The 70,920-nt window shown below is 40.3% G+C and overlaps 5 protein-coding genes and 1 long non-coding RNA gene across 6 annotated transcripts in view; 3 read left to right on the top strand and 3 right to left on the bottom strand.

Annotated features, from left to right (window-relative positions):
- The first annotated feature begins 10,391 nt into the window (after positions 1-10,391).
- On the top strand, positions 10,392-21,946 carry LOC115357478 (cytochrome P450 2J2-like). The gene is made up of 10 exons (XM_030048945.1): positions 10,392-10,598; positions 10,905-11,067; positions 13,209-13,358; positions 13,442-13,602; positions 13,962-13,978; positions 17,677-17,836; positions 18,303-18,444; positions 21,071-21,258; positions 21,370-21,511; positions 21,765-21,946. Exons 1-10 carry the CDS (start codon positions 10,392-10,394, stop codon positions 21,944-21,946), a joined length of 1,512 nt encoding a protein of 503 aa, XP_029904805.1.
- LOC115357479 (uncharacterized) lies at positions 14,719-30,140 on the bottom strand. Its single transcript, XR_003928116.1, has 3 exons — positions 30,131-30,140; positions 18,704-18,712; positions 14,719-15,068 (listed from the first exon to the last, which is right to left on the bottom strand). It is a non-coding gene; the product is annotated as an uncharacterized LOC115357479 (long non-coding RNA).
- LOC115357477 (cytochrome P450 2J2-like) lies at positions 23,402-31,159 on the top strand. Its single transcript, XM_030048944.1, has 9 exons — positions 23,402-23,608; positions 23,905-24,067; positions 28,702-28,851; positions 28,931-29,091; positions 29,310-29,486; positions 29,851-29,992; positions 30,454-30,641; positions 30,747-30,888; positions 30,984-31,159. Exons 1-9 carry the CDS (start codon positions 23,402-23,404, stop codon positions 31,157-31,159), a joined length of 1,506 nt encoding a protein of 501 aa, XP_029904804.1.
- A 1,756-nt stretch (positions 31,160-32,915) lies between these two features.
- Positions 32,916-37,174, top strand: LOC115357938 (cytochrome P450 2J2-like). The gene is made up of 9 exons (XM_030049697.1): positions 32,916-33,125; positions 33,516-33,678; positions 34,555-34,704; positions 34,868-35,028; positions 35,261-35,437; positions 35,567-35,714; positions 35,855-36,042; positions 36,158-36,299; positions 36,981-37,174. The coding sequence occupies exons 1-9, from the start codon at positions 32,916-32,918 to the stop codon at positions 37,172-37,174; spliced, it is 1,533 nt and encodes a 510-aa protein (XP_029905557.1).
- Positions 37,175-38,631: 1,457 nt separating this feature from the next.
- Positions 38,632-52,688, bottom strand: LOC115358080 (fibropellin-1). Its single transcript, XM_030049888.1, has 23 exons — positions 52,572-52,688; positions 51,923-52,060; positions 51,593-51,656; positions 51,331-51,507; positions 50,360-50,485; positions 50,115-50,255; positions 48,990-49,115; positions 48,584-48,616; positions 48,115-48,237; positions 47,797-47,919; positions 47,494-47,616; positions 46,685-46,807; positions 45,802-45,924; positions 45,415-45,540; positions 44,679-44,807; positions 44,409-44,501; positions 43,629-43,724; positions 41,932-42,027; positions 41,524-41,619; positions 40,636-40,737; positions 40,433-40,538; positions 39,135-39,251; positions 38,632-38,889 (listed from the first exon to the last, which is right to left on the bottom strand). The coding sequence occupies exons 2-23, from the start codon at positions 52,049-52,051 to the stop codon at positions 38,811-38,813; spliced, it is 2,451 nt and encodes an 816-aa protein (XP_029905748.1). The 5' UTR covers positions 52,052-52,060; positions 52,572-52,688; the 3' UTR covers positions 38,632-38,810.
- Positions 52,689-55,671: 2,983 nt separating this feature from the next.
- The window catches only part of ghrhrl (growth hormone releasing hormone receptor, like), a 22,040-nt gene continuing 6,791 nt past the window's right edge, over positions 55,672-70,920 (bottom strand). Inside the window, exons 3-13 of the mRNA XM_030049977.1 lie at positions 70,701-70,808; positions 70,133-70,224; positions 65,177-65,280; positions 63,212-63,344; positions 62,947-63,100; positions 61,664-61,724; positions 61,229-61,298; positions 60,714-60,805; positions 57,983-58,112; positions 56,763-56,804; positions 55,672-55,773 (exon numbers count right to left, since the gene is read on the bottom strand). Of these exons, the coding sequence (XP_029905837.1) occupies positions 55,672-55,773; positions 56,763-56,804; positions 57,983-58,112; positions 60,714-60,805; positions 61,229-61,298; positions 61,664-61,724; positions 62,947-63,100; positions 63,212-63,344; positions 65,177-65,280; positions 70,133-70,224; positions 70,701-70,808 (1,088 nt within the window). The remainder of the gene's footprint in view (positions 55,774-56,762; positions 56,805-57,982; positions 58,113-60,713; positions 60,806-61,228; positions 61,299-61,663; positions 61,725-62,946; positions 63,101-63,211; positions 63,345-65,176; positions 65,281-70,132; positions 70,225-70,700; positions 70,809-70,920) is intronic.

Below are 70,920 nucleotides of genomic sequence, written 5' to 3' on the forward strand. Positions count from 1 at the left end.
GAAATAAAGATAAAAGGAATGATAAAAAAAAGATCCTTAAGGATAAAGGTATCAGGTTCCAGACGCTCCTAACAAAAATCAGAATCCACTGGACCGACGGAGCCTGGCTCTACAACAGCGCACAAGAAGCAGCGACAGAGATGAGGAAAAGGGGAATGGAGGTCCGGATGAAGGAGGTGGACGACGTTTATTATTTTCACTCTTTGGGACGCCATGAAAGCAGTTATGCGGGAAAAGCTTGTATCTCAAACATCACATCTTAAGAAAGCTAGATTGGAATTATATCCGGTTAAGATTAAAGAACTCAAAGATTTAGAGCAACGTCATAAAAATTCAAACGATTCAAGTGTGCTTCAACAAATCAAGGAAGTAAAGACAAAAGTAAACGAAATACTAGAAAATGAGGGGCAAAAGAAAATCAGATTCCTGAAGCAAACTTACTATGAGTCGGGCCCTAAAGCAACAAAATTACTAGCTAGGCAAATAAGGAAGCAACAACTCATGAATACAATCTATAAAATCAGAGATCCAGCAACCAATACATGAGAATTTGATCCAGGGAAGATAGAATACATAGGTGCAGATAGATACAATATTTGAAAATTACTATAAAAAAATTGCCTCAACTGACGAGGAGTCAATAAGAAACTTCTTAAATTCATTAGATTTGCCAGCGATAGGGGAGGAACAAAACAGGATGATAAATTCATATATCACAACAAAGGAACTGGCTATAATTACAGTTCTCCCCAAAGAAGGAAAGGACAAAGAATTTTGTGAAAATTATAGGCCAACATCTATATTAAATTGTGACTATAAAATATATACAACTATTTTAGCCAAGAGACTTGAGACGTTTATGTCAGATCTAATTAATGAGGACCAATCTGGATTTATCATGAGACACCAAACGCAAGACAATATAAGACGGACACTACATATAATTGGAGAAGCACAAAAGAGGGGGTAAGTGCATTGTTACTTAGCTTAGACACAGAAAAAGCATTTGACAGTGTCAATTGGAAATTTGTATATCTCAGTTTAGAAAATTTTGGCTTTAATACAGACTCAGTTAATGTTATTAAAATACTTTACCAAAACCCGAAGGCTAGAATAAAAATAAACGGAAATCTCACAAACTGGTTCAAATTGGAAAGATCTACCAGACAAGGGTGCTGCTTATCACCAACCCTCTTTCATTGAGCCCTTGGGCTCTAGTTTCGCAGACCTGGCGAGGCAGGGGAGTAGCGCAGATGCGCTTCACCAATTGGGTGTGGCCAGGCGGATTTTGCAAGTTTGGCACGCCATGCTCGGTGGCGCAAGTACTCCGCCGTCCCTCCTACCGGCACAAGGAGAGAAGAGGAGGAGAGAAGGCGTCGAGTGGGTTTTACACAGCCGATTCACTTTAAAACTGCTCCTAATTGGGTGCTTTACAGACCACCAAGTGCTAATGCAGTGTATCTTGATTTAATTTGTGATTTGTGATGCTGGATAGGGTAGGTGATCTGAATGATGAAGTTTACTTTCGTGGTGACTTGAATATCGATTGGTACTCAAAAGCTTGTGCACTTCGATCCAAGCTGCTTTCCTGTGTTAATACTTGCAATATGACACAAGTTATCAGGAATTATTATTATTGATTTGATATTTACAAATGCTGCTGGAATGTGTTCGAAGACAATATCTATCCCTGTAGGCTGTAGTGATCATCGCTTAATAGCAATAGGACGAAAAGCAAAAGTTCCAAAATCTGGTCAGAAAATTATTTTTCAGAGGATGTTTAAACATTATGATGAAAGCCAGTATTATAATGATGTAAATAGAATTGATTGGTCAACAGTGCTGAGGGAGCAAAATCCAAATTGGGCCCTGGGTGAGTTCAATGATCTATTAATGCCAATTATTGATAAACATGCACCATTAAAGAAGAGAACTGTCAGACATGCAAAAGCTCCATGGTTGGACAAGGAGATGAGAGACCACATGACTGCAAGAAATCGGGCCAAGGCAGAGGCAATCAGATCAGGTGAGTCACTGCAGTGGGACACCTACCGCAAACTAAGGAATCATGTGACAAAATTGAACAAAATAAAAAAGAGAGCATATTATCAAAATAAAATAGTTGTGGCAGGACAAGACAATGGTAAGATTTGGAAACCTCTCAATGAATTAATGGGCAGAAAAGGGAAATCGACACCATCTTTTTTGGAGGTAGAGGGGAGGTTCTTGACAAAGCCAAGTGATATTGCTAACTATTTCAGTAGTTATTTCAGTGAAAAAATTCAAAGCATACGTGATGGTTTACCCATTAACAATGATGATGATTATTCAAGCAAGCTGATTGCTAAAATAATGCATAACAAAACCTGTAAGTTTGTTTTTGAAAATATTAGTGCTGATTTAATACTGAAATTACTCCAATCAAGTAAAGAAAAACCTTCAGGTGTAGACAATTTTGACATAAAGCTATTGAAACCTATAGCCAATCTGATTGCTCTGCCTGTTGCTCATATTATTATTTTAAGTTTTCTAAATGGTGTTTGCCCCCTCTGAATGGAAAATAGCCAAGATTATTCCATTACCAAAGGACAGTAAAGAATCTTTTTCTGGCAAAAACAGCCAACCAATTAGTTTATTGCCTGTTCTCAGTAAAATAATGGAACAGATAATGTATGAGCAAATTCCGGGATATTTTTGTAAGAATGCCTTAAACACGCCTTACCAACATGCATACAAGAAGGGGCACTCCACTGCAACAGCACTCACTCAGATGACTGATGACTGGATGAAGGAAGTTGATGATAAAAATATAGTGGGTGCAGTATTGCTAGATTTGAGTGCAGCGTTCGATGTTCTTGACCACAGAATATTACTAAATAAGTTATGCTGCTATGGTTTTGAACAATCTGCCTTAGAATTGGTCAGAAGTTATTTAACAGACAGGAAATGTACAGTTTATTTCAATGGAAGTTATTCTGAGCTGAGAACTGTGAGCTGTGGGGTGCCTCAAGGAAGTTCCTTGGGGCCACTTTTTTTTCCATCTTTATAAATGATCTACCTTTAATTTTGAACCAGGCCACTGTTGTCATGTATGCTGATGATTCAACTGTGTATGCATCAGCACGTACACCTGACGTACTGACTGATATATTGAATAAAGAATTAGAGTTAACAGAAAAATGGATGAGGATAAATAAATTGGTTCTAAATAAAGGAAAAACAAAAAGCATAGTAATAGGAACAAAACACTCATTAAGAGAAGCACCCATGCTTCACTTAACTAGGGGTGACACAGAGATAGAGCAGCTATCAGAAGTAACGCTTCTGGGAATAACGGTTGACAGTTGTATGTCCTGGAACAGACAAGTTGACCGTATGGTCCAAAAAATGGGTAGAGGTATGGCAGTAATCAAGCACTGCAGACCATTTCTGCCAAAGCATTTGATTAAACAGGTTGTACAGGCAATTGTTTTGTCACATCTACACTATTGTACAGTGATTTGGTCCAGTTCCTTAGAAAGTAATCTGTCCAGGCTACAGATGCCCAGAGCAAAGCAGCTCGTCTGGTCCTTCAGTGCCCATACTGAGCAAGTGTTCATATAATGAATAATCTTTTAGCCTGGCTAAGTGTCAAAGGCAGGGTGCAGTATTCTATAAGTTGCTTTATCAAAAATATTACCATATTATACGGGGTCATATTATACGCCCAGTGTCTGGCAAGGAACTGATGCATATTACATTTTTGATTTGTGTAGAATCAGGGTTTCCGTTAGTAAAAAATTGGCACCGGAGAACGTGACCGGCAGGTTTTCAATTTACTGGACAAATGTTTGAAATTCCGGTCAAATATTATCTGAATTTATTGAGCTTAAAATTATATGCAGGCTATATAAGAATGATATCAAAGCATGTCAATTTATAGCGTAATCTTTTTATTGAAAAGTAGGCTATATCAAATAAAATGAGGGCCGTCAATTGACTCACATGCGTAACTTCTAAAATAAATATTGCACAAGCCTGTGCACTTTTAACATGAACATTGCATACAATTGTAGCTAAACAATTGCAACTACAATTTGCAAACAACAACAACAACAGCAAAACTGGCTCATACCATTTTAATAACTTGGTGTGCTGCCAACTTGAAATCAAATAGATGCAATAAAAAATTTAATTCAGCAGCTGAATTAAAATTGAAAGTCTCAAGTGTCTCTCTGCAACTTGCAGTGCCCATCAGTCTTGTGACCTTGTTCTCCTCTAGGCGACTTCGCTGTGCTGTTTTGATCCGGTTCTGCAGAGAAAAACCTCTCTCTCTCTCTCTCTCTCCCTGGTACACTGGAGACGGGGATCATGCAGACTATTAAAAAAAAAAAAAAATGTTGAAATCGACTGTTTTAATAAAATTCAAATTGTGCTTAGAGGGAATATTTTTACCGGACATTTAAAAATTACCGGACTTTGGCAGATTTTACCAGTCATAGTCCGGTGATTACCAGATAATGGAAACCCAGTGTGGAATATTTATATATATGGAAGAAGGACTGTGTAGTTAACACGAGCAGTGCCAGACACCATGACTGGAAAAAAGACATCACCGTACTGGACACATTGTTTGACTGACAGGTGATCAGGTTGGGTTTTCATTACGCATGCCAAATGGTGCCAATCTCCTTTGATCTGACATCAGTTGTGACAGGACAGACGATATGGAGATACATTTATGTGCTGATTGAGATTATAGCATTGAATAGTGTTTTTTGTGGGTATTTATTGCATTGTTAATGTGACTGATAATCTGTGAGGTGTTGGTGATGTGTGCGCACCGCCACTCCCATTTCGGCGCACCTCGGTCTGCGAAACTTGCAAACTGTCCGCCTCACGCGTTTCGCTGGTTGAAACTAGCTCTGCGTGGGGTTCGCCTCACTGCGCCACCCTGCGCTGAGCCGGGAAACTAGAGCCCCTTGGCTCAAGCGATATGGGAAGATGAAGGTATTTCAGGGATAAAGGTGAAAGGCACAGAACATAAATTTGGACTCTTTGCGGATGATGTTCTGATCAGTCTAAAACAACCAAATAACTATCTTCCTACACTAATGAAAAAATGTGATTCTTTTTACCACTTATCAGGTTATAAACTCAATGTGACAAGAGCTCAGGTTTTATCCATACATTATACCCCACCCCAAGCTATCCAACAAATGTATAAATTCAAATGGAACGCAAAAATAACAAAAAACTTAGTAGTGAGTATAGTCAGGGACCTAACAAACCAGGAAATTCAAAACGATATGGAATGATGGTCAGTGCTTACACTATAGATTTTAGCTCCAGAATAGAAATAATAAAGATGAACATATTACCGAGAATCTTATATTTGTTTCAATCACTGCCGGTAGAAATTCCCAAATCACAATTTAAGGAATGGAATTAAAAAAATCAACCCTTGGTGTATTGGTGTGAACCTAGATTTATTGCAAGGTGGAAAGAGATTGAATTAAAAACAGAGGGATGTCATGTCCAAAGTATGATAGCAAATAGGGAATTATGAGGGAAAGCTTGATCCAATCATTAAATTCACTCTGGAAATCTGGTTTATGGTAGTCAGGAAATACAATTTCCAATTTCCATACAATTTTTGAGAAGGAAATTAAAAATTTGAGTTGGGTGGCTTATGACACTAAATTTAAACCAGGGATAATGGACGGTAATTTTAAACAATGGATAAATAAAGGCATTACAGCGATATGCACCATAATTGACAAGGGCAAAATTGAAAGCTTTCAAAATCTAAAGAGAAAATATGGCTTGGAAGCCCATGATCAATTTAGGTATTTCCAAGTCAGAGATTTCTTTGAGAAGGATGTAAAACCAGATCTCCCCCAGGAGTTAAACAAAGTGATTGTTACTCTGTGCAATGCATACAAAAACAATACGGGGAGAGTGATCTCGTTACTGCACCAAGGTCTGGTAAAGAACAGAGGAATATCAACACTGTATATTAGAGATAAACATCGTACAAAAAGTAAGGAAATTTGTGTTTGGTAGATTATTTCCAGTGGCGTGCACAGACATTTTGGGGGCCAGGTACTCAAGTGAAAAAAAGGGCACCTTCTGCAGTGTGGCTGCTCTGGACTCTGACATTTCTGCTTCATCTGTGTCTGTCACATATTCTGGTGATTCATCTCCCTCATCTTCCATGCTGGTAGATGGCCTATTGCAGGACAACAGAGAGCTGCTTCCCTGCGCTGCCTGCTGTAGCTGCCTAGACTAACAATAGAATATGATGTTTATTTGGGTAAGACTGCTTGGTGTCATCACACCAGACTGTAACTGCCATGGCCTAACTTCAATACCCTACCACATAGCTGTGTTCTGCAGACAAATTTTAATGGGCTGATTGTCATTGGCAATGTTTTAATAATAGCCTATTAAGGTAAATACAAGATTATTGCAAGTGTTGTAACATCAAAATAATATTCAGCTAATATAGATTCATGCTTGATTTAGAATGTCCAAACCATTTTGTGTAGTTAAAATAAATTGTGGATAAGATATTTCAATAAAATTAGATGAACAGTTTCAAATCTGAGCTTGAAATTCCCCTAGACAGTTGTCCCTTAACATGACTGGTGTTGACTCTGACCTTTCTTCTTCATCTGTGGGTTCTGTCTCCTCCTCATCCCCCTTGCTGCTGGTCGATGGCTTGATCCAGGAGAGCAGAGAGCTGCTCCCCCAGACTGCTTGCTGTAGCTCCCTTTCTTTTTAGGGTCCGGGCAGCCTAAGCTGCCTGGACACTATTGTATTTCCAGGAATTCTTTCTTCTTTCTTTTTCTTTCTTTCTTTCTTTCTTTCTTTCTTTCTTTCTTTCTTTCTTTCTTTCTTCTTCTGAGGAAATCATACTTGCTATGGATGAAAACTCACCAAACTTTGCACAAAGGTCCAGTCCCATGCCAGATGACCTCAGCTGCAAACTCAAGCCAATAGTCCTGATGGTGGCGCTATAGCAAGCCTCTAAAGTTCAAAACTTTGAAAATTTATAACAAATCAACCATATCTGCTACAACTTCACACATCAAACTAGCCTCAACACTGAAGACATTTTTGTGCACTTAAACCTATAGAGTCCATCACTGTTTTTTCAAAAACTATAAAAAATCTTAAACCTATCTCCTCCCACAATTTTTGCTCAATTGACACCAAAATTGCTACAGAGCATCTTCAGACTGTCCTACACAAATGTTGTTTCTCCGATTTTTGATTTATCAAAAATTGAGCCTACAGTGCATCAAAATGTTTGACTATAAACGGTACTGTCAACATATACATGCAAATTCTTGCTAAATAAATCTTCAATGTTCATGAAAAGAAACGACAAAATTCTAGAGTCATGGTAGATGATGTGTGGCAAATTTCAGAATTTTATCTCAAAAACTGAATTTTTGACAGCATTTTGAATTTTACTCTCATGTGAACAATTGGAGTCAATGCAAGAATGGCATTTTTAAACATCAGTTTTTCACTTATGGAGCAAATCAATCAAATGATCAACATCTCCATGCTGTCTAGTTGCAACATGTGTATTTTCAGATTTTTGTCTTAATAACTGAATTTTTGACAGCTGTTTAAAATCTGCCTTTCCATGCATGGATGACTGCTGCCCTGCATGTCAGTGATTGGCTCAGTCAGTTTGTGAAGCTACATGTGAAGTTTCAGCTCAGTGAGATAGAGGCCAGAGGGCTATTCCATGAAAGCAGCTAAAGAAAGCTGCGCTTACGTGATATAGCCTGGCTTGAATTAGCGTCAACTTTTACTAAAGCCTCCACCCGTTCCACTAACGCGATTCAGCCGCGTCTAGTCAGCGCTAATTCTAGCCACGTTTGAACAAGCCTCAAGTGCGCGCGTTCACGGGGAACATAAGCAGCCCAGAACAGTCGATTGTTGAAACGAAGATACAACTGTCTCAAAAGGAGGGGAAAAGGAGAGCCTCGACATTTTCAGCAGCGGAGCAGACACTGCTGATGGAACTATATGAAGAATATAGAGAAATCACCACAAACAGGGCCGGCTTTTGGTATAGGCGGTATAGGCAACTGCCTAGGGCGCCATCTGCTGGAGGGGCGCCGCTAGCGGCCAGAGGGGCGCCGGAAGCAGGATTGTTGACCGGTGCGACCTATGGGTGCGACACTGTCGGGATATGGAAATCAAAAAACTGGAGAAGGAAGTAGGCTAAGTAGCCTATAAATTTAAACACAACAGAAAGCCATGGTTTGGACTGTATCTAATGCTTTCATTCTTTGTCTTCACAGCTTGAACAAAATTATGATTATTGAGTTTGTTTTGTTGTTTTTTTAATGGTTAATAGGCTAAATTATTTCAAAACTTAGGAATTTATATTATATATGAAATTATAGGTAGGCTACATGTAAAAATCCAAATATAAAGGGATCATTCAAAAAGTGGGATGACCATGAATCCAATTGGGATTAACTGAAATATGTGTTCTTGTAAACGTCCCTCACCTGTGTCAACTAACCTATTGGCTTCGGGCAGAATAGAGGCGGGTCATCGCAACTTGCGGGTGGGAAATAAAATAAGACGTCTTTTTTATTTAACCTCATGTTCTTTTCAACCCTTTTATGTTCAACGCTTGTTGTTGCATTTGATGTATGACTTGTGCTATATGAATAAAATTTGATTGAGTAATTGATTGTTTATTCGGTTGATTTCGGAGACTGACAGTGATAACACATGATTTTCATTACATTTATTTTTATTAAGTAAACACGTACATTCATGCTTGGTCACATTGTGGGAAATAGGCTAAGTCTGAATTTATATTTCCGAACACAGACATGGTGCTACATAATTAAATTTGAATTTAATTAAACTGAATATGTGATGCCGGGGCAACAAGACATGACGCAGCTGTCATTTGGGGGTCTGTTTGCGTCCGTTGGACATTCTCTGACACGCAGCTGAGCTAAGCTTGGCTGTAAGCCTGCCACGGAGCAGGCTAGTTCTGCTGACTAAGTTGCCATGGTTACTGAGCTGCAACTTATATAAGCCACTTTGATGGAACGGAACTCTCACTTAAATTAGCGAGGCTCATCGAAATAAGCCAGGCTATCCCGTTAGCCAGCTTGATGGAATAGGCCCCTGGTGGAGTTGTTGGTTGGAATGAAAACCTGCAGCCTCTTGGCCATCCATGGCACGAGTTTGACACCCCTGGTATAGACAAGTTTACGCGCCAAATCCCGGGGGGCGCCATTACCCTACAAAAATGCACTTAATTTCCGCCGGAAGTGGTTTGCGCAGCGTATGCCGGTGTAAACAAACTTCCATGCTAACGCAGCTTCGTCTAGACATGTAGCTCGCTGCTCGTGAGGTTTCAATTTTAATAATTATGTCCTTACAATGGGAACACAATTCAACCACCTTGACTGTTTGTGTGAAAATAAAAGTTTATGTAAATGTAAAAATGTAATTTCATTTCATTATTGCACTGAACTACGATCATGAATGCTAGGCCGTATGTTCCTTAGTGTCACAGTTTCTTTTAACACAGTTCATCATTCATAGTAAGCTCATGCTGTACATTAATAACACTGGATGAATGAATTGCTTTGAGGAAACTAAACAAATGGCTTCAACAAGAAATAGAACGTGTTTAATCCTAACAGGTATTAAACCGTAAAATACAGAAGCAGTCCACATAATTACATCACTATAAAAATATTCATATATAATATTAAAAACTACAATGCACACAGTATTTGTTGTGTTTATCTGTATTTAATGAACAACATGGCTGGGTGCTGATAGACAGGGACACAAGACAAGATTCTAAACCTCACGAGGCTCTCTGATCAGTGGACTCTTCAGGTTAACTAGGTCAGCACACTACCGCACACGTTGTTCCCGAACCACTTTTTTTTTTTTTTTTTTTTTTTTTAGTATCCATCTTTAATTTACTTTCGTCGGCAGGACAGAGCTAGCTAGCTAAAAACCTATGTGTGTCTGTGGCTAAAAACAAACCAGCACGCCAAAACGGAAATGGATTGCATCGATGGGAGGAGTGTAGGATGTAGAGCGGAAACGGCTCATAAACTTGTCTATACACACTATGCGATAGGTGGCAGTATAGCTTAGTTGTTGACTTTGGACAATATGTCTTCATACCCTAAAATTAAGCTTGAATTTTCCATTGTTGCATTCTAATAATGGCAACTGATTAACAGTGTTTGAGGTATGTGACTTCCCCAAACAATGAGGTCAAAGTCCACTAACAGAACTGTGTTCTGTGGTAGAGCGTTACAACATCAAAAGTCACACAAGATTGAGAAACAGTTCTCATTCAACGGAGCTGAGCTACAAAAACTCTTGTTTGCAAAATGGATTTGGTGTCCTCTGTCTTTGGATCCATTGCTCACTGGGTGGACATCCAGAGTCTGCTCCTCTTCACTGTGCTCTTCCTCCTCATAGCAGATTATCTCAAGACCCGTCGGCCCAGCAGCTTCCCTCCTGGACCCTGGGCATTGCCGTTTGTGGGGAACATATTTACTGTGGACTTCAACAGGGCCCACGAGACTCTGACTCAGGTACAACATCACAGGCTGGATGTAAAGTTATCAAATTGTGTCACAGCTGTTGATTGTTGATTGATTGATGTGACACATGATTTTGTTAATTAACCATCCAATCCCTCTTATATATGTTAACATAGATCTATCTTAGACAGATAATGCATCTTAGACCACCTCTTGATAATCCTTTTCTTTTTCCTGGCTGTGCCATGTATACCTTAAGCTACTTTAACCATGAACTTTTGTTTCCTCTCCATTCACATGCCCATATCTCAACAGGTGAGACTCATGCTGTTGCTCTTGTCTCAAACCTCTTTACAGTTGGCAGAGACATATGGAGACGTGTACAGCCTGAGAATGGGACAGACATGGATGATGGTGTTGAATGGTTTCCAGATCGTGAAGGAGGCTCTGGTAACACAAGGAGACAGCCTGGCAGACCGCCCAATGCTTCCTCTTCAGGCAGATATTTCCCACAACCTGGGTGAGACAGGCTTATCATTTTGCAGCTGTTGTGGTCGATTAACACTGAATATACAATTTATAGGAAAACTGAGGAGTGAATATATGTTACTCTGCCTGTCTCCCAGCCAACATGACAGATTTTGGTTGTTTCATTTTCAAGAATTCTGTAAACCCTCCATGTAATCTTTATTGACTTGGTACTTGGAAGCATTGAGAAGTGGAAAAATGACAAAAGACACAATAGGCTATGAGGAACAGGCCAGCTTTTCTCTAACTTTTGGGAAATGTCTTTATTTATGTCTTAGGTAAGTTTCAAGATAAGTTTTCAAGTAAGTTTCAATAACAGCTCAAAATGTAGTCTTTATCATATTGAATGTATGTAGCAGTCATTTACACTGAATGTACTAAATGTCAGATGTCTTTCTCACACAATTTTTCTGACTCTTTGATGCAAATCACCACCTCAGTCATTTCAAAGCTTAAACTTTTCTCAAAATTCAAAACTTGTCTTTTAATCGACTCCATAAGAACAACATTTTGATCCCCACTAGCAAACTTCATAAGTTAAATTATATGAAAGGATAAAAGATTCTTTTATATTATTGTTTTCTGTCTGAACACAGCTGAATCATGAAGGCAATAGACTATCTGCAGAGACAGAATACAGATAAATGGCCAATCATCAGATGCATTACTAAAGGTATTTGCCATCACAATAATTTAAATATATCAATGAAAATATTAACCCACATGGTATATGGCAAAAAAAAAATAATAAAATAAAATAAAATAAAAAAATAAAAACTGGTATGATAATTTACTTATAGTTATAATTAAAATGTTATACAAACTGCAGCAGTAATGAACAGCATAGACACCAATAAAGGCAAACCATCATGATTATGTCAAAAAATGCAAATGTTCGCCCTGCTGCCAGATGGCTTTGTCAATTTTGAAGATAATCACACCAAAATGGGTTCAATTTGTAAAGTAGTCAATTTTATGCGTATTTTATGTATGGTGAAATTCAGAATGGGTACTTTACTGTGGAAATTTGGAAGCAAAAACCCAAACTGTATGAATGTGCAGCTTAAGAGATTTGGTAAAAAGTTCATGAAAATGTTGATGTTTTGACAAATAAATGCATTTCTGGTGCAATGGTCATTGTATTTTAGGTTAATACTGACCAAATAACAAACAATAAATGAATATAAGATACAAATGTAAGCTACAATGGTCTAATATTGAGGAATTTCAATATTCGCAAGTGGTGAAATAGCCCCATGTTTGGGATAACAAAAAAAAAAAAAATGAAGAACTTGCATAAGAAAAAATGTTTTATATCCCAAGAAAGAGCAAACTTTGAACTTTAAATTAAAACAGAGATCAGATTTTTTTAAGACATTCCCACATGCAGTTATGGGCCAATGAAAATGTGACATGAAAACTTTTTTTTGGGATTTGGAGAAGCTGCGATCCAGAAAGCATATATCTGACTAACTATTAATGCTTTGAACAGTCTATGTATGTATCTCAAAGCTCTGAAAACATCAAGAAGCTGAGCATATACAAAGTTGTTTTCTGAAGGCCCAAACATGGTCAACCACAAAACCTTTGTAATTTGTTTTCCATTTTTGAGCTGCTGGTATGCCTACCAGTTATGATGTATGACAGATGTTTTATGTATATTCTGTATATTCTGAGAGAGTAGGTAGAGATGTATTATTGTACCAAATTTCAGTTTCCTATGTGATGTAATTCCTGAGATATTGACACCTGAAAATGGAAGAAAAATAAGGACGTACCAAAATCGCACCAAAATCGACACATCGCCCCCTCACTAAATTGGCCATATCTCAAAAAATATCCAGCCGAGCAAACTACAATTTTACAGTGTGCCGACTGGATAAATAGGGAACAACTGTTGAATTTTTTAGAAGTTTTTGAGACCCAAGTGCGTTTGGTGAAATGACATGGAATGACCCCATATCCCATTCCTGCACATTATTATGCAGACTTTCCTTCATAACTTTATTTCTGCCTAAAACCAGCATCCACTAAAGGATGTGTATTCATTAAACTTATCCTATATCCTCCCCATACTGAAGCTCTTTTTGTACATTTGACAAGTTTGTTCAATCCCTGTATGTTTCCCATCAGGTTTAGGTTTGAGTAATGGACATTTATGGAAGCAACAAAGGCGCTTTGCACTTTCGACCCTCAAATACTTTGGAGTTGGCAGCAAATCCCTGGAACGTGCCATTCTGGATGAATTTACATATTCTGGTAAAAACATCACTGATCGGAAAGGTAAATAAAGGGGAAAAACAGTGACACATTTAATAATTAACAGATACACCATTTACATAAAATTGTTTGTTTTACCTGTCCAGGCAAACCCTTTAATCCCCACGTAATCATCAACAATGCTGTGTCCAACATCATCTGCTCCCTTGTTTTTGGTCATCGCTTTGAGTATGAGGACGAGAGGTTCATAAATTTCATCAACAAGTTTGACAGCGCTTTCCAGATCATTGGCTCCATCTGGGCAATGGTAAATTATATATATATATATATATATATATATATAGATAGATAGATAGATAGATAGATAGATAGATAGATATATCTATCTATATCTACATATAGATATAGATATGTGTGTGTGTGTGTGTGTGTGTGTGTGTGTATAGCTATATATATATATAGATAGATATATATATATAGCTCAAGATCACTGATATTGTTGTTTGATAAAAAAAAAGATGCCTGATGTGAGAGAGATGATGTAAAACAAAAATCATTATCAATACTCTATTAAGTTTAAGTAGTTTGATAAAATAATTGAGAAACACTTTGATCCTTTTTTTCTGAAATTTCTTATCATCATGTTATTAACACTCAACTTTGCAGCTCTACAATGCCTTCCCCTTGCTGATCAATCAATCAATCAATCTTTATTTGTAGAGCACTTTTCATACATGACATGTAGCACAAAGTGCTTTACATGTTAAAAACACCCCCCACCCCCCTCCCCACCCCACCCTCTAAACCCCCACCCCACGATTCTCTCTTATATACACACATAGATACACACACACACACACACACTCGCACACACACAGACACACACACACACACATATAATGTTTGTTTGGCTGAGTACAGAGGAACCAGGTCAGGAAGCGCTGCCATCTGCGCTGGGGGCTGCCCACGGCCCAGGCCAGAATGCCGCAGCTCAGGGGCCCACCAAACTACAGGTAGGCAGGGGACCCATGGCACTGCAGCGGGGCACCGCCACAGAGCCACAGAGCCCCCACCCACCCCAGCCGGTGTGCCCCACGAGAAGAGACATCCCAGCCCCAGCCGAGAACAGCCCCCAGCGCAGAGGGCCCCCACTGAGGAAACACTGGATATATGGGATAAAAGTATGAAAACATATAAAATAAGAATATAAAAAAGTATATAGAGAAATAAAAACATATAAAGTAAAAATATATAAGAACATCAATAAAAGCTAAAATAAGCATGTATAAACATATAAGAACATTTAAGTAGGAGCCAAAACAAAAGGTATAGGGTATAAAAAAGCATTAAATAAATAAAAGTCAGGTTAAAAGAAAGAGCATATTAAGAGCATGGGTTAAAAGCCAAATTAAAGAGGTGGGTCTTGAGCCTATTTTTAAAAATATCAACGTTCTCTGCGGCCCTCAGGTCCTCCGGCAGGCTGTTCCACAATCGGGGGCCATAAAACTGGAAAGATGCCTCACCGTGTGTTCGTGTTTTAACTCTGGGAATACATAACAGGCCGGTGTCGGAGGACCTGAGGGTCCGCGAGGGTTCATAAGGTAAAAGCAATTCAGAAAGATAAGAAGGCCCAAGACCCCTAAGACATTTAAAAACTATTAAGAGAACCTTAAAATCGATCCTGAAACATACAGGGAGCCAATGCAGTGATTCTAAAACCGGTGTAATATGCGCCTGCCTTCTGGTCCTCGTCAGCACACGTGCAGCTGAGTTCTGTAGAAGTTGTAAATTTGTGATGTTTCTTTTAGGAAGACCAGAAAGCAGGGCATTGCAATAGTCAATACGACTGGAGATAAAAGCATGCATCAGCATCTCTGTATTTGCCCGAGAGAGAAACGGGCGGACTCTGGCTATGTTCTTTAAATGATAAAATCCTGTTTTTGTAACATTTTTAATGTGTGAAATAAAATTGAGCTCAGAGTCAAAAATGACGCCCAGATTTTTTACGTGATTGGATGGATTTAAAGACAGTGTTTGTAGTTTTGGTAAAAGTTTCACTCTCTGGGCCTCAGGACCGATGATTAAAACTTCAGTTTTGTCCTGGTTGAGCTGGAGGAAATTTTCTGCCATCCAGGATTTGATGTCTAAAATACAGTTAAAAAGGGCATCCAGTGGCCCTGTGTCATCAGGAGACATGGAAATATACAGCTGTGTGTCATCAGCATAGCTGTGGAAATTGATCCCATGTCTCCTGATGACACTGCCAAGTGGGAGCATATATAAATTAAAAAGAATAGGGCCTAAAATTGATCCTTGGGGCACACCACATTTTATCTCATGTATTCTTGAGGAGCACGTATCCAAGCTTACCAGGAATTTTCTTGCTGTGAGATAGGAAGTGAACCACTTAAAAACAGTGCCAGAGAGGCCAACCAGGTGTCTGAGTCTATTTAAAAGAATAGTGTGATCTACTGTATCGAAAGCAGCGCTTAGATCCAGTAGCACAAGGACTGAAAGCTTGTGAGTGTCCAAATTGCACCTGAGGTCATTAACAATTTTTAACAGTGCAGTCTCTGTACTGTGATTCATCCTAAAACCAGACTGAAACTTCTCAAAGATTGAATGATTAATTAAAAAATCATTCAGCTGAATAAAAACAATTTTTTCTAAAATTTTACTTAAAAATGATAAGTTGGATACTGGTCTGTAATTATTAAGAATGCTGGGATCCAAATTGTTCTTCTTCAGAAGAGGCCTCACTACAGCTGTTTTAAAAGCTGCAGGGAAGACGCCTGTCTGAAGAGAACAATTGACAATGTTTAAAAGCTCAACTTCAAAGAATCCATAAAATGTTTTAAAAAGTGATGTTGGGATCGGGTCTAAAAGGCAGGTTGTTGGTTTGACTTGGGAACTTACTCTACCAAGCATGTCAGCATCAACCAGGACAAAACTGTCCAGTGTTTCCTCGGGGTAAAACAGACATTCAACTGAATTAAAATTAGTATTTTGGTTACCTAAAATTGTGGATCTGATTAAATCAATTTTACCTCTGAAGTGGTCCGCAAAGTCCTCACAAAGAGAGTTTGTTGGAGTGTGATGGAACTTGCTGGAATCGGGGTTGATTAAACGGTCGATGGTGTCAAAGAGGATTTTGGGATTGTTATTGTGAAATGCGATTATTCTGCTAAAATGGTTATTTCTTGCTTCTTTCAGAGCTCTGTTATATATTTTTAATTGCTCACGGTACATCTGGTAGTTAACTGTCAATTTGTTCTTCCTCCATTTTCTCTCTGCCACCCTGCAATTTCTCTTCAGTTTTTTGATTTCTTCATTTCTCCACGGCGTTGTATGTTTAATTGGGACTTTCTTTAAAACCGGTGGAGCAACAATGTCAATGGCTGTCTTTAATTTACTGTTAAAATCATCAACAATAAAATCACATGGTGCAGGTAAAAAAACTGGAGGATGTTTATCTAAAATGTCAATAAAATTTGCAGCCACTTCAGAGGTAATATAGCGCTTCCTGACAGTTCTCACTGTGGTCTCCTGCTGAATAAAACCGGTGATATTAAAAAACACGCAGTAATGGTCGGACACAGCCAAGTCAACAACAGAGGACACACCAGCTGAAAGGCCATGGGTAATGACCAGATCCAGGGTGTGTCCCCTGTTGTGAGTCGGCTGTGTGACGTGTTGTGTAAAATCCATACAGCTGAGGAGGTTTAAAAACTCTTTTGACATGCGGTCTGATGGATTGTCTATGTGTAGATTAAAATCACCGGATATAATAATAAAATTGTAAGTGGCATGGATTATTGATAAAAATTCCGAAAAATCACTAATAAAAGCAGCCTCATGTTTTGGTGGTCTGTAAATTGTGATGCAAAGAATGGAGGGGCTGCTAAAAACAATGCAAGCATGGTGCTCAAAGGTGGTGTACTGATCAAATGAGATATTTTGTGGTCTAAGTGAATTGTTGATTATTGCTGCAGTACCACCACCCTTCCTGCCACTTCTTACAGAGAATGTGAAGTTAAAATTAGGTGGGGAGGCCTCAGTGAGAACAACTGGCGCGTCTGTACCCAGCCATGTTTCAGTTAAAAATAAACAATCAATTTTATTGTCTAAAACTAAGTCATTAATAATAAAAGACTTGTTAAAAAGGGAGCGAACATTAAAAAGTGCCATGTTGATGGTGACAGGTGACTTATGTAAAGAGGTGGATTGCTGGTGTTTTGGGAGAGGTCTTAGGTTATGGGAGTTCACAGAGTGAGCATGGTGGTGTCTGGTGTGTTGACGTAGTGTTATGATAACGGGAATAGGTGAAATGTTGGTGTGAAGTGGTCCATGTCCGGTGTTGTGTGTCAGATGGGTAGTGGTGGAACATGATGAGACGTTTGCCGGGACCACATCATACTGTCCAGCAGTTTTTTAGTGAAGTGAAGGACATGATACGATCAGAGATTAAAGAACACAGAAAGAACTGGAACCCTGCAGAGCCGAGAGACTACATTGACTGCTACCTGACGGAGATTCAAATGGTGAGTGACAGCAGAAAGCCTCAGTTACTGTCTCAATGTGAAATTAAATTCTCTATGCAGCATGTCTAAAAATGAATTGGAATTGCTTGTGATGCATTGGTTTTGATGGTAAGATGTACATAAGTACAATACACAATCCACTACCAAAATGTGATGCTGACATGGCATTTTTGTTTGGGCAGCATTCCCAGTTAGATGGTGATCAAAGTGCAAAGCTCAAATGTGCATTTTGGGGGGCCTGTTTCATATTTAATTTGTCTGGCAAGATCTTCTGCCCACCAGCTTTTACTTTGGTCTAAAGAACTATAATACTACTAAATGTTTAAAAAGTTTTCAAGTAATGATCAAGAGGTTTTTCACACTAATTTTTACTGCCTTGGCTTGACTATATATTTGGGGCAGTATTGAGATGTAATTATTTTTCCAGTATTTTATGATGATGTATAAAATTTGTATGTATTCGCAGAGAAAGGGAGATGCTGAGTCCACTTTCGATGAGGAGAACCTGGTGATGGGTGCCTTGGATCTGTTTACTGCTGGCTCCGAAACCACATCCACGACCCTCCGCTGGGCCTTCCTCTACATGGCAAAGTACCCCGAGATTCAGGGTGGGAAGACTGAACAGGATTGTTTGGCCTTACCTGATGTCATGCATAGCAAACTTGTCTTTGTTAATTTAACTCTGATTATGTAAAAACTAAACAATTTTGCAGTGTTTAAATTCATGTTCAAGTTCACATTCAAATTTATTTATAACCCAATATCACTTTTTACTCTCTCAAAAGGCTTTGCATGCACACGCAAACAGGGTGACACCCCCTGACTTATCCTCATAGTGGGAAAGAAAAAACTCCCAGAAAAAAAAACAAAAAACAGCTGAACCAATAAAAATGGAAGAAATCTTGAGGACATCAGAAAGAGGAGACCCCATTCCTGGGTAGTGTGCAACAGATGTCAACCCAGTGAGCAAATTTACAAAATTCCAGTTATAAAACAAATGCAAGTGAGCACAATAGCAGGCAATATGACAACAGAGGCAGGAAGCGGCCTCGGCTGAGACAGCAGAGACAGCGTGTCAAAAAGGAATCTTGGGTGATGTTTATCAAGGTTAATGATTTTTGAGTAATAAGCAGTTTTGGCTGTGTAAAGCATGCGTTTATAATCTACCAGACTATAATGGCAGGCAAGACGGAAGACCTCAAATTTCGTGGCGTATTGTGCAGGATACAATTCACACTGTCTGTCAAGTCATTCAAAGACTCTTGTTGATCAGTGAAAGAGGTGTGGGCAGCAGGAAGCAGGTCAGAGAGCGCAGCAGTAGTTCAAGTGCATGAATTTGACGAGAGTTAGTAACCGAGGACGGGACGACTGTCAGGAACAGGAACATCAGAAGAGAACTTGTCTAGAAATTGGCTTTACAGCCCAGGGGGGCGATAGCACACTACTGTGAGGAAAGATGAAGTAATTCAGGATTGCGTCATAGCGAGTGAATCAAAGGAAGTAAAGGTAGGTAAGTTGAGGGTATTAGGACAAAATTCAGTTTTATAGATTGGTGCCACACCCAGCTTTTTTTTGTTGCCCTAGCAGTGTAGGAAAAGGAATAGCTGGGGGGTGAAGCTTGATTTAAAGGGAGAAAAACGTCAGGCTTTAACCACGTTTCACACAAACCAGTCATGTCAAGGCAGAGATCACTGATCACGTTGCTGACCAGTAATGCGTTATGGGAGAGTGACCTGATGTTAATAAAACCTTTTAGGGGTACCGGCCTTATGATCAGCTGAATTGGAACTAAGCTGTGACACGCTCTGATTTGTCTGCCTCTAGAACAACGTGAGCTATGTGGCCGTGAAAGTACGTTGATGGGAAAAGCCAAATTGCTGCTGTCAGAAGAGCGATTATAATCCAAATTATGTTGTGCTTCTAATGTATAGGGAGGGCTAGCAGGATCAATGAGGGAAATAGTCTCTGCTGGATTTACTATTCTGAATGCCTAGTCATATTAACTTTAGGGTGGAGAGTCAGAGTCAGCCTCTAAACCCTCTAAAGGCTTTTCCATAGTAGGGTCTCTAATCCCCTGCAGCATGGCCTCCTCTAGAGGTGTGTGTCAGCCCCGACTCAAACATCTATCTATGTTGCCTGATAAAATAGCAGCACAGTGCCCAGTAGGGTGCAGGCCATCTGTCTTTAACAACCCAGGTCAGGCCCAAAAGGAATTACCTGCCAGAGAGAATCCCTCATCTGCAGAGCTGCGCCAGCTAGTGATTGAGTGATACTAGTCGACTCTATCTGTACTGGATTTAAAGTTCTCACTGGAGCCACAAAACACCAGGAAACAAGGGTTACAATCAGTCGTCCAGTTTATTTTAAGCTGTAAATGTTGTCATGATGGTTGCCTTGATGGTTGCCATGGTTCTAAACAAAGGGAAACAAATCATAATATTTCACCCAAACAAATAATAAATTCAATCTTTAAATCATTTTAAATATTTGCACATTGCAGTACCATAATTATTTCAAATAATGAATGGCCGAACATGTACTCCATCATAATAATCACAACAATTTAAATCAAATTATCTATTCACCTTCATGTTAATACTTAGATACCTCACAATGGCAATAAATTAAAAGGAAAGTAATACTTACATTGAAGGTTTGTCAAAAGACACATGGCAAACACCTGCAAACACTCCATCAGCAAACAAAGAAAAGAGGGAGGTCCCTCTCCAGGCCTCTATTTATAAGGTAGGAGGTACTCCCAACAATACACCACTTGGTGCTCCCTTGTGGAGATAAAGGGAAATAAGGCTATAGTTTCTAACAATATCTTTCATCATTACCCCTGACTGGGAGGGGCAAGAGACAACTAATCAATGCTGAAACATCTTTCTAGCGAAGTCACATGTCCTGGCTGCATTACTCTTAGTGACCTCAGATTACCTCATCCTAGTATTGTTGGTGCCAATGTGTAAAACTGTGCTATCATAAATAGTTTGTTTGGAGTGAGCCTGAGTAATTATTCCTATTAGCCAGCACCCTAATGTTAGCCTCTGTGTCAGTTCTGGCCATGGGGAAACAGATGACAGTTGCTGGTGTTGGTAACGTGATCTGAGTCCCCTATAACTAGGGTTAGGGTGCGGGGCTTGGGGCAGTTGGAAGAGGCAGAGGGCCCAGGCTGGTCAGTGGGAAAAGTGCAGAAAAACATGTCTTATCTGTTCTTGTTCTGTTTGATAGAAAAGGTCCAGGCAGAGATAGACAGAGTGATTGGACACTCCAGACAGCCATCCATGATGGACCGTGCTAATCTTCCGTATACTGACGCTGTCATCCATGAGATCCAGAGGATGGGCAACATAGTTCCCCTTGCCGTGCCTCATAGCACCAACAGGGACATCCAGTTGGGAGACTACACCGTCCCAAAGGTCACTACTCAAGCAGTGTTCTATAGACATACGCATGATTAAGGATTAGCATACCACACTTCATATACTATTTTGTATTTGAATCAATGTTGATTGCAATCTGATCATCAGGGTGTTGTAATAATTCCCAATCTGACATCGGTGCTGTTCGACAAGAGGGAATGGGAGACACCGTACACCTTTAACCCAGGACACTTTCTAAATGAGGAGGGCAAGTTTGTGAAGCGAGCTGCTTTCATCCCTTTCTCTGCTGGTGAGGAACAACAAAATGATTCACTCATTCATTAATTTTATTTATTCTTAAGGTATTGCAGTGGGCACAGTGGTGATGCCAGCAGTTTGCCAGATTTTGTTGTCACAGCAGTTGTCATAATAACCATTTCTACATCCTGTAAACACCTGATGAGAATTACAACCACAGTTTCATCATTGGTCAGTGTGATGGTGTGAAAGAACCATTTGATTTATTTCTCATTTCAACAAGAGAGAATGTTTTTCTTTCACAGGTAAACGAGTGTGTCTGGGGGAGAACCTGGCCAGGATGGAGATTTTCCTCTTCTTCACCTCCTTCATGCAGCGGTTCACCTTCTCCATGCCTGCTGGCACGAAGCCTGTACTTGACTACTGCTTTGGGATCACTCTGGCACCAGCTCCCTATGAAATCTGTGCCACCCCGCGTCGAGAGTAGTGGAAAAGGAATCCAAGAAGCAACAACCATAAAGATTTTTGTTGGGTTTTAGAGAACTTTTCCATGGTTCTATCATCATGTTTAGGGTTAAACTGATAAAGTGGGCTGGTGTTGGCTTTTTAATGTGAGATCAGATATTAGGCATGTGGTCAATTGCTCACCACAGCTATAAGAAACTGGCTCTTATATCTGTAATTTCTTTTTGCACATTTAATCTTTTGTTTATTTTCTCAGTAATTTTTTTGTAAATAGTTTCTTTATGTAACAGCCCCTAAGTCCCTGACTTAAAGATGTTACTCTGTCAATGGAGAATGTTAACATCATATGATGGTATATATGCTGCATTGGAGGCTTTTCTACCTTGACACTTCAGAGAAAAAAAAAATTGGCAGGAAAATGGAAAATTGATCATGACTGAATTCAGACAGAGGAGAGACCTTGCATCATTCTTTATTATAATCTTTAGAAATATTCGTGTTGTCATCTTTTAAATGTTTCAGATTACAGCTGAATGTGATATATTAGCAAAATCACAATATGGCCAAGAGCAGAACTCATATCACAGAGCTGTATGTTTTAGATAATGGTCAAATGTGTGACAAAATTTGCAATTTGAAGTGAATAGTTATGCCTAAAATAAGGAATCTATTAAGAAAAAGTACTTCCAATGCTTTATATTCCTTTAGCTTTACAAATTTGAATATTTGGTCAATACTCTTAGGTCAGCTTATGATATTAGAAAGTGAATAATATTTACAGACCATTTAACATTTTGGCCTATATACCTGAAACACATACTTTGTAATGCAGCATATAGAGGCAGGAAATAGTATAGGGTAGTTTTCAGGCCTCTGGGTTTGTTAGTTGCTTATATTGACAAGTATCGAGTGGCTTGTCATATCACAAAACATGAATGAATGAATGAATTCTCAAAGATTTTGGTCCTTTATAGCAACATTACAGAAATAAGCTACAGGAATTCAGTGATTGGTGATGACTGTGGCTACTATTAATGTAACTTAATGCTATTAATTATCAGACAGACTGACAGACTACAGTAAAATGCACACTATGCGATAGGTGGCAGTATAGCTTAGTTGTTTGATATGTCAGGACATGATGGACAGTTGCATTTTGGAATAACCACGCACTCAGTTCGGTTGTTTTCTTTGCTGTTGACTCAAAATTGAACCTTTGTTAACAGATGACTTTGGACAGTATGTCCTCATACCCTACAATTAAGCTTGAATTTTCCATTGTTGCTTTCTAATAATGGCAACTGATTAACAGTGTTTGAGGTATGTGATTTCCATGAATAAAGAGGTCAAAGTCCAGTAAATGATACACCAACAGACGTGTGATCTGTGGTAGAGCGTTACAACATCAAAAGTCACACAAGATTGAGAAACAGTTCTCATTCAACGGAGCCAGACTACAAAAACTCTTGTTTGCAAAATGGATTTGGTGTCCTCTGTCTTTGGATCCATTGCTCACTGGGTGGACATCCAGAGTCTGCTCCTCTTCACTGTGCTCTTCCTCCTCATAGCAGATTATCTCAAGACCCGTCGGCCCAGCAGCTTCCCTCCTGGACCCTGGGCATTGCCGTTTGTGGGGAACATATTTACTGTGGACTTCAACAGGGCCCACGAGTCTCTGACTCAGGTACAACATCACAGGCTGGATGTAAAGTTATCAAATTGTGTCACAGCTGTTGATTGTTGATTGATTGATGTGACACATGATTTTAATTAACCATCCGATCCCTCTTATATATGTTAACATAGATCTATCTTAGACAGATAATGCATCTTAGACCCCCTCTTGATGATCTTTTTCTTTTCCCTGGCTGTACCATGTATACCTGAAGCTACTTTTACCATGCACTTTTGTTTCCTCTCCATTCACATGCCCACATCGTGAGACTCAAGCTGTTGCTCTTTTTTCAAACCTCTTTACAGTTAGCAGAGACATATGGAGACGTGTACAGCCTGAGAATGGGACAGACATGGATGGTGGTGTTGAATGGTTTCCAGATGCTGAAGGAGGCTCTGGTAACGCAGGGAGACAGCCTGGCAGACCGCCCAATACTTCCTCTTCAGGTGGATATTTCCCACCACCTGGGTGAGACAGGCTTATCTTGTACATCAACAGAATATTTTTGCAACAGCTGCAGGTAATAGCACTGAATATAAAATTCATAGAAAGCACTGAGAAAATGTTACACTGTGCCGTCTTCTACTCAGCATGACAGTTAGTGTCTTCCCATTTTCATTTGAGCCTGTTGTTTAATATATTTATGTCATCATTAAGCTAAGCCCACTTTTGTTTTGAAATTTTCACCACCACCTTAAAACATAGAGTAACCATGTTCACTGAATGCACTAAATTTGTTTTTGAACAATATTTTTTAATAATTCTGAGTATTCTGTCCTGGAGACTAGGGCATTTTAAACCCCCTGTATCAAATGGAAGATATAGTAGAGACAGGCGAACTCTGGGACATTTCTTGTTCCATATAAATTTTGTGATAAGTGATGTAATTCTTTTAAATATTCCCTCAGGTGGTGCCAAAGGGATATTTTGAAATAAATAAATGAATTTAGGTAATACGTTCATCTTTAATATGTTTATTCTCCCTATCAAAGATATAGGCAAAGACATCCATCTTTCTATAGACTTAGATATTGACTCCATTATATGATTATAATTTATTAATGTTATATTTTCTAATTGAGGTGTTATTTTGATGCCCAAATAAGTGAAACATGTAGAAAGTTTAAAGGTGGATATACATTTTCTGGGATCTTTCTTCTCATTTCCATTGAGCATCATAAGTGATGATTTTGAGGCATTCATTTTGTAACCAGACATTTTACCGAACTGGTCAATCAGATTTAGTAAAGCAGGTATGGAGGTGTCTAAATTTTTTAAGAATAAAATAATATCATTCGTGAAGAGCTATTCTATGATCCACGTTACCAATTTTAATCCCCTGTATTTGCTTATGTGCTCTCACTGCTATTGCTAGTGTTTCTATAGCCAGAATTAACAAAAAAGGTGACAAAGGTGACCCTTGGGGACAGCCTCTTGTGATACTGAAGGGTTCAGATACCACCCCATTTGTTAGCACCTCAGCTGTAAGATTAACATGTAACAGCTTAATCTAATTTTGAAAAGTGCTTCCAAAACCGAAATGTGCAAGGATGTCAAAAAGATAGGTCCACTCAACCCTATCAAAGGCTTTCTCCGTGTCAAGCGAGAGAAAAGCCGTATTATTTAGTCCCTTTTGGTTATATAAAATATTGAGAACCTGTCTAACATTATGAAACCCTTGCCTACCTTTTATGAACCCGTTTTGATCATTTCTCACTATACCTGAAAGTACACCCTCTAGTCTCTTTGCTATAATTTTACTGAGTTTTTTGTATCTGTATTAATCAGACTTATAGGACGCATGTTTTCACATTTTGTATTAGTTTTACCTGATTTTGGAAGCAGGATAATCAAAACCCCTCTCACTTAAGCAAACAAATGACCATTAGTGTAGGATTCAATGTACATCTGATAGAGGGGGGATATCAGTTTATCTTTAAAATATCTGTAAAAGTCAGTTTGGAGGCCATCCAGCCCTGCCATTTTCCCAGCCTTCAAGGCACCTATAGCCTCTGATATCTCAGTTTATTTGTTTATCCAAATTTTTCTTACTTTCCACCGATATTTTCGGGATATTAAGTTTGTCTAAGAATTCAGTTTGGACACCAATGTCCATTGCACTATATTCAGATCTGTACAGGTTTTCATAGAACGCTTAAAATTTTTTTATTAATTTCCATCTGTCTTTGTCCTCAATTTTAGTAATTGCCCTTTCTGTCTGCTGTCTACCAGGCTTTTCTCCTTGGTCATAGCATTTTTGTCTAAGCCTCATTAAGTTTGCAGCAGCCTTATCGGATGTTATATCGTTGTATTGGGTTCTAAGGAATAGTAATTGTTTTAAAATATGTTTATTTTGCCCTTCCTGAAAGCTCTTGTTTTCAAGCGCTTTAATTTTAGATTCCAAATCTCTGATTTTTTCCTGTTTTTCTCTTGTTTTCCTACTCGTATAGCTTATAATTTAGCCTCTAATAAATGCCTTGAAGGCTTCGCATCTAATAGTAGCAGATGTCTGGGTTAGGGTTATTTGTGGTTAGTTAAATTATCAATTTGTTGGCCTATAAAATGTAGAAACTTTGAATCCTACAATGTCCACTTAGGGGGCTGACATGTAAAATTAGGTTCCACAAAGATCATAGATACAGCAGCATGATCTGATATAACTATGCTGTTGTAATAGCAGTCTTTAATGTTAGGGAGAAGTTCTGCTGACACCAAAAAGTAGTCTATTCTAGAATAATTTTTGTATGTACTGTATTAGAGTAACATGAAAAATCTTTCTTTGATGGGTTCAGGTATCTCCATATATCCATTAAGTTCTTTTTTTTTTTCTTTATAAAGTGATGCAATGCATTTCTAGACCTTATGTGACTGTTGTCTATTCCAGGAGGTCTGTCTTTAGTTGGATCTAGGACACATTTAAAGTCTGCAATTATATGCTTGCCTGGCAATGTCGAAATTCTTAAAAAATAAATTATTGTAGAAGTTAACATCATCATTGTTAGGCCCACATATATTAATTAAATTAAATTGTGTAGAAAGAAGACAACCCTGTATGATTAAAAATCTACTGCTGGGATCTTTATTTATGCTTTCAGTCTGTAGTGGAATAGACTTGTGTATTAATGTCATTATACCTCTAGAATTAGTTGAGTATGAAGCTGAAAATACCTGTCCTGGCCACCTTTGTTTTATTTTATCAATCCCACTATTCAACAGGTGTGTTTCCTGTAAAACACTATTTTAGCTTACAGCTGTTTTATCCTATTCATAATCTGCTTTACTTTAATGAGTTTATGTAAGCCTCTACAGTTCCATGAAATGCATTCAACTAAAGAGTCCGCCATTAGCCTATTCTTTATATGTAATCTTTATAATTACTATATTATTCCCCTTTTTTGTAATATTTTTAATGATACTTTGTGCCTTGAACCTGTTGTAGAGAATGAGATGAAAAACCTTACATTCAGTAAATAAAGTGGGTATCCTAATAAGCAGAGAGAGATTTCCCAAAACCAACCATGAACATGCCCGATTTGAACATCTTTAATCCTTCTCAACAAACTTCCTCCTAATACTTGGAGGAAGTGATTAATGAGCAGCCATTCTTCTGTATAATCTTCCAATCTCCTGCTCCTATTGCTGAATGAATTGAACATAATCCCCATCTTTACCAAATGTAATAGATTAGTGTTCTATATGGTATGAAAATTGTGTATTTTTATGTTAACAATTTTAGTCTTAAACACACACTTTTTCCTTATTACAACATGCCTTATACAACAAAATCGTTATGAGAGGCATACCAGTTTCAAGGCTCTCAGTGAAAATAACTTTCAATGTCCAAACTTTAAGTAATACCTTAGTAACATTAGGGGCTCTAGTTTCGCAGACCGGGCGAGGCGGGGGCGCTTCGCCAACTGGGTGTGGCCAGGTGGATTTTGCAAGTTTGGCACACCGGAGTGGGTTGGAGTGCGTGGAGTGGGTTTGACACAGCCGACACAGTCTTTGTTGTCTGTGGACGGTCGCTGACAGATCCGGGAGAAATCCTACATTGCTGCCTTTATATATCACCTCTTTTTTCGCTCTCGTGGCTCTCAGGATTTTCTCTCTGTCTTTGTAGTTCAGGCATTTCATAATGAAGGCTTTCGGAGCAGAGTTGGATCTCTGGTTTGTTTTGTGTGTTTGTTATGCGTATTGTGTACGCACAAAAACGTGGCGTACGTCCTTTTCCACGGCAACGTTCAGGGGCCTCATTTAATACGGTGATCACCCGTCCCGCGTAGCGCGTGCGCGTACAGCGTTTGAAGCCCATTTCACGCGTCCCGCAAATTGAGACCGTGTCCTGCATAATCAATGCTTGCTCTCAAAAAAAAAAAAAAAAAAAAAAAAACGTAATTTGGGGGGGAGACAAGGGGGACATGTCCCCTCCACTTTTTCAAATGGCAGTTTTGGTCCTCAAGCAGTTCAATTTTTTTTAATTTTTAATTTTTATTTTTTATAAATCACATCCTATGCGTGGAAAGTGGTGTACGCCAATTTCAGGCCCCTTTTTGTGCATACGCAGTGTTTATAAATGAGGCCCCATGTGTCTGCATTTGTAGGCTATCCTATTGTCAATTCTGCTACAGTGATTGGTATAGGAAAATCAGTGAATGCTAATGGCTTTTACCAAGATTCACATCATCTATGTACTTAATTTACTGAAAGAAATTAAAGTCCCTAATATTTTATATGTTTAATGTATAGGGATTGTTAACACAACTGACATTTTTCATGTTAATGGTTTACCACGGCCTTTTCATTTTATTTATCTCTAATTTTCTTTTATCTTTTTAAGACAATTTGACCAATGACCTGAATAGCCACATAGGCTTTGAGTGGGCAGGACTTAGCACAAAGTGGGCCATACTTCCCACTCATCCATGTATCATGAAACCTGGTGAGGAGGTTGGTCAAGGCAGCACTGACCAACTTTCCTTTGTTGCTTGGCCAAAAGAGGTCTGTCCGATGAGAACAACACTGCTGAAAGTGGGTGTGATTTAGCATAAATATAGGTAAAAGCTGAGACCTTGACCTTTTTCTCCCTTGATATTTCCCCACAGGTGTAATTATCAGTAATGGGCATTTATGGAAGCAACAAAGGCGCTTTGCACTTTCGACTCTCAAATACTTTGGAGTTGGCAAGAATTCGCTGGAACATGCCATTCTGGATGAATTTACATATTCTGCTAAAGACGTTACTGTCCATAAAGGTAACCAGTGAAAAAAGTAACACGATTTTTATGAAGAGGTACATCATTCACATGTAATTGTGTCTGTTTACTTGTCCAGGCAAACGCTTTAATCCCCACTTAATCATCAACAAAACTGTGTCCAACATCATCTGCTCCCTTGTTTTTGGTCATCGCTTTGAGTATGAGGATGAGTGGTTCATAGAACTCATTAAGAGATTTGACAGCGCTCTTCAGATTGAAGCTTCTATTTGGGCACAGGCAAGTAAAACACACTTTACTCAGCTCAAGATGACTGGACAGTATTGCACATTTGGAAAATGTGCAAGATGCATGAGAGATGATTTATACATGGATAGACCAACACCACCGTTAGTCAGTGACTGTTAAGCAGGTTACCACAAATAAATGAGAAACTTTTTGATCCTTTTTTTTGCTGAAATTTCTCATCATCATGTTTTTAATACCTAATTTTGCAGCTCTACAACTCCTTCCCTTTGCTGATGAGACGTTTGCCAGGGCCACATCAGACAGTCCAGCAGTTTTGGAGTGAAGTGAAGGACATGATACGATCAGAGATTAAAGAACACAAAAAGGACTGGAACCCTGCAGAGCCGAGAGACTACATCGACTGCTACCTGACAGAGATTCAAATGGTGAGTGACAGCAGAAAGCCTCAGTTACTGTCTGAATGTGAAATTAAACTTGACATCATGCATCATTCAGGTTTCTTGTGATGCGCTGCCTTTGATGAAATTTCAGAGTGAAACAGTTGTCTCTCTTAGCTTCATCCAGTAGGTGGTGATAAAAGTGCAAATCTCAAATGTGCAGTTTTGCAGTGCCCTGTGTCTAAAGGCCCTTCTCACTATCAGCAATTTTTGTATTAAAATATGAAAATGTTTATAAAAAAAAAAAAAAAAAAAAAATCAGACTTGAGAGTATATCCACTTGAATACAGAACAGTATAATGCTGTTCCAAATCTGTTATACTAATAGTAAATATTTTCTATGCATTCTCAGAGAAAGGGAGATGCCGAGTCCACTTTTGATGAGGAGAACCTGGTGATTTGTGTCATGGATCTGTTTGCTGCTGGCTCTGAAACCACATCCACCACCCTGCGCTGGGCTTTCCTCTACATGGCAAAGTACCCTGAGATTCAGGGTGGGAAGACTGAACAGGCCTGTTTGATGGCATGCATAGCAAACTTGTCTTTGTTAATTTGGGCAGTCACCCTACAACCATATCAGTTCTATGTGCAGACAAGCAATGCTCCTGTCAACACTAATAAGTAAATGTAACTCAAAAGTCACAACGTCAATTTTGTTGTGCAAATGTCCTGAAACACTCTGGCATCGTTTAGTAATTGCTTCAGAAATTCTGCAGCACTGTGACAGGATAAAATCTATTTTCAGTTCTGCAAGTGACGTGTACATTAACTAAACAAACTCACTTTGTGCAGCAAAATGTATCTTTCAAAAAACAACTTGAATGCTGCAAATCAAAAGTTAATCCAACAAAACACGGTTCATACAGTCCTAGAAAGTTGTTCTACAAGTCTGTGTTATGTACCCTGAAATCTTCTTGATGAAACATGTCGTATCTGTTCTTGTTCTGTTTGATAGAAAAGGTCCAGGCAGAGATAGACAGAGTGATTGGACAGTCCAGACAGCCATCCATGATGGACCGTGCTAATCTTCCTTATACTGACGCTGTCATCCATGAGATCCAGAGGATTGGCAACATAGTTCCCCTCAGCCTGCCTCACAGCACCAACAGGGACATCCAGCTGGGAGACTACACCGTCCCAAAGGTCACTATTCAGGCAGTGTACTTTATGCATGATTAAGGAATAACATACCACACTTCATATGCCATTTTGTATTGTAATCAGTGTTGATTGCAATCTGATCATCAGGGTGTTGTCATAATTCCCAATCTGACCTCGGTGCTGTTTGACAAGAGGGAATGGGAGACACCATACACCTTTAACCCAGGACACTTTCTAAATGAGGAGGGCAAGTTTGTGAAGCGAGCTGCTTTCATCCCTTTCTCTGCTGGTGAGGAGCAACAAATAAACAAAATTAAAATGTGCAGTATCCCATAGGCATTCGGTTTACTTCTTCCAAAGAGTGAGAATGTATTTCTTTCACAGGTAAACGAGTGTGTCTGGGGGAGAACCTGGCCAGGATGGAGATTTTCCTCTTCTTCACCTCCTTCATGCAGCAGTTCACCTTCTCCATGCCTGCTGGCACGAAGCCTGTACTTGATTTTCGCTATGGACTTACTCTGGCACCAGCTCCCTATGAAATCTCTGCCACCCTGCGTTGAGAGAAGTGGAAAAGCCCTCCAAGAACCAACAACTTTTGTTACTGTCAACACTCATGACTATCATTGTGCCTATGGTTACATTGCTATACTGAGCCAATATTAGCCTTTTAAGTTAAGATCAGATATCAGCCATGTCATGGGATCCATTTTTCACATCACAGATACATAAAAATGAGCTGTTAATTATTCAGAGAAATGTTCTTTGTCTATTCTTTCATGTAATTGCTCATCTAATTGCTCTCTGTAATTTGATAAAGGAGTCTGGAGGACAGGTTGACAATGGCACTAAGCAATTGACACAAAGCTTTCAAGAATCCAGCAGTGAATTGGTAATCTGTGCAGCCGCAAAACATGCTGAGGAAGTCTCTAGAAGCTAGGTTTAATGGTATAAATGGGCAGCTTTAGAAAATCTGTCCACAACAGGAAGAATTACAACGTTTCCCTTAGAAGGAAGTAACCCAGTGAAATCAAAGGCAATGTTGGGTAATGGGGAATAGTCTGCAGCTCTCCTTCAACAGATGAAAAGATTTATTTTGTTTGCATACTTTGGATGCAGCAGCATAAAACATCTTTATATCAATGACCATGAGATGAAATGTGAGGGTCCTACTACCTCCAGGATGACAGGTGAGTTTGGAGGCACACGCTCACTGCAGGACACAGGATCATCCAGGTTCAGGGACAAAGATAAAATCATCAGGACAAGATGACGGGCTGGGGTGTTGGTAAAATGCTTCTTTGGTCTACCTGGCTGGACTCTGGGAGGACAGGCTAAGGAAAACATTCTTCACTTTCAGAGCCAAACTTATGGAACAGGGATAGAAACCCGGATAAGAATACTATAATGCTGAATGAGTAAAAGCTAGGGCCCATCTGGCTTGTCTTGAATCATTTGGATGACTGAATGTATACTAACGGAAAAGAAATCAATAACACTAAGCCTATGCTCTTTGGGGAGGTTATTGATATTGCCATTAAAACAACATATTTATGTGGCCTTCCTCAGATCCCCCTATTAAATGAAAACACTGCAGTATTTGTATTTGTAGCTGAATGGGACCAATGGTGCTGCACAGTCCACCCACTGTAACTCTAATGCTCTATGTACATCTAATGTATCTAATGTTGTGTCAACATTCATTTAATCTGTTGCACACTATTGCAGTCATACAATGCAGCTTAAGTGAATAGAAAGTTTCCCCTACCATGCAATTACTAAGTATTGAAAACAGATTCATATGATTTATATGATTTTTACTCCAGTCAGTAAAGGTTGCACCCTCAAGAGGTTTGTATTAAATTCATTTAATTTCGAATGCTATGATGATGACGACAGCAACAGCAATATTCATCAATTTGTTTACACATGAATTACTAACTGCTTTGACTATGAGGTGTATAGTTCCAGCAGTATGAGGTTCACATGGAGCCTCTCAACTGGTTAAGCAGTGTAAGTTATGCTTACTGTTGCTCTGCTCTGCCCGCCCCTTGTTTGACTTGTCAAGATAACGGCAGTGCCATAGTTCAGATTTTGGAGAAGCTGTAATAGGCTAATGACTGGTAGGCTTCTGCATGGTACAGCTATTGTGCCGTGTTTCAAAGTGGGAAGGATGAGTGTGTTTTCACTGTCCACTTTTTGGGTGGATGTCCATCTGGAAATGCAAAAGTAAAACCAGATAACTGTCTTCAGGAACCTTGACATACACAATTATAAAACCAGTGGATCTAAAGGCAAGAACTGTGCTGTGCAGTGAGAATGGATCAGCTCTCTGGTGGACCTGTGTCTGCTATGTGGTGCTGGCTGGATGTCCAGAGTCTGCTGCTCTTCTCTGTGGTGTTCTTGGTGATAGCAGATTATGTCAAGAACCGTCGGCCAAATAGTTTCCCTCCTGGACCCTGGGCGTTACCTTTTGTGGGGAACATTTTCTCTGTTGACTTCAGTAAGACCCATGAGTCATTGACTAAGGTAGGCCTAAGACCTCCTCACATTAACAATCATAAGTTACATACAGTTGTTAAAATTTACATTTATTAAGTTAAATTAGCAAAACTTTCAGGATAGCGAATTCATACAGACAGTTCCTAATTGCGCTTTTATGGACTGACTACAGGCCCACAGATAAAGTATGGTGAAAGTATGGTACATTTTAACTGAACTTTGAGACTGTAAAAACACAATGCAAGTATTTCCAGACCTTAAGCCCACACCTGTCAAAGTTAACTTTTTTTGCAGGTGGAAAAAACTGGACACTTTGCTTCATGGCTGAAAAAACAAACTGTAATCCTGCTATTTAGCCTTTTCAGCTTCAGGTATAAGTCATGTCCTTTTGTCTCCGATGTCTTCCTCTCCTCTCAGTTCGCGGAGACATATGGAGATGTGTACAGTCTCAGAATGGGCCAGACGTGGATGGTGGTGCTGAATGGCTTCAACACCCTCAAAGAAGCTCTGCTTACCCAGGGACACTGCGTGGCTGACCGCCCAATACTTCCTCTCCAGGACGACGTGGCCCCCAATCAGGGTGACAGTATATTTATTTTGTTATCCCTTTGAATTAAACACCATTAATCATGTAGTAATGACTGAAAAAATTCATATCTTAGTAAAATGCAATGAATAACTATAGCATTGGAATGACTGGTAGTTCTGAATAAGTGTAAAGATGATTTCACCAGAATAAAATTGAATAAAGAAATAAAGAGTCCATCGATTAAACACAGATAAAGCCTATACAATATTTAAATTATAGGCTATGATGTGCAATTCATAAATCTTCTGCCTGTGAACCATTTGAAGTTTTCAGAAAGGTATGGTTATTCCATTTATCCACCTACAGTTTCAAATAAGGGCACCTTTTTTTTAATTATGTATTACTCTGTAATTAACAGCCATGCCAGCACTATGTGTCAGTTATCACATTTTTTTTTAACTTAAATGTTACGTAATTATATGCAGTCATTAATGGGTTATTAATCCCCTGTAAAAGAAAGGCTGAACTTTATTTCCTATGATGCAGAGAAAAGAACCTGTCTTTTGAATTGTTGCAGTTCAGTAACAATACATAATTTCTAGTTGGAGTATAAGAATAGTGACATATTTTACTCGAGTTCAAGTGCTGTAGTTCTTCTTAATGTAGCTTCTTAATGTGGTGTCCGCTAATTATGAAAACATATCTCAACCACACTAACCGAGCTAGAAAGCAAATATTGTGGATGAGAGGAGCGTAATAATACTCGTAATGTACACATAAAACTAAACTGAAATGAATGTTCTTACTTCTCAAAAATCATCAATATGTGGTGTTAGTTAAGTAACTCAAAGTGCTGTAGGGGTAGCTGTAATGAGTTTCTCTCCACTCTTAATCTAAAGTTTAGTAATGATGTTTTTTTCTTATCAGGTATCATTACTACTAATGGACACATGTGGAAGCACCAAAGACGCTTTGCTCTTTTCACCCTCAAATACTTTGGAGTTGGCAAGAAATCCTTGGAATCAGCCATAGTGGATGAATCTATGCATTTCTGTAAAGAAATTGCTGATCTTAAAGGTAAAGGCCAAAAGAAAGAAAAAAAAAACATGCTTTTATTAAAATGTTGAAGTAATGAGCCAAGGTGATCTGGATCCTTATATATAGGGTGGGAAGAATCTCCCGCTGTCATATGCATACAATTAATCTATATCATTTTATAAGTATGTATTTAACTGCCCAGGAGAACCCTTTAATCCACACATAATCACCAACAACGCTGTTGCCAATATCATCTGCACCCTGGTGTTTGGTCATCGCTTCGAGTATGGTGATGAGAAATTCATGAAACTGATGGGCTTGTTGGACAAAGGTATCCAGATTGAAGCATCTATTTGGGCACAGGTGTTGTATTTCATATTCATGTTTTAATGTTATAGACCATTCCAGCTCAATCTTTTCCATGTTCTGAAACTGTGTTATCATTTCTGCATGTGAATGTTTGTATGTACTTTATGTAATTACATAATCTGTATTCACTGACTGTTTCACTTGATGGACAACTGCCTTTTTTTTTTTTTTTAAGATTAGAACGTGCTCTTGCTCAGTCTTATTAACAGTCTTTTTAACTGCACAGCTGTACAACTCATTTCCTGTGCTGATGAGGCGTGTGCCAGGGCCACATCACACCATCCGTAAAATTTATAGTGACTTCATGGACTTGATCAAAGTAGATATCAGTAAGCACAAAGAGGACTGGGACCCATCTGAGCCCAGAGACTACATTGACTGTTACCTGAGTGAGATTCAAAAGGTAGGAGGACAAATCACTCACTTCAAGGTGTAAAGGGAAGTGCACACTGATTCACAAGTAGAATCGTGTAATTTAATTACCCTGTTAAGCAATACGCCAAGTTGTATTTTTGGCATTTTTTTACTTCAGAGCAATGGGGATGCTTTTGCCGAGGCTACCTTTTATGAGGATAACCTAATAATTTGTGCCTTGGAACTGTTTGTGGCTGGATCTGAGACCACATCCACCACCCTGCGCTGGGCCTTCCTCTACATGGCAAAGTACCCCGAGATTCAGGGTGGGAACTTTCACAAGCTCATCCGCATCACACAGAAATTCTAATGGAAAGTCACAAAAGTCATAAATTTTCTTGGCTTAACTCCAAGCCTGAAAAGGAACATGTTTTCCTGGTCCTTCTGCTACTCTTCTGTTTGATAGAAAAGGTCCAGGCAGAGATAGACAGAGTGATTGGACAGTCCAGACAGCCATCCATGATGGACCGTGCTAATCTTCCTTATACTGACGCTGTCATCCATGAGATCCTGAGGATGGGCAACATAGTTCCTCTCAGCCTGCCTCACAGCACCAACAACGAGATGCAGCTGGGAAACTACACCATCCCAAAGGTTATTTCTCAAATAATATTCTGTATGTAACTGCTGTAAAAATGTATGTTTGCAGATTTTTTCTACACACAATGTGATGCTCTTCAATGAGTTGTCATTGCAATCTGATCATCAGGGTGTTGTAATAATTCCCAATCTGACCTCGGTGCTGTTTGACAAGAAAGAGTGGGAGACCCCATACACCTTTAACCCAGGACACTTTCTAAATGAGGAGGGCAAGTTTGTGAAGCGAGCTGCTTTCATCCCTTTTTCTGCTGGTGAGGAGCACTATAAGACATAACAGAGACAGTGCGTTTACATGCACTTTAGTGATCAGGTTATTCCCCATGTAGAGCAGTAATCTGATTTCAGAAATTCCATGTAAACAAGAGACCAGGTTTCCATAACTGGGTTACAATTAAGAGAAACCCAGTTAACACAGCTAGATTTCTGCTGGGCAAACACAGTTACTGGGCCATGTAAACCCTTAACTGGAATTCTGAAAGGCTTTTTTACAAGTACATGTTGGAGAAAGGAGAACAGAGAAGGAAGTTGACACACAGTGTACAAGACTTCACTGGATATTCTACATGGTTGTTGAAGAATGCCTTATCACTTCATGTCAGTGTCACTAATGGAAATAAAAGGCAATGTTGAAATATTAACATTGCCCCGTCATCAAAATTAAGTACTCAAGTAAAAGCATTTTTAGACTTTCAACTTGCAGTACAAGCTGGCAATGGACAGATGTGACACTGAAATAAACCCATCTGCTTGTGGTTAACACTGATATGTAGCAACATGGAGTCTGTATAGAAAACAAATTACCTAACATAATGCATCTGTGCTAATAGCTCAGCTTGTTGAAGATATGGGTATTTGCCTCTGCTGTTCATTGACTGAAATCTGTAAACTGAGCAATGATTGACTGCAGTTGCTGTTGTTTGATATTGCCGCAGGTAAACGAGTGTGTCTGGGGGAGAATCTGGCCAGGATGGAGCTGTTCCTCTTCTTCACCTCCTTCATGCAGCGGTTCACCTTCTCCATGCCTTCTGGTGTGAAGCCTGTCTTGGATTACCGCTTTGGGGTCACTCTGGCACCTATCCAGTATAAAATCTGTGCCAAACTGCGTCAAGTGTCTTCCTCGCAATAACACACAATACATTTTCTTTTTTTATTTTCAAAAGTCATAATCTTTTTTAATGTCCTTTTCAGCTGCATTTCTGACTATTCTTTCCGAGAGCATGTCTCATATATTATATTATCATCTATAATTCTGATACAATATTCTGAGGATTTACCTTTTTATATTAGTGTTTTTTATTAGGCTTAGGCAAGGTATAATGGCACACCTTGAAAAGATGTACAGAATGTGTCAGAAAGAATACAAAACCGAGAGATATTTTTTGAGATAAAATCAAGGAAAATATATTCAAATGTAGCCACTTTTTCATATCACATCATATGAAGCTGAACCATACATTCTTGCTTTTCAACAAGATTTTTTTGCTTTGAGAGAACCCAGCCAGAAAAAGCAAGCATGGGCACAACATCAGCACAAGTCAGAAAAACAAAATGCACATCAGAGTAACTTTGATGTAGTCTGGGTTTATCAGTGTTTATGAATTTGCACTTTACTTCAGTACTGAATCAGTAGATTTTGTTGTGTAGCTCTAATTAAGAAAAATAAAAAATATGTTTTTTTGTAAAATTAAAACTACCATGGTGTCTTTGATGCAAAGTGAGAGGGAAATGTTTGAAAAAGTCTGAATTTATGGATCAAAGTGTGTTCGGAGGGCTGGAAAAGCCCTTTGACCTGCTTCCCTCATGCAGTTTTACAGCCGTGTCAACGAGGCCATGTGCTCCCTACATGGGCAGACACTGCATACTGTGCACTGATACGTCCTGTCACGTCAACCCAAACTTACCTAGGCGGTGTTAGAGACTGAGCTGTACTGCTCTTCAAACATTACACCGAAACAACAGCACAGCAGCTGTACAACAGACCTACACCTAAGGAGCCACTGAGTGGGTTTTTCAATTTAAATAAAGTGGAGCATTAATAAAATGTCAATGCAATTATCTAGATACCTCCAAAAGGTACATGTGTTCCAGCTGTATGAATACAATTCATATCTCCTGAGAAGAAAATTGCCCCACATCCCAATTATTTTTATTGCCATAACCATTAGACATCAAACCTGATCTGTGAAAACCCTCAGGGTATGAAAAGACCATTTTGTATAAAGATGAAGATGTTGCATTTAATAATTTTCAGCTGCCATATCCAAACATTACAAATAATAAATTCACTGAACGTTTCACTGTAGAGGGATCCTTCTCATGAAATGGAAACTATGTATGAAAATGACTTTAAAGACAAATATCTAATTTTAGAGCCTTTATGATACAAAGTCTCTCCTCCCTTCATCAGAGGAGGCTCTGCTCAACAAACATCTTGACATTTAAATTTCAGCTGGCTTTTAACTGCCACATTATGTGAAAATTTCTTTCTGTGGTTGTCGCTCAGTTTGTATTAAAATGCCTTGTGAATGTGATAACGAATCCTTAATGAAACCCAGGGGGAAGATGAGTCCAGCCAGCGACTTCATGGAGAAACTCATTTCCACTTGACGCATAATGTCTGGTGAAGGACATTATTCGGCTAAAATTGAAAAAGTCAAGGTTTTCCTATGAAACGATCTCACCATTTCAGTTTCAGTAGCCATAAGGGTGGGCTGTGAGCCGTGGCTAGAGGAGCAACATACAGACTCTTGAGCCAGTCCCATTCATCTCCCCTTCTTCTCTGGGCACTGGATCCTGTAGCCCACCCTGTAGGCCTGGAGATACACACGCGCCTGGTTTATCCTGAAAAAACCCAGTTAGACGATCAGCATGTGTAGTGTGTGTCTGTGTGTGTACATTTGTATTATTATGTCAGATCTGAGTCAAATCCTTACTATATATACTTGGATTAACATCTTACACTATCTTTACAATCTTGTGGTACCAGGCATCTGGTAACCATCAGATTAAAATAAATGTTACATATTATTTTGGGACTTTGATACAACTCAGATCTGGAGGATGTATGATTATGAATGCACAGTCACCTGTATTTGGTGCACAGGTGAACTCCCAGGGGTCCACAGCGGTCGACGAAACTCTCGCGAAATCCCTTCCTCACTGCTCGAGCCATACTGACCACTGTGGTGACCACAGGGCATGTCCTAGAACAGAGGCACACACACACACACACACACACACACACACAGACACACACAGAAATAATTAAATAATAATACAATGAGTAATATTTTTGACTCAAATTAGTTGGTCACATTCTGAGATTTCTGGTTTTCAAATCACACTTTCCAGTCTATCTTTTGTTTTGGAGCAAAAACTCTCAGCCCGTTGGGATTAAAGTACTTAAAAGCGTGATGAAAGATTTTTTTCTGTTTTCAGTCCAACTAAGCAAATGGCACAGTGTTATTATTAACAGTATTACAGTATTCTACACTAAGATGTATTGGTTCTCCACTCTAAACAGCAAGCAAGCTATTCTTTTTTTCCTTTTATTGTTTGTGCTGGTTCTAGGCCACAGTAAGCTGTGTCAAAGATCTGTTGTTACAGTTTATGAGTGGCCAATAGAGGTTAGGAAGTGCATGAGCCTTTAAAGTCCCCCTCCACTCAAAAACATGTTTTTCTTATCTTTATGTCCCCAAAATTGTCTGACCTTGACTCCACTGACTTGTATGTGTACAAAGTTTGTCACAAGAGAGGTGTTTCCAGGTGAAGCTGGAGGTGTGTACGCAGGCTCCTAAAATCTGAGATTCAGACAAACCCGGCTGTGACCGGCTAGGTCACAAATCCCACAGCCAATCATGTCAACTGATGGGTGGTGCCTTCCATATCTACATATCATTATCACCAGCTCCACCGTTCGCTTGGAGTGTTTTGTCTTCAAAAAACAACAAAACCAACTTGAAACGATTGTTTCTTACAAAAATCATTTTTTAGGATAGATTATGATATGTGATACAAGTTACAAGCTGGTGTGCCAGCAGTCAGGAAAGGTGGGAGGGACTATTTGCATATGTATAAATCCATGTATACTTAATGAGTGCAAAAAATTATATCTGAGCCATGAAGCCATGAGGTATGAAGGGATGTTTTTTTTTTTTTATGGAAAAGACTTCTAAATATGTTTAATATTGATGAACAAACATGATTTTTAAAGTTTTAATCAATGTCTGCAGGAAGAACTGATATAGTTGTCTAGTTATGACATGTACCCCGGGAAAATAAAACTTTCATGAAAAAGCAGGCCAGCAGTGGGCAGGAGGCTCACAGTGGATCAGAGAACAGCCGGTGTGATGTCAGCGGGTGCTCTTGGTGTTGTGGTACTTACAGTCTCTCGCAGCGCAGGCCGGCTGTGCCCTCCGGACAGGTGCAGGTGTTGTGAGGACTGCAGGTGGCTCCATGTTGACAGGGCGGCACACAGGGGGTCGTCACCGCTGCCAGCACAACACATGTCAATAGTCTTAATGCAATGCAGATGTCCTGTCACATACACACACACACACACACAAACACACACACACACACACTCACCGGTTTCACAGAGACTCCCAGTAAATCCACTGGCACAGCGGCATCTGTTGAGGCCCACACACACTCCACCATTCTTGCAGGCTTTGTTGCACTGCACCGGCTCTGAGGAAGACACACAGAATCCATGAATGTAGTGGAAAACCCGTTCACTTCTAAAACAGGTTTAATCAACAGTTTTAAGCCAATATCCTGTCAATATTTGTAGTACAAATTAAGTTAGAATTATTTTCTTTTGGTTTATTTTCTCTTATTTAATTTTAGCTCTGGTGAGGGACAGTAGACCTGTTTCAGAGCAGTCCTGACCAGCAGGTACACACAGATGTTTCTAATGACATCCAGTAAGGCTCTGTCAGGTCTCTCACAGAGCCAGCGGCCTGCTGTTGTTCACACAGGCTCACTGCAAAGACTCTGGTCCACTTAACTATTTCAGGTCTACTGGTTTGACTTATCAATGCACTGTGACCCACAGTAACATCCAAATACCAGCAGTGGATCAAAATAGCTGTGCTGCATGTGTTCCTTTTTGTTTGCTTTGTGGCAGTATGACATTGATCTTTCTTGTAGGCCTCTACTTCTAACCACAGGGAGGTAATATAAACTCTATCTGACCGCGCGCTGGTCTGATGTCTGGTTTTAGGGTATTTAGGGTTCAACACATACCTGCAGTAATATTTTATGTGTTAAATGTGGAGTTTTATTATTTATTCATACTGTATTACCCATTACAGCATTTGCAAAACTACCCTAGTCTTTATCCTAATTTATTTTGTATTTTTGTCGAAATGTGGCTCAGGAAGATGCTTCAATGTTTTGTTGTTTTTCTACAGTGACAAAGCTGAGCTGATTTCACAGTTTGTGGCACTGGATAGACAGAGTGTGGCACCTCACCTATCTGGCACCGAGCTCCCTGCCACCCACTGACACATGTGCACTTGTTGACATCCACACATCTCCCCCCGTTTTGACAGGCAGGTGTGCAGAGGGCTGGAAAACACACACACACACACACACACACACACACACACACACACACACACACACACACACCAAGAGGATAAGTAAACAGGAAAATGAGATTTGCAGGTAACACGAGTTCACAGATGATCAGTGGACCAAATCAAAAGATCTATTTTGCATTTTTTGCTCATCCATCAAGGTAACAGCCATGCACTATTTTACATATGTCACTGTCCTCACTGTCAAGAGTGAAATGATAGGAAGCTAACACAGAGACAGACCAGCAGAAGTGGTAGCGAGTATCTGTCTGTTTGTATCTCTGGTAGTTTTGTTACTCACGCGAGAGGCACTGGGGGCCGGCGTAGTCAGAGGGACACTGGCAGGTATCAGGCCCCACACAGCGACCACCGTTTGCACAGGGCAAGTCGCACACCGCTGACAGAGAGACAGAGAGGCAGGGGAGTGACAAAGACATGCACAAGGGAGAAGAAAGAAAATCAAGTTGAAATAAAAGGGAAATACAAGAAAAAACAACTGGGACTTTACTGCTGTGTAAGGGAAATTTGGTTTGCTAATAAGGTTTGCAGCAGAATGGAAAGCTAATGAAGAAACAACGAAACTATAACAAAATGGCATTGCATAAAAGCACTATAGAAAATCACGGCAAGCACTTGATTTGGAAGAGAGGGGTGTCACGCTCAGCCCTATTCACTGACTTTAAACATTACAACAGCGACCTCAGCTGGACATCCACTCCTTTCACATGACCCACATCCCCAGGCGCCCATGTTACAGGTGTCAGGATTTGGCCATTACGACACAACTGAGCATACTGTTCTTAACTGGTACACTGTTAGGCTGTTTTCAGCTGTAACATGCCAGAAAAATGGAAGAATATCCACACAGTGAATTTAAAGCTCCGAGTACAGTCTCCGCTAGCTGTAATGGTGATGCTGTTGCTAGGGATGCATGATATTAGATTTTTTCCAGCTCCAGCTTTTGGCTGATAGCCAGCACTGATATATGCATATATTTTTCCCAGAGAACATCAAGTCTCTCCTGTGGTGGAATTAACATTTTATTATGCCTACCCTTATTGCGATGGCCCACTGGCAGATGCAGACATAAAATACCATGCTTTTCAATATGTACCCATTCACTGGGCAAAATAAGAAAACTACTTCAAGTATTTTCATATTTTCAAGTATTTTTATGTAACATTTTCTTTTAAACAAAACTGTAAGATTCATCCTGCTGAAACAGGCTTGGGTGCGGCTCTCCCTGAGACATTACTGACAACAGCCACAACCGAGGAAAATGTGACCTATTTCATCTATCAACATGTCATATCAGCAGAAATCATTCATTTCAGGCCGATGCCGATACTTTCTTTATAATGCCAATATTACCAGAGCAAATATTACTGTGCATCTGTAGCTATTTCCTGTCTGACTGTATATAACCCACTTTTCCCACATAAGGATGATTGTCTGATGAAGTTCAAACATTGCAGTAAACGTACTTGGGACCTTTAACTGTGAATTTCCCAGTCTGGGATCAATAAAGTATACCTATCTATCTATCTATCTATCTATCTAACTCAATGTGCAGATATTCCTGCATATTGCTTTAGACTTTATCCTGCACCTGCATAGGTTTGATGTGCACAATTTTACCCCTACTTTGCCTGGGAGTTGATCATCTTATTAATCTGCAAGTAGATGCGGCCAGCTTGTAGCTAGTTACCCACTGTATGTAGTAAGCTGACTATCACTGTCCTGTTAACACATCTGATCTGCATTCTGACACACCAAGTAAAAGCTAGTGTTAGTAGTGGCTTTTACATCGTCATTAATGTAGACTGTTTTGCTACATCAGCTTGCCAGTTTTTCAAGGGACAATTGTTTTGTGATGTGAAACTATATTTCATGATTATTTGAGCGTGTCAGTTCTCAAATTGAGCTCTATGATGATGCCAGCCACAGTTACTAGGTTTGTGAAGCCGCTGCGGTGTGGTGACGACAGAGCCGGGGTACCTGTGTGACAGCCTGCTCCGGTCCAGCCGGGAGGGCACAAACACTTGTTCCAGCGCATACAGGTCCCACCGTGGGCGCAGGGCGGGGAGCACATGGCTGAAACACACAACCAACATGCACTTCACACACCCATAACTCGCACTGACATCTGTGTTTTACTGATGTCGTCATATCGATTCCCAAACGGTATTCCGTTACAACTCTCTCACTTGCCTTGAGAGGAAAAGATGTTCAAAAAAGATGAAGTCCTTGAGAGATGTAACCTTTACACTCTGCCATAAATATTGCTGGCATGACTAAATTCTGCATGCGGATGCATTTCGGTATGCCACTTCAGGGTGGGTGAAACAATCCTTCATCTACACAAGGAAAAATTGCTCCTTATCAAGGAAACAGTAAAGATAACTGAGACTTTGCAGCCTAATGATGTGTAATTACCTCATTATCTTAGTAAAGATGATTTTCTTTGCATTTCGCTTTATTTTGATAGCGACGGTAGACACATGACATGCAGCAAATGATTAGGGTTGGAAACAAATGAGCCTCCAGGGCGTCCTAATTACCTCATCAGCTTGTAAATGACATAACAGCCACCAATTTCAGTTTGGTGCTTTGTACTGGTATTTTTGCTTTGTTTCCTGCTTGCACCACCCTCACTAAACATCCATGCACTCATAGTATTGTAAGATACTTTGAATTAAAGCATCTAATTTTACTTTTTGCATTGGGGTCCTGGACAACATAGGTATATGTTATTAACATACATGTCTTGGTGTGTACCTGAGCATCCCAGACCAGGGTAGCCTGGAGGACAGTCACAGCTGTTTGGGCTCACACACACGCCGTAGTTCTGACAAGGGGGGTCACACACCGCTGAAATGTGGAAAAGATATCACACTCCTATTATCACTCCTTGATTTATTGTTGATACCGCAACCCAGACCTGATCTGGGTACCCAGGTCTAATACAAAGCCGGCTGTTTTTTGTAGGTCTCGTTGTGATTGGTGCATTGATACAGATGTTAGACTCGGCATCAACACTGGACTCACGCTGGCACTTGGTGGCATCGTCAGTCCGAAGTTTATACCCTTCCCTGCAGGTGCAGTTGAAGCCACCAGGATGGTTCAGACACAGCTGCTCACAGCCTCCATTTGTGAAATCCCCACAGTCATCCACATCTTAAAACAAGACAAAAAGAAGTGTCAGCTTAACTTTTTTTTTTTTTTTGCAATTTAAGCTTAACTTTTTGCTGTCATCAGTCATCAACAGCCAAACTGTTTTCTGTGCTTCTTTGTTTTCTTTCTGATTTGATTTTGTTTCATGAACTATAGTTCTGGGAAAAGCAAGAATTTGGTCATTCAACGCTTTCCAATTCCCCGCAACTTTTATTTGAAGGGCCACAAGAATAAGTGTCGAAACATGAACCTACTGTATCACTCCAGCTGACTGGGAGCTCTAGAGGGATTTTAGAAAATTTTTAAAAATGTTATGTGCATAATGTTAATGGAATCTAACAAATTTTGCTGGACAACTATTACAAATATGACAAGACTGAAAAATGTTTCCTGTTCTAAAAAAAAAAAAAAAGACAAACAAAAGTAGCATAACAGAAAAATGTGTTTGTGTTTTTCTTTGTCAAAACTGTGCAGCTGCACAACATCAGTCTGTAGGTGCAATCAGAGCATCTTGCAGCGCCCCTAATCAGAGCGGCTCATCAGCTAATTTGCTCACGGTGTGAACAAGCAGGGAGACTTACTGACTGATCAAATGAAAATGAAATCTCACCCACACAGCTCCTCAGGTCCTCGCCCAGCTTCCACCCAGCTCTGCAGCTACAGGAGACGTGGCCTTCAGCCCTCACAGTGCATATATGGTCACAGCCGCCGTTTCTCAGCTCACAGGATGTGACATCTGTCCACAAGGGGGAGAGACAAGGCCTTCAAAAAGATTTACTGCATACACAAGGACGGAAGGACAGAAAACGTCCTACAATATCTGACCTATTGTCACACAATGTAAAATGCCATACAGATGCCAATAACAGCTGTCAATCTTGTAGACGAATAATGTCACAACATTAACGTGGTAAATTTATATTAGTGGAAATGCAATACATACCTGCAATAACAATTCAAGTCATTTTACATGATACACACACAGTGAGGAACGTACTGACGCAGCGCAGGTTGTCTGTGTGCAGAAGTAAAGGAGGTGGGCAGTGGCAGGTGTGTCCTCCAGGCGTGTTGGTGCAGGTGTGGGAGCAGCCGCCGTTCTGGAGCTTACACTCATCAATGTCTGTGCATACACACACATGTGGAGATGCAAGGTAAACGTCTTTGTTTTTGACTTCCTTGTTACCTGTAGGCTGTGCATCAGAGGACTAAAGGCCTTGTCAATGTATTGTAACATCTCCAAAATGAATCTTCACATTTCTTTTTTTTTTTTTTTTTGAAAGCATGCAGTTGCATTTTGGAACTCTGTTATCATTTTTTCATATCTTTTCTGCAGCCGTTGGTTTTCATTCATTCCACTAATGATATGAAAATTAACTCTCAGACTTCAAACTTTCTCCACATCATTACCCCATCACTGTAATAAAATTGTCCAAGTTCATTTTTCTAAAAGCAGCAGCACTGTTGTGTTTTGATGACTTTTTGAAATTGAGCGGAGTGACACGGTCTCTCCACCAGAAAGTAGTCCTCAGGGAAATGTTTGCTTTTCACAGCCAATGATCACCTCTATGGTTTATAAATGCCTACAACTTTGTTAGCCACAGAAGCAGAACATTATAAGATGGGTGTTTCACCCACATTTTTACTATATGTTGTGAAATCTTTAGTACCCCGCATGATTTGCAAAATGCTTTGTTGCAACTACATTAATGAAAAATATCTTAGCAAAGTAACTAAGTGTTCGCCCACCTCAGTCTTAAATTGTGTTTCCGCTGAGGTACATCCATACTGACTCATCCTGTTTCAGTGACTGACTTAAAACTGGTAATGAGCAGGCCCCAAAACACCAGGCAGAGGTGCATAAGAGTCAGAAAGTCACTGACCTACACAGCTGTGGCCATCGATGTGCAGCTGGTAGCCTGCTCTGCAAGAGCACTGGAAGGATCCCTGAGTGTTGGTGCACATCTGCTCACACGTCCCATTCTGCGCCACACACTCGTCCACATCTGGGTACAAAAGAGCCAGGGGAAGTTCACTGAGGAGTTTTTCTCATGGCAAAACACCGGTCCATGGATAGACTGAACTACACCTGGATCAAATACTTTTGGAAAGTGTTTTTAGCTTGTTTCCACCTGATTGGAGCAGCAGGTAGCCGATGGGGTTCTCCACAGAGAGCAACACAGAAGCGTTTGGACCAAGGGATGAAAAATGACCTTGGCTTTGGAAGACAGACCATGACTCATCTTCAGTGTAGAAAACAGTTACATGTTTTTTTTTTTCTACGAGATGGTATACTCTCATTTCTTCTAATCATTTGTCTTTGATGACTTTTAAATAACTGTGCCATTAGGACAATATTTGTGTGGTTTTCACTGCATGTAAAGGGCCATGTCTGCATAATTCTCTTTTTGGCAATGATAACTCCAAACTACATGCTTCCTATTCATGAACGTAATGCAGGATGGGTTGGCTGTTTCCACAGCTGCAGGCTTCAACTACTCCATCCTATTACCTTACTCCACAAAGCCTGGCTCAAAAAAGTCACTGTGCCAGTTCCAAGAAAATCCCACCTCCAGGGCTTCAAACAGCCCACAAGAGAGTCAACAGGTGCCTTTCACTTTGTTTGCTATAGTGAGTGGTGGGAACTAGTTAGTCCGACTTTTCTTAACCTAAACTGTCACCCTCATCGTACCTGTGCAGTTGTGTCCACCCTCGTGTAGCTGGTAGCCTGTGGCACAGTGGCAGCTATACCCCCCTGGCTCATTGGTACAGGTGTGTTCACAGTGGCCATTGTCCACTGCACACTCATCAATGTCTGGAAGGAAGGAAGGAAGGAAGGAAGGAAGGGAGGAAGGAAGGAAGGAAACTGTTAGTATGATACAAATCTTACAGGACAGACAGTCGGCACATACCTGAAAAAGTGCACATAGAAGAATGAGCAAATGAACACACACACACATAAACACACACAAAAACACACACACTGCTCACCTACCGAAACATGAATGGCCATCTCCATTGAAGCCCTGGTAGCACTGGCAGAAATATGAGCCAATTATGTTGCCGCAACGAGCATTGGTGTCACAACCATGATCACCTAATGCGCATTCATTCTCATCTGGAGAGACAGAGAGAGCACACAGAGATCCTTTCACTCAACTAATGACACGCTTTAGTTCTACTCAGTGACTTTAATTCATCTGCACAAGTCATGGTAGGCAGGAATAATAAAGCATGGATTAAAGCGTACTAAAGGAACCAGTTGACAGGAAACTCGGTTTTCCATAGAGGGACAACAACACTAATTGCTTACCTTCGCAGTGTGTGCCGTTTCCTCGGTAACCTGGCTGGCACACACACTTGTAACTCCCAAGCGTGTTCTCACACACACCCTGACCAGTGCAAACCAGAGGACTCTCCTTACATTCATCCACATCTGGGGCAATATATGAGGCGGAGGAGAGAAAGAGGTGAAAGGGCATGTGTGAGACACTTTAGAGGACGGCACATGGGGTTTTTGTTTTTTTATGGAGTGCTATGATATCAGTTGTGATGAAATATCCTAACGCTGATTAAAAAGCAGCTGTTGCCAGTGCAGTGGGCCTGATGAATAGTACCTCATAAAAAATCCTGCAAAATATTACCTTTGACAACAAAAACACTGGCAAACAAGAACGCTATGCAAAACGGTCAAACTTGGCTACCGCATTTGGCAGTTACCTCGACAGCCCGCACAATCACAGAGCAGGCAGCATGTGTTAGGCGCAGAGAGCGTATCATACCTTGACACACAGTGTAGTCTGGACACACAGGACCTGACAGGAGAACAGCGGCCAGAAATGCAGACAAGAGGGAACAACAAAAGAAAGGGGGAAGAGTTAAAGAGAAGAAGCTTAAAAAATAGGAATCATATCAACAGGGTCAAGACTGAAAAGGACCAGAGGGAAAAATTTCATCAATATACAGGATTAAGAGAGGAGAGAGGCCGGGAAAGAAAAACAACCACACAGGAAAACAAAGCAGCAGATTAAAGCTTGTTGCATCTGCACAGCGCTCGATCCCGTCAGCAAAGCCTTGGGTTGTTATGACTGGGGCACCTCGAACAAAAGTATGAAGAGCACACTCGAAAAGATGAAAATCTAGATCTCAAACTTAACCAGGCGTGGCGACGCTCACTGGCAGACTTACCGACACAGGCGGGCGTCTCTGCTCTGAAACCTGGCTGGCACTGGCAAACAAAGCTACCAGGAGTGTTCACACACACGTTCCCCAGCTCCCGGCGACACTGCTCCTCAAAGCTACACTCGTCCACATCTGTAGAGGAGAAAAAACAAGGAGTTTAAATAGAAATGTCTCTGTCTGATATTCTGTATTCTGATATTCTGGGTGTTGTTGAGGTGGCGGGCCGCTTGGTGGTTTCAGAGGATGTCTAAGGTCACAGCCTTGACCCTTGGGCTGGGTGATATGGACAAAATCAAATATCACAATACCTCATTGTCAGTATTGTGACAATAGAGATAATAGTGCATTATTAAGATAATTACACACACGTCATTAGTAATGTGGATACAATGGCCGACAGAATAGTTTTTAAAAAATGCATTTTTGTACTGTAATTCGGACTTTAAAACTAGGAATAGATAATACTTACACCATATCATGATATATCCAAAATCCGACACAATATGTCGTTTCATATCACAGTTTTTACATAATTCTCATATATCTTAAAATGCCACTAAATCTCTGTTTCAGTGAGTTTGTCCAACAGCAGCGTTGTGTCTTGTCAAATGAAGTTTTATAATGAAGTTGGGGAACACAGACCATTCCTCAAACACATCCCATTTCTGCACAAAAGAATTTAGGCACACCTTAGTCTGTCCCTCTTCCCTTTGTCTCAGTTTTTGCATCCCTCACCCCAAAGCCCACTTTTTTCTCTCTTTTCTTCATTGTCCACTCCTCCACCCCTCCATTCTTGACCCTTTTCCTTCCCTCATCCCCTTAACTTTCCTCCTCCATCTCTTCCTTCCTGCAACCCTCGACCTTTCATCCCTCACCCCCGACCCTCATCCACTTATCCCTCACCCATTACCCCCATCCCTCCATCCCTTCATCCCTCATCCTTCCCTCCGGAGCCTCAATATATCATCTCAGTTCTCCATCATACAATAAACTATTTTGAATTTGTATCCTGTTGGCGTGGTCATTTGTTAGTGTCCTTGGTCGAGACACTGAACCCTAAGAGACCCCTGACATAAAATGCTTCAAAATGTAAAAGGTTGATCCTCCACCACAGAGCAACATTAGCCTCACCTATACAGTCTTGTCCATTCAGAGCCATTACGTATCCCAAAGGGCAAGAGCAGGTGAAGGAGCCCGGGGTGTTTCTGCACTGAGCGCTACCCCGACAGGCCTGCAGACCTGTCACTGCAGCCAGCGCACACTCATCTATATCTGTAAAAACACACAGGAGATACAGCACATCACGACCAGGCTCTCTTTCCAACTCAGGCTCCTCTCTTTCGCTCTGTCTGCCACGTATACGCACACACACTTACCCTGGCACCCACTGGCACCCATCAGGTAACCACGGAGACAGCTACATGAATAGGAGCCGGGGGTATTGGTGCAGTTGGCGTGGAGACCACACAGTCCTGGCCCCTCTCCCTCACACTCATTGACATCTGATAAGTAGAAAGAAGATAATAGGCTCGGCTAAATCCAGATAAGTACCACAATATATTTAAGACGTGATTAAAATGTTTGTGCTGTGTTAAAGGTGCACTTTTTAAAATCAATATGGACCATTGTCAAATTAATAGTAATTCCTCAGTATAATTACTCCATGATTGTTGAGATGACTTGCAAACTCTCACAGAAGTGGAACTGCTAGTGTTAGGGTTTCTCAAAATTAACCCTTTGAATTCAAAGTTCTCCTTGAAGTAGATGCTAAGTTTGATTTTTTTCCATATTAGATGACAGTGACACAACATATCCTGCATCTGCTGCTTGCAACACTTCAATGAAGCTACATCACACTTACACTGAGTGAAATATACAAACCACCACCACATTTTATGGCTGCGGCATGACATCAAATAGAAAGTATCTACGTATCTTGTGCATCATTTTATACACATTTCCCTGTAGCGCAGCAGGACATATTTAGTATCTTTGCAAACCTTAGGATCTCCATTGCTACTAGTTCAAAGAATCTTTGCTTATTTGGCAAAGATCTTCTCATTTATAGAAAAAGCTAAAAATGTTGGAAGGTGTTTGCATCAGCTTTCCACTCCGTCTACCCTCTGCCATTGTGCACCAGTGTGCCTCTTCCTGTACTGGGCTCTAAACAATTCAGCAAAATCCACCCCAATGAAATACAATTCAAAATATCGCACTGAAGAGGAGGTAGAGGCTGCACGCTCTTCGTGACAGTAATTGCTTTGTTTCAGAATTATTGTGGCAAAATGCTTCATGTGGCGCCTTTGAGCAGTGATTCTACTGAGCACCTCGTCATGCTGAACCTCACCGTGACACTCTGTGGCGCCCTGCAGAGTGAAGCCCACAGCGCACGTACAGTTGTCTCCATCCTTCAGCATGCCAGCAGGGCAGCCACAGCCTGCACCGCCTCCCAGCTCCACCTGGATCCCTGGACATGGAGGGGTGGGACTGGGGCTTGAGGAAACTGTGGTAGTGAAAGGGGCTGCTGTTTTCAGAGAAAAAAGATGAGCGTCAGGATCAGGATGGCTGTCAGGTGAAAACAGCAAGCAAGAGAAAGCAAAGAAGCTTACATGTGGTTGGTTTGTAGCTTGTAGTTTCACTGAGATTTCCAATGACATTCTCAATCTCAATGTCCTGAAAGAGAGAACAACAGACCAAATTTGATTCATGCTGTCAGCATCCAACATGGACCTCACTGGCTATTAAACACACAAAATACTTGATGTGATTTGTTTCAGCTCTCTTCAGCAGCAGATGGGCTGTTTACCACATTATCATGCACAATGAATGCAAAGAAGTTCTGAAAATTTCAAGAAGGTTGATGCAGCACACCACAGACAGCAGTAAGACAGCAGACTCTCTTGCATAGCGATGAGGAGAGCTGTTCCCCAGTCACTCGCCTGGCTTTTGGTGAACTGTGCCTCAGCTTGTTTCAGGACCTCATTTTCGTCGTCCTGTGGGGCGTTCAGAGGCTCTGCCACAGACACGGCCAGCAGCAGAGCTGCCAGGAGAGCCCAGAGGTGAGTCATCACCGCAATCTATGGAGAGACATACACTGTGTGGCTATTAATCTATCAGCAAGGCAAAAATGAACAGGGCACAGCCTAAGTTAATAATGCATGAAATGTGAGACAATTACAGTTGATTGGGTTCAGCAAATTCTAGCCACATAAATTGTTAGCTGACAGTCACAGCAGTTATTCAGCTCATGTCTAGACACGTCAAACAACAGTGGGGTGATGGGATGAGGGCACCCTGTTATTAAGTTAACCCCCTGGGCTCTGAGCAGAACAAAAGAAACCTACATCCCTGCATCATGGAACAAGACACTGTTCACTTATGTGCTGTTTACAATGGAAATTAATTACGAAAAGTCAACTGTGGGCGCTGTGTTTACAAACTTGTGAATATGGTGAAGTGTAGTCGGAGGGAGCAGTGTGAAAACACAACTGTGTTGTAATGAGTGTGGCTGAGCGCTCACTTCTCCCCTCCAAGGAAAAAATAGCGTTAAGTTGTACAAGAAGAAGCGTAAATCACTTTCTCACTCACCCGGGTTGAATTCTCTCGCACAAATGAAAGCGGCTTTGAGTCACCTGGACGGAGAAAGAGACAGAGAGACTTCCAGCTGCCGGAACGCGTTTCCTCCGCTGGCTCCAGATGCAGCCTTACAATGGAGCCAGTGGCGAAGGAGTGGGGGCTGTACCGCAGCGACTCCACATCCTGTCCAGGAATTCTGCATTTCCCATTCCTGAAATCCCAAACGACGCAAAAACAGGAACAGCAAACAGGCCCCTTCTCCAAACCCCCCCCCGTGAGTGCGGCTTTGCGAGGGCCAAGGTGGCCCTGCTTTGAACCCTGGAAATGAGGGTCATAAACTGTCACGGTGAGTGGGGGGCCTCGGTCAAGTAAGGAATGGCTCAAAACCCTTGTGGAAATAAATAAATAAATAAATAAATAAGCAAGCAAATAGATACATTTCCGGAAAAGGAAGTATTAGGACGTTTTCCCAGTCCTCAGTATTTATAGTATGCTATGCTGCAAAGGTGCAACACGCAAATTAGTGAGGGTTGATTTAACCTTTACAAACAGCTGACAACACTTTGAAACAAGCACTCAGATACTTAGAACCATGTACTATCAACCATGAAACTATGAACTTGTTTGTTTGTTTGTTTGTTTATTGTCAGATGAGTTTAAATTGCTCTCACTTTAACCCTAGTGTCTAATTTTATACTTAAAGCCTCTACAATAGGCTTGGCTTGCATGTAGTTCCATACAGGACTGAAATTTATTATTTGACAACATTAAGGTCAAATGCATTCTGCCTGCTGCTTGTAGCAATATAGCTTCAGATTGTAAATCCATCACCACAAGATGCCCGTGGGTTCCTGGAACGCTTCATTTTATTTATTTATTTTTTTATAAATAACACACACCATTAATATTCCCTGTAAGCCTTTAAAAAAAATTTAAAAAAATTAAAAAAAAAAAAAAAAAAAAAAAAAAAAAAAAACAACAACATGGTTGTAACCTGCATCAATTTCTGTTTCCTCATTCATTCTTTGAGAAGGTGGCGGCACCATAGATTACTCAGATGGCCCTACTTAAAAGCTTTTGCTGTTTATGAAACATGACAAACTATAATTATGTGTCATTTTGATGAGGATTATTGTCTTCATCTTGCACAAACTGTAGTCTTGTACCATTAAATGTAATATAATATATAATAAATACATATGTTTAAAATGTGTGTTAAGACTTACTTTTCACTGGAACACATTTAAATGTTCTCTAATAATAATAATAATAATAATAATAATAATTAGTAATAATAACTTGAGAACTTTGCTTTCATGAATCCCATTTATTCACAGTGAAGGCAGTTATAATGTTCAGTAAATGCTTACCATTCTGATGCATATCACTTTTTAAAAGCTTTTTTTCTTCTTTAACATTAAAGTTACACAGCAAATCATACTCCTTTTCTTTTCAAAGGATTGGTAAATTCAGCACTTGTCCACGGAGTAAACATATATAATTAGACACATTTCATGCTGTGATTGCTCTCACTCACAGAATAACAGCAGAATGTGAAAATACAGAGCTTTATTAGAATTATTCTGGAAAAAAAAAAAATCAGTTTCTGCACATGGACCAGATGGTATTTGCATCATTTATACAGCCACAATCAATTTCATGGTTTTAGCTTTCATCACTGATTTATGGTTTTGTTGCTGCTGGCCCATGTTATCTGCTGGTAATGGTTGAGAGAGCCATAATGAAGCATAGAAACATGCTTTAACATCACAGGAATCTATTATAACACACTATCTAAGGCACTGGAACAACACAAAATAGACACTAGAAAAGCAGCAACATCCATACAGGCCAACAGAGGAAAACAATGGAGTTTGAACTGTTTCAGTGTGATAGTGATCAGTTTATCTGTTGGAGGAAACGACTCAGTCTTGTGATGCATCTCAGGGATTCAGCCAGCCACTCAACTAGCACTGAAATGCAGAATTCTTTAATTTCTCTCACCCACATTGTGATGAAATTTGTCATGATACTAAATCCAAATACAAAATGAGATCTGAAATAAACTAGGGAATATATTCAAATTTGAAAGTGAGGAGTATGAATTTGCATTTATTTGTGATATTAATTTTGTTCATATTAACCAGTTCTATGCTGCAGGGCAAATGCCAACTGAAATTTATCAATTTTTTCCCCCCTTTTTTTTTTGCGTGAGTAAGACCACACAGTATGTGACACAGCACAACACAATGGACAGGTGTATCCCTCCAAGTATTCAGTATCATGCAGTGCTTGTCAGTCATGTGCCATTAAGGTACAAGTGCAGGTTTTCAGTCCAAAGACCGAAGACCACAGCAGATCTTTTCACTGATTGCACATCAGGGCATCAGCCAAACCACAACATCTACAAAAAGTTGCAAGCAGAGTCGACTGGAATAAAGCTCAGAGAGCTTGTCACTCCAGCACTAAGATCCCTTCACTGGTTGCCAGGTAAATATAGAAACCATCTCAAGATTGGATTGGTTTGTAAATCTGTCAACTCTTTAGCCACAGAGCTCTTGGGTGACTTATTGTGAAGATTTGTCCTCCACACAAGCCTCAGGTCCACTGACTCTGAGCTGTTGGTCATCCCTAAAAATAAATTAGAAATGTTTGGTGATGCTGCTTTCAGATGGACCCAAGCTTTGTGACTGTCCCGGAGGATCTTAGCTTGGCTTAAATCTAAAAATTATTTTTCTGGTGGGGTTTTAGGATTCAAATGAACGTGTTTGCATATGTATATGAGGGTGTATGCTAGTGTTTTTATTGTTTTTCTGATTTTATTCTTAATGATGGTTGATGTGCTCTTTTACAGATTTTTTTTTTTTTTCATGGTTGATCTTATCCTGACACCTCATTCCACCTGAACTTCTGCAAATCAGTGAAAACGCCCTGCTGTTGAGTTTGGTTGAAATGAAAGTCTGCATGCTCTTGGGCCTAATGGTTGAGAGCCACTGGTACCACCTATACTGTACAGCCCCTTCGAGGCGATGGCAGACGCAGAAGCAATGCTCCATAAATGCAGAATCTGAGGAGGTGCTTTAGGAAGAAATGAAGGCAGGTCCTGATGGCACTAGAAGGGCGTGTCCATCTGGCTGCCCTTGGCCCCTGGTGACACCGCACCATAGCTGCTCTCCTGCCACCGCAGCCACTGCATGTGCACCTCTTTCTGGACCTGACACACACATACACATACAAGGAGATATCAGCTACAACTTCTTGTGCTAGTTTGTCATTACACATTTAATTGCTTTGTGGTAACTGAAAGGGCATAAAATCTCACTGTGTAGTATGACCCATTAGTGTTTTAAAAGAATTGACTAAAATCTTTAAATTTATTCTAAAACTCATAGTGAATGGAGTGATGCCAGGTTTTTTTTTTTTTTTATTGTTGTTTGTTTTTTAATGCCCATTAAAACTCATCATTTTGGATGAGTATTTTATGTAATTTTTTGGTTATAAGTTTTAATCATTACTATACAGACAAGCTAAGACGTCATCATAATCTCATCAATTAAGCAAAAATAATGACTAATTCAGACTATCAACAAGTCACCCGTTTTTAAACATGCAGTATTTAATGACTTCTGATTAGATCTCTGGCATCAGAACAATATTCTCAATTGTTATAAGCATTTGGCTTCAATGATATTGTTTGCATTAACAGTGGGGCTGCGATGCATAAGCAATTCAGCAGATACATACAGTATGAAACTTCAATGCACCATTCCATTAAGCTACTTGATAAAATTGGATAACTTTAGTAGGTATCACCCTTATGATGGTCTGAAAACCTTTAACTACCCAATATCACCTAATATACCAAGATCAGCATGAACTCCATTACTGTGTATCAAGTTTAAAAGATGTGTTTCCTTAAAAAATATGTAGAGCTGGCCTCAGGTTGCCCCCCATTACATAAGCAATCACGCTGCTTCCGTTATGTAACAGATAGCAAATCACTTCATCCTATAAGCTCTGACAAGATGTATTTTCCCTATGAGGGGCGCAATGAACCACTTCAGTATGCAGTAGCCCTAACCTGTGTAGCCTCATTTATTATCATACAATGGAGACATTAATTGCGTGATTTATTAAATTATTTTACACTGCAGTATAACAAATGCTTGAGAGTGGTGTGCTTCCCCAGTGCTTTGTACTGACCTCTTGATTGAGAAAGCAATAGAGAATTGCTACAAGAAGTCCCTGTAAGAGAGATGGTTCCATAATTAACATTTTCAAAACAACAATTGCGCTGCAGGCCTGTTCAACGTCATTAATAGGTTGCCATTGTAAAGGTACCCTTTGTGCCGGATACACACACTTAAACAAATGACGGTTCAAATGTTTAAGAGCGAGCTATGAAATTCAAAACAGGCCAGGCAAATGTATTGCACACACAAGAGTGGAACAATTCTGAATACGTTTAGAACTTGATAATGAGTTTGCCGTAAGCCATGAAGGGGTTCGGTCTCGAGGAAGAGACTGTAAATTCCCCTGCTTTTCCCTTTCATCTTTACAATGCAGGATGCTGAATGAAAAACTGATGTTAGTTTCTTCTACCCATTTACGATCAAAGCCTCTGTTACAGCTAATTAGACACTATTGCAGCCAGTGGATTTTATACCGATGATGATATTTAGTGTGAATTCTTGAAGGCATGACAAGAACAAAAGCAGAATTTTGTGCCGAGTTTGTGCTGCATGTGACGTGAGTAGAGGAAGCTGATCAAGTTTTCTGTGGCCGTGTGTCTCAGGCAGATGGCCTTTCCCCAGCCTCCAAATTCCCACCAACACAGCACCGACAGGCCCATCCCACATTCCTCACAAGGCCTTGGGTGGTAATCATGCAATTTACTGCTGTCTGGTCCACTAACAGTGGCTGCTCGGTGATTGTTGTGTATTCATCACTCATTGGTGCTGCCATAACAGTGCTTTGGCTTTCATTTGCCTGATCATACAGAGTGGCTGTAAAGGAATCAAGTCAAAGAATTCTCACTTTATCAGGAGAGAAAACATCACGATAAGGCTTACGTATGAAGGAGAAAGCACTCAGTTTGATCAGAGGTTGAGAGAACCAGCAGTGGCTCCAGTAATGTGACTTTGGATAGTGTGTGGACGTATATGCATAATTTAATATTTTTGAGTTTGTGAGCAGAGGAGGCTGATCAAGTTTTTTTTTGTGGTGCATAAATCCTCTAATGCAAAAGTTTGGACTTACATTCTGACTTTTGGTCACATAGCCAATAAATGACATTTTATTTTCTGGTTACTCTGTGAGAGGCACCGGGCCTATATTTAAGAGTTTCCATTATGGGTATGTGTGGGATTGTGTGTGTTCTGGGGATGTGATTGAGAGTGTGTTTTTAGATGTGTGTGCTGTACCTGAAAGGATCCCATGCACAGCTCAATACAGAGGCGCAGGTTAACATTGAAGTAGTCAGGCAGAAAATTAAAGAACATGTAGTGGGTTCCAAACAAAGGGATCAGGAGGAGGGTGGACTTAGTCAGGCGTCTGTTGGGAGGGGAAAAGAAATAAAACAAGATGCAAGAAGTGAGGGAGCAGCGGAAGGAAATCAGTCAGAAAGCTGATGTTTACCTTGTGTCTCATTATTGTTGCTGATTGCATCGTGCATGCAGACTTGCGCATTGTAAGATTGATGTTTGTGAGGGTGAAAGTTGTAGCAGATGATTCAGAGTCAGGATATTAAGATGTAAGTTTAGAGGTAGTGGGATATGTGTGGGGTTGCATATCAATCCAGGTGGAGCATCTCTTGTAAGAACTGAGTATGCATGATGATGTGCTCGCCTTGCTCTCTCAGTCAATAAGCCAGCCTGTTCCAATTAAAAATCCTTCTTCTGATAAGCCTCATGGGAAGTGAACTGGTAGAGGTGGCCAGACTGACTAGTCAGTGGTTGAGACATTTGTACACCGCGGTGTAATGTCATGTTTTCACACATGAAAGGAAGGAAATACATTCCCAGCAAACAGGCCTGCAATGGCCCTTTACAGGCCCACTTAGGGCAGCCCGCGCAGGCCCCCTGAGAATTTGCTCATTGGCAAAACGTTGGGCCCTCAGTGCTGGTCCCGCATGGGCAGCCCTCATTAACCCCTAAGGAAGCCTGCACTGGCCCTGTATGGGCCCACTTAGGGCTGGCTACAGGGCGCACAGCAGGCAGCCTTTACCTAGCCTTCAGGAAGCCCTCACTGCCCTCACTAGGCCCACACTGATTTTGCAGTTAAATTAATCTACAACAATAAATCATAAACATTTTTCATTCAGTGTAATGTGTGTGTATTTAATAAATGAATTGATTTGAATCCTTTTGACTATTGAACATTTTTGACAATGCATACATCAATGACCGCATCCATTTTAGATGTATGGAACTCCCAAAGGAAACTACACTAGTAGCTGAAATACATTTATGTGTGGAACTGATTTATTGTTGTAGATTAATTTAACTGCAAAATCAGTGCGGGCCTAGTGAGGGCAGTGAGGGCTTCCTGAAAGCTAGGTAAAGGCTGCCTGCTGTGCCCCTGTAGCCAGCCCTAAGTGGGCCCATTCAGGGCCAGAGCAGGCTTCCTTAGGGGTTAATGAGGGCTGCCCATGCGGGACCAGCACTGAGGGGCCAACGTTTTGCCAATGAGCAAATTCTCAGGGGGCCTGCGCGGGCTGCCCTAAGTGGGCCTGTAAAGGGCCATTGCAGGCCTGTTTGCTGGGTTTTTCTTGCTAGTCAATACGAGTGTTCTAGTACCTGTCACAATTAGGAAGCTAAGTGTTCAATGTGTAAACCGAGAAAGCCATAAAGTTCAAATAAAGAATTTGCCTTTCCTTTATTTGGGTATAATGTATGACAACATGTGGCATTTGGGTATATGCAATATGCTACGTAGCACTCACTCCCATCATGCATCATGATGAAGTGCTTTGAGAGGCTGGTCAAGGAACAGTTAATATCCAGACTCCCCCAACACTAGACCTGTTCCCGTCTCCATACCACCCCAAGTGTTCCACTGAAGATGCCGTATCCTCTGCACTCCACTTGAGCCTGGCATATTTGGAGGAAAAGGACACCCATGTGTGAATGCTGTTTGTTGACTTCAGTTCAGCTTTCAATACAGCCATCCCTCCCAATACTTGTTGAGCAAGCTTTGTTCAATGGGTCTGAACACCCCCTTTCTAACTGGCTATTGGACTTCCTCACAGACAGACCTCAATCTGTACACCATCACGATCACAGTGGGCACCAGTTCCCCTCAGAGCTGTGCCCTAAGTCCACTGCTGTTTTTACCCTGATGACCTACGCTTGTTGTGCCAAGTTCGGCACAAACCACATCATAAAGTACGTGGATGACACAGCAGTAGCTGGCCTCATCCGGGACGATGAAGATGTGGCCTACAGGGAGGAGGAGAAACAACTAGTGGAATGGTGCAATACCAACAATCTGTTCCTGAATGTTGACAAAATGAAAGCGATCATGTTGAGGAACCGTCCCAATCACACTCCTTTCTACGTCAACGGCACCACTGTGGAGTCAAGAGCACAAAGTTCCCGGGGATGTGCATCATGGACAACCTGACCTGCACCCTAAACATCTCATCCCTTAAGAGAGCCAAGCAGTGCCTGCATTTCCTGGGACGGATGAGGCGAGCACATCTCCCCCCTACCATCCTTACGTCATTCTACAGAGGCACCATGGAGTGTACAGATCAGCTGCATCTCTATTTGGTATGAAGACTGCATTGCCTTAGACCGGAAGTCCCTGTAGATAGTGGTGAAGACTTCACTTCCATGCATCCAGGACACAACACACAAACACTGCTTCACCAGCATTACTAAGGACACCACCCACCCCTTCCATGGATTGTTTGCCCTCCTGCCCTCCAGCTAGAGGTACTAGAGAGCACACGGTGCAGAGCTGCCAGGTTCTGCAAAGCCATCAGACTCCTTAACTTCCAGTAACACCCAACCCACCACCTTAGTGGACTTCCACTAGATCACACAAATCTTTCTGTATTTAAAACCCAGTGAAGACTAAAACAGGAGACACCAGTGCTGTGGCCTCCGTCTCATACCACATCTCCAACTGTGTCTATAGAAAAATGATTACCTGTATTGGGATGAGTTGTTGAATTGGATCAGGCGAGGATTGAGCTTCTGTATCAGAATTCTAATGATGTTGACGAAGAGCAAAAAATTGACCTGTTGATCAGAAAGCACACATAATAAAGAGCAAGAATGCAGGATTACAAAAAAAAAAAAAAGTTATGCTCTATAGGACTGAAGCCTTGAAAATACATAGCAAGTAGGTTTGCTGCAAACAAAAATAAGATTGTTTGGCTTGTCTGAATGTCATGGTAATAATAAGAGTAGGATGTAATTGACTGGGGCTGGAGCGAAGCCTGTTTGGACTACCTGCTCTATAACGCATTGAAAAGAAAAAAAAAAACAAAAAAACATCAGTGTTTTTAAACTTACAAGTTTTCCGATCATCTCTCTGAAAAATATCTCCCAGTAGCAGGTAAACAAATCATCTGCATAACAAGCTTGAATATCTCTGGCAGGTAAGTAACAGGCCCATCACTGTGTTTGTTTCAGCATAATGCATCACAGAGCAGCATTTACCGCTATAGAGACGACAATTGGTCCTTTGATGATCCACCAATAGGGAGAGTCCTCGTTGATGTCCCAGCATCTGTATGGGAAGACATTTTAATCTATCAGCTGAAGCTCTTTTCCAGATTGCCATAGAATATGTCAGTAGAAGAAGTATCACTTCCAACCAAAAGTAAAGAATGTGTGGCTGAGCATCACGCTGCGCTGGCTATTTTTCCAGTGATTATAAAAAAAAGTGCAAAAGAAATAAATCTGTATTGTAATGGTACTGTAACTGCACAACTTACTCCTGTTTGTAAAGTTGATGATATAGGATTTTTAGGTTTTAGGTTTATTTAACTCTTTGACTGACTGAGTTGTTTTGGAAAAAAAAACATCAGTCAATTGCGTGAATATAAATACACATGCGAAATGATGGTGATCATGGTTGTTATTTATACAAACTCAGAGTCCTCAAAGTACACCCTGGATCCAATCCACAGGACGATGAAGAAAACAGGTACACCTACGGAAAACCAGACCAGTGTCACTGGCATAAATCCTAATCAGTGCAGACAACATTATGCTGTCAGTGAATGACAGACAGTTTATAACATCTGAATGTCAGCCTCTTGGATTGACCCCTTTCATTTAAACATACACCTAAAGTCCTAGGACATCAACTTGAGTTTTCTTTTTTTTTTTTTTTTTTGCAAAACGTGCAATCATAATCAAGCTCATGAGAGTGTGGGTGATTTCCACAAGGATGTAAAGTTAAATCCAATTTGTTTCTTAATTATAGTTCACTTCCACTTGATCAAGAGACTTGTTGGACCATATTAAAATAATAAGCTGGGGATGGTTGCAGATGGCAGTTTGCCTGCCCTTTGCTTTACAACATTCTCTGAAGACTGCTGTGAAACTCATTTTAAAAAGTGAACTGTAATAGGCCTCGGATGAAAGGAGCTATTTTGGACCTGTCAGCTCAACAAGTTTAAAATTTGTCATCTGATTTTGGCAAAGCTGGAGTATGGTGCATATTGCACTGTGTTCCAGCATTTCAAAAATTACATTTGATTGGCCTAATTGGGGGTTATAATTTTAGATCACTATTTTTTCAACACAAACATTTTATCTCAGAGACCACCGGTCTGAGGTTGAAAAACAAGCAAATGATGCAGCTTGGCTCTGTCTTATGGTGTGTCTAAAAATGACACTAATTGGCTTGAATAGGGATGATACTTGATGATGATACTTGGAGGGATGACCGATTTTGTTACAGGTTGGCCTACATCAATTGTGAATACATCATGCTTCACTCTTTCTTGTGTTGTTTTGAACACATGTAACAGGATACCACATTTTGAAAGGTTTTGAATTGAAAATGGTAGATTAGAACACAAAAAAAAAGACTTGATAGCTGAATCACATAGTAAACAATTTCCTTGGCCTAGATGAAAACTAGTCCAAGGTAAAATGAGAATTTCAATCCCCAAATGCTGTGCAGATTATACTAATTAATCCAAAGACACGTGAGTGTGGAGACTGGAGAATCTAAGATGCCTGGTATAAATGTTTTTTAATTATTGAATTGGCTGGATATACAAAAACAGGGCTTTTCTATTGTCAGTGTCCTATAGTAGGCATCATATACTTAAAATGGAGGACATCATATCCTGGGGCAAATAAAGCTTTTGGCTACATCTCAGTGTCATATATGTCAGCAAACTGCCTGTCATGGTTCTCACCCCAGCCAAGCAGGCCGAAGCCCCACAGACATCGAGGGCTGTGGTGGAAAGAGGAGAGCAGCAGGGAATTGAGGTAAAGCGCCTCCACCAAGAGCCAGAAAAAATTAGTCATTACGCAGTAGTGACAGAAGACCACCGAAGCCTTACAGGCGAACTGGACAGATGAAAGGAGAGGGGACACACAAGCTGTGAGTGAGCCACATAAATAGGAAAGCAAAAAAAACCTGCCCGATGGAATTTCTTAATGCGAGCAAGAGCCTCTTACAGTGGAGAGGGTGCAGTGGTTGGTGTCGTCACTGGAAAACAGAGTAGCATCCTTAATGAACACTGCCACGGCTTTCAGGATGAACGTAATGAAGAGCTGGATGTGAATATAGTTCCTAGCACAACGCAGTCTCCTGTTGAAAAACCACACAACACATACATAACATTTATTATGGATGTGTCATGCAGAAAAAAAAATATTTATGGGTCATTTACAGCAGAGTGAACATCAATTATATAATTTCTTACAGGAATACTCCAGCGTTTTGGGAAAAATATCCCTTTTCTGACTTACCCAGACTGAGACAAGATGTTCGATACCATTTTGCGCCCAGTTAGCTTAGCATAAAGACTTGAAGTCTATGGGAGTCATTAGCTTAGTTCTGTCAGTGTGAAAAAATAATCCTACAACTCCAAAGCTGTCTTATTTACACAATGTGTAGCTTGTTTTGCTTTTTCCTTTTTCCCAAAACGCTGGAATATTCCTTTAATATAGACCCAAGTTACTTGGCCTACACATGTAAAACTTTTACGCATTTATGTTACACAGAGGAAGCTTGACTGGCTGTGCTGGCAGTGTCTGCAGTGCATCTGGTCTTTTTTTTTTAGCATCATTCACTAACGAGACCAGGGATCCAGCAGGCGTTCCATCAGTGGCTTCAGTGGCTGTGCGGCCATCAGTCCCTACCGGGACCCTGAAACATTTACAATGCACTTCACAGCCAATAACCCACTTGTAGACGGACTTTCAACTCATCGGGTAAATGAGAGACAAATGATGGGCCATGAGTCAGATATTATTGCATGGTCCTTAATGAGTGCAGTGGAAAACAGCCAACACTCATTATTTTTTGTTATTCAAGTAGCAGTACTTCAGCAACTGCAATCCATAGATCTTTAGTTTTGAATGGATTTGTGCATTTTTAGAATCACAGACTGAATGCCAGAAATACTCATAATAATAGTGAAATTAGCTGTGGAGGGTTTTTTTTTTCTTAACAATAACAACAAACAGGACACCAAGAAAATAAGAATTAAATAGGCAGGGAGAAGCACAAAGCCAAAGAGCTTATTTGTTGCCTCTTCCTTAAAGAAAAATAAAAAGTTATAATGACAACATGATGTTACAAAATAAATGTGAACGCTTACATTCACACTAGAAAATGATCACAAAAGAATAAGTAAAGCAGTTTAAAATGAAGTTAAACAAGATACGGGAGAAACCCAAATTACATAGTGGAACATATTTTTTTTTCCCCAAATATCTTCAGTAGGAATTTAGGATATTTTTTTTCCAAATGAGAATAAAAATTCGATCATTTGGTAACTCTTAAATCTTGATAAACCTTGTCTTCCGCTGGCAAGGTGTTTAGGGAGATGAAGATCTGTCAACCATACTTGAATAAGAGTAGACGTGAGATTCTGGTTGAAAACGAGTTATGGTGAATTTTCTCAAATGTACTTTATAAAGAAAATAGCACGTTTGAAAAATCTGAATATCAAAAAATTGTAAGAAGCTGGAGTTCCTGAAATAAAAGAACAGATGGAGTGTTCGACTTTGAGTAGGTATAGACACTCCGACAAAACATTTTTGGAGCATAACGATTTTCTGAGGGATACTGGAAAACAATAATGCAATATGAAATGTAAGAATAAATCAGATTAGAAAAAAATGTAATGAATCTTATTATCACATCAATTGTTACAACAACAGAGGGAAAAACTAAGTCTGCCTCAGTGTCTGTCAGAGTATTTCTGGGCCTTGATTGTCAAAAGATTCAGTGTGGAGATTTGCATTTTATTGGGTTATTGTGGCTGCTTTAAAAAAAAAAAAAAAAAAATGAAAAATGAAAAATGTAATTTACCTGGCGCACATGAAGTGTCTTCCATACAGATGAGCTGCGACTGGAACACATCGCTTCGCTATGGAGGAGAGTGAACTCACCTTAAGCTAGTCTATTCATACCTGAGGAGCAGCAGGATCAACACGGCAACAGAGAGGACCACCAGGGAGACGCTGTAGCCGATGGTGTATATGAGCTTCACTGTGGCAAAGTATGACTGCTCAGTCTGCAGGCGAGAAAGAAGATCTTGTTAAAAGGATGCAACACTCAAATATCAAAGCTTGCCCTGCAGGCTGGGATGCATCAAAATGAATCTAATGTCCCAAAATGAGTCCAAATTGCACACCATTTACAGGGCACATTCAGATAAGCTTGAAACTCAAACGTAGTGGAGAGATGGGGAGAGTCTTTTCATATTTTGGGTCCCCGTGGCAATGGAGTGACACTGAAGTAGAGCAGTCGCCCACTATCATGTTGACTCTCTGAGCATCACAAGTAAACATGACTGGTGTTACACTCATCTGTCATGCAGCAAAACTGGAACACTGAAATTAGGGAGTCAGCTGCTGCATCTTTGAGGGAAAAAAAAAGGAAAAAAAAAAAAAAAAAACACAACAAAACCAAAACCCTCACTTCAGTCTCTCATTTTGCTGTGAGTGGATTTCTGGAAATAAATTACTACTTGATAAGAACAGATCCCATGTTATGCCCTCAGACACAAAGCATGGGCTCAGTCTTGCACTCTCTCCTGTAATAATGTGCTCCACTTAAAATCGTTCCTTTTATTATGTTAAATATTTGGGTATGTGTATTTGCACCTCATATTTAGTGCCATTGAGAGTCTAAATTTTATCCTTGATGTTCTTTATCACTGTACACACTGCTGAATTCTGCATATTAGAAGAAAAAAAATATGCACACGTCTTGTGTCTAATATGGATTATTCAGATATTGCCTATCAAGTTCATCGCTGTTATGTTTTATTTAACCTTTTCCACTGGCTGCAATTCATTTGAAGCATATTTATTTTGTTACCTCCAAACTTTTTGACAGAACCGTATCAATCACCGTACACTCTCAGAAATTCAGAGCTTTTCCTCTCTGTTCCGGAAATGTCCAAGGAAATTGGTAAAGGAGCGTTTATTTTTAAGGCCCCATCTGACTGGAACGATTTACCAGCTCATCTACAGTCCATAACTTCACTTTTTTCACCTCTCCGTTTTCACAACTTGCTGCTCATGCTTCGAATAACCATCTTCACACATTCATTCATGACAACTGCTTGTGTGTTGTTATGATATGTTAGTATTTCTGCAAGATAAGTTAACTTCACATGCAAACACACACATTATTACTGTTGTCGCCATCTGCCAGTTCTGTGGGCACAGAGCCGCCCCTATGCATATTTTGCATTTGGAAAAATTCCAGTGTCCTCCATCTGCTGAAAGGAGAGGATCCCTCACTGGCCAACAGCTACTGGTGTATTACTGAGATACTGAGAAACCATGTGAGTGAACAGTCTCAGTACCAGAAAGGTTTCAGAAAAGAACTTTTACAGCATTCTTAATGCTTTGCAGCTCCTTTTACAGATTAGTCCAGAGTGTTTGATACTTTACACTATATTGAGGGAACGGGAGGGAATATTAGCACATGTGATCACATTGATCCACTTCATTCAAATGTAATTTAATCCACAGAGGGGCCTCAGGGATCAGCAGCGAGGCTCTTAAACATTTGAAATTTGCTTTTAATTTACTTCCTACTCTAAGACCCATCATCATACTTTTCTGTGGCTGCACAGTTTGACTTCTCTTTCCGGTCTCAGACAGCCACTGGCTTACTGTTATTTATGTGGCCATTCTGTGGAAGCTGCTATCATATTTGTGGCTCTATATGACTCAGAACTGTGGCTCTCATTATAGTCTGAGGTCCATTCATGGCTGCGGCCCACTCTGCTCGGCACACCTTGCACACGGATTTTAAATTTAATGAATTGCTAGCTCTTGGTGAACTGTCAAGTCTATGGAATGACTGGGAAATTACTTGCTATGCATTTGGATTCGACTCAGCCACCTCCAACTTCCTCTCTTTTCTTCTCGGTGGTTTTCAGTTCTCTTAAAAGACACATTTTAAAGCATTACCATTTGAAGAAACATGCTGACCTTTATATTGTTCAACGGAAATAACTGAAAAACCATTTTGTGTGTTTCCATACAGAATCAAATGGTCCCTCAGCAACTGCATGATTTTGCAAGTCACTAATGGGCTCTCATATCACTGTCATACCTGTGTTCCTTGACATTTCTTTGACAAGTCTTAAAGGGATGGTACACAGTGTGCAGTCATTTCTCATTAAAATTATTTTTATTGTCGTCATGGAATGTAAAGACAATCATAAAACTGTGAGAGTCTGCGGTCATTTCTATGCAGAGGGAGGCCTTTCTTTTTCTCCTGAGTCAAACAGTTGCTTTCACTGTCACTTGTTCTTTCACGAGGTAAGGCGAGGTTCTTTGGTCTGATCTGGAGCTGCGCCTTTTTTAGCTCATGATGAAATCAGCTGTGGACTTTGACAGGGACGTCCCTCCCTAAATACAGAACACACACTGTGTGTAGGGTCTCATGTTGCATTCAGGTGCAAATGCGGAGCATGTCCTGGGGCAAGCAGTTGGTGTGGCCCACAAGCCATCGCTCGCCAGGCCCACATGCACCAAGTCAAGTCCGCTGAGGTCATTGACTGCACGCATCGCTATAATGATTAACAAGCAACATCTGACCAATCACTGCTCAGAGCCTGGCAGGTTGAAGTTACTTTTGTTGAAAGACACAAGAGTCTGGCTGCTAGTTTTTTTTTGTTTGTTTGTTTGTTTGTTTGTTTGTTTTTCAGGTTTTTTTTTTCAAGTTTTTTGTTGTTGAAATATTTTTTTGCTATTATTAATTGATGACCTATTTTTTTAAAAAATTATTTCAGATGTTGGTTGTTTCTATCAGAAAGGTATTAATGTATGTATGAATGTATTAATAAAGATTAATACGTTAAATGACATTTTGTTATGCACTGATTGGTGGGCAGTTGAAGTGTACACCACGAGGGGCCTCATAACAAAATTTGCTTAAGGCTATATCTGCAAGTTATATATACAAAATGATGGAAATGCATACACATGATATAAATGCATACACTTGTATAGCATAAACATATTTTTGCACTAGTAATATTAACTATATATTTTCACTTTGCTAGACAGTTGGCAGGATCAAAACAACATTTTTACCCTACAAGGTGATCTAAAGCCCACCCAGCCGTGCTGCAGAAAATGCCACTCCTTCAACATCATTTGGAACACGAGTCGAAAGTGATGAAGGAGACTTTTCAAACAAAACTGGTTACCAATAACCAAGGCTTGAACTCCACTTCAGCTGAGCTCGCACTGATTCCTCACACTTTTGTCAAAAGAATTGTGTTCTGTTTTTCAATAAAAAGGAATTATTGGGTAATCATAGATAATCATTTGGATCTCTGCCAGTGCTGTGTATCACCACACCACTATAACATCATGGGAAGATGTTTTTAATATCTCTTAAAATAGATGCCGTGTTTAACACCAGATGCGGCTCACATACAGTACAAGCCAAAGTGCTATCGAGCTCCATCTCCTCTTTGTGTAACAGCGCAGCTAATACCAGTTAATATCTGACAGGCGAGATATGATTCACTTGCTGCCTTGTAAAAATATATTCAAATGAGACACAATTAGGCTTGAACGGATTTTTCTCTCCACTTTCAAGAGGTAATGAGCCATTAAGCATTAGGCCTGTGAATGCACTCCAACTGGAGCCGCTCTCAGAGGACAGGCGTATGGGCAGCGGTTTCATTTGCTCACAGTCTGAATGACTCCACTGAAATCTTGACAAAGGCTTCCCAAAACATGATACATTTTTCAGCTTTGCTATGACAAGAACATCACTCAGGCCGGTTTGCTCTGCTTTTGATCCATTGTCGCTTTTTGAGTAGCGATGAGCAGGAAGGTTTACTTTACTTTAGTTTAGTTCAGTTTACTTTAGTTTATTTGACATCAATTAATAAAAGACATTGAGTAATATCTGAGTCACACTGTCAAGGGTGGAATAATAAAGTCATCAGACTTATTTCTATTGTGGTCCACAATGAAAATAACAATAAAATAGTGGATGCAGTGTATATAAAAATCATAAATCATACTTACATATATGAAAAAAGACAATAAATAATACAATAAACCCAATCATAGATTAATTAGCACTTGCAAATTTTAGAAATTTCCATGAGGCAGATCTGTACTTTTTTCTTTTTTTTTCTTAAGGGGTTATAGGTCAACAGACTAGGCAAGGGTAAGTCAGCGATACTGGCTCTGGTCCGAAATGGATGTGCATCCCTGACTCTCTGGAAATCCTCTGGCTCTGTTGTGGATGTTATGGACCACACTAAGCTGCAGCTGAACTGTCCTAGCCTGCAGAGGGAGCTAACCCAGCAGCTGGAGATGCAGCCATACCGATATGGCCCATTGGAGACAAATCAAGCACAAAGACATTTATTCTGGGAAATATGTAGTTAGTCTTTCAGTAACTTGGTCAAGCCACTGGGCCATGAGCAAATTTCATAATTAAAACCGCAGGAGACTAGAGAGGCGGTGAGCAATCTGAGACTTGTTACATCCAGATATTTGGCCCTGCTAGTCCTTAGCGCCATACTCTCACCTTTCAGATTGCAATCCAAGTCACATCCTAAATAATTAACAGAGGATTTAACAGGAGAATATTGTCCATTATATTATTAAGAACTACACAATTAGACTCGCTTGCTCAACCTACATTCTGATTCGGCCAGGTGAAGAGACGACTTGTTATCTATAACCCAGTTCCTCATCTTGCATAATTTCTCAGTCAGAATGGTGGTTTCCCTCATGTTTCTGTCACTTCTCCTTCTGTTTCTAATTATATTTCTTCACCTTGACGTCTTCCCTGCCAACCTGGAGTCTCCCTTTCTCTTGTAATCTCTTGACCCTCATCCACTGCCTTGCTCCATGCCCGACAACTCTCACCTCAGGGATGTCATCATCCACGCTGCAGGCGATGTGGTATGGCGGGAAGGTCCTGGACCAGCCACGGCTGGTGCAGTTCCGGCTCACCGACCCTGAGATGAAAGGTTGCAGGACCAAACAGTCAAGTCATGTGCAAACAGAGACAGCCTCAGATCAGACGCTGAATCACTGCGTCATCAATAACATTATGTATTCAGTTATCATGTCTGGTGTTTTAGGCAAATTGCTAGATATACCACTCTGTCTGGTTTCACTTTCTCCATATTCCCAAAGTGTGTGCATGCTAATTTTCAAATTGAGATAAAAACTAATTTGAATGCAGTCTCCTGTGAAATTGCCAGGGGTCGATTGAAGTGAGGACCCTTTAGACTTAACTGACGAAAAACATGGAGTGATCACGTAAATTGAGGGTTGAGTCTAAATCATTCTCATTGTCAGTCCAACTTACTGATAGATTACGTGCTTATTCCACATTTTTTGTCGGCCAAGTCTAAAGGGTCCTCACTTCAATCGACCCCTGGAAATTCTGCCTAGTACACCTTTAACTCCCGCTCCTTCACAACATCACCTGTGTTGTTTCTGAAGAGGGAGAAGACGGCAGGACAGGCTCGCTGGACCGTTTCCCCGACTCCTGCATTAGGCCAGCAGATGACCGCGTCCCAGAACGGCAGACAACCTTTCAGGTGAGAAGGGAAAGTGTTGGCAAAAATGTGGGTGTGTGTGCCTGCCAGATCGCTAATTCAGACAAGAGAGAGAGAGCATGAAAGAGGTCACACACTTAAAATACA

This window comes from Myripristis murdjan, chromosome 4, assembly GCF_902150065.1.
Source record: "Myripristis murdjan chromosome 4, fMyrMur1.1, whole genome shotgun sequence".
Classification (NCBI taxonomy): domain Eukaryota; kingdom Metazoa; phylum Chordata; class Actinopteri; order Holocentriformes; family Holocentridae; genus Myripristis; species Myripristis murdjan.

Excerpts from the sequence above, each read along its gene's own strand:
- LOC115357478 (XM_030048945.1), top strand. The coding sequence starts at position 10,392 with ATGGATTTGGTGTCCTCTGTCTTTGGATCCATTGCTCACTGGGTGGAC. Across the intron at positions 13,359-13,441 it reads AAACATCACTGATCGGAAAG|GCAAACCCTTTAATCCCCAC; the intron begins GTAAATAAAGGG and ends TTACCTGTCCAG. Across the intron at positions 18,445-21,070 it reads AAAGTACCCCGAGATTCAGG|AAAAGGTCCAGGCAGAGATA; the intron begins GTGGGAAGACTG and ends TCTGTTTGATAG.
- LOC115357477 (XM_030048944.1), top strand. The coding sequence starts at position 23,402 with ATGGATTTGGTGTCCTCTGTCTTTGGATCCATTGCTCACTGGGTGGAC. Across the intron at positions 23,609-23,904 it reads CCCACGAGTCTCTGACTCAG|TTAGCAGAGACATATGGAGA; the intron begins GTACAACATCAC and ends ACCTCTTTACAG. Across the intron at positions 28,852-28,930 it reads AGACGTTACTGTCCATAAAG|GCAAACGCTTTAATCCCCAC; the intron begins GTAACCAGTGAA and ends TTACTTGTCCAG.
- LOC115357938 (XM_030049697.1), top strand. The coding sequence starts at position 32,916 with ATGGATCAGCTCTCTGGTGGACCTGTGTCTGCTATGTGGTGCTGGCTG. Across the intron at positions 33,126-33,515 it reads CCCATGAGTCATTGACTAAG|TTCGCGGAGACATATGGAGA; the intron begins GTAGGCCTAAGA and ends CTCTCCTCTCAG. Across the intron at positions 35,029-35,260 it reads AAGCATCTATTTGGGCACAG|CTGTACAACTCATTTCCTGT; the intron begins GTGTTGTATTTC and ends TTAACTGCACAG.
- LOC115358080 (XM_030049888.1), bottom strand. The coding sequence starts at position 52,051 with ATGACTCACCTCTGGGCTCTCCTGGCAGCTCTGCTGCTGGCCGTGTCT. Across the intron at positions 40,738-41,523 it reads GGGAGCTCGGTGCCAGATAG|AGCCGGTGCAGTGCAACAAA; the intron begins GTGAGGTGCCAC and ends TGTCTTCCTCAG. Across the intron at positions 38,890-39,134 it reads CACCTGTGCACCAAATACAG|GATAAACCAGGCGCGTGTGT; the intron begins GTGACTGTGCAT and ends GGGTTTTTTCAG.